A 71,379-nucleotide genomic window follows, 5' to 3' on the forward strand; every position below is an offset into this window, starting at 1 on the left:
GATGACTCAAAATGCACGTATCACTCACCTAAAAGTTGAGGGCTCTCTACCTTGAGGAGTTACCTCGGGCGGCGTCCCGACCCAAGGGGGAGTCCCTGACTGCAGATCCGCTGCTCTTGGGAGGACTGATTCCAAAATGTCCTCCGGCGGGACCCTCTTTACACCCTTGTTGAATCTGATCTGTGATCTCCGGTACTGAAAGCAGAGGTCAAAAGACTGGGAGATGCCTGGGAGTCACAGGTGGATCCCGGAGGGGAGAGCTTCCTCCAAAAAAGAAAAAATCCTCAAGGGTAGCTTACTTGGAGGATTCTGGGGCTGATACCTGAGATCTTAGGTAGGTAAAGCAGAGGACAAAAGCCTCTGGGAGATGACTGGGAGGAGGCTCAGGCAGCTGCCGGAGCTGAGCTGTATCTAAAGGAGAAAAAAAATACCTGGAGTAACGTACTTGGAGGAGTCTGGGGCTGCTACCTGGGATCTCTGGTCCTGAAAGCAGAGGTCAAAAGACTCTGGGAGATACCTGGGAGAAGTCTCAGGTGGCTGGCAGAGTTGAGAGATTTATCTAAAGGAGAAAAAAATATTTCGAGTAACTTACTTGGAGGAGTCTGAGGCAGGTAGCTGCAATCTCCGGTACTGAAAGCAGAGGTCGGAAGACTCTGAGAGAGAACTGGGAGGAGTCTTGGGTTGATCCCAGAGGAGACAGTTTCCTGCAAAAGAGAAAAATCATCTTGTGTACCTGCCTTGGAGAATCCAGGGCTGCTACCTGGGATCTGAGGTCCCTATAAGAAAAGGCCAAAAGACTCTGGGAGATGCCTCCGGGGAGCCTCAGGTGGACCCTGGAGGAAAGAGCTTCCTCCAAAGGAGAAAAATCATCTTGGGTGGGTGCCTTGGGGAAGTCTGGGGCTGCTACCCGGGATCTCAGGTGCCTAAAAGGGAGGTTAAAAGCCTCTCGTGGTTGCTGGGAGGAGTCACAGGTGGATCCTGGAGGGGAGAGCTTCCTCCGAAAAAGAAAAAAAAATCTCAAGGATATCTTCCTTGGAGGAGGCTGCGGCTGCTACCTAGGATCTGATGTCCCTGTAAGAAAAGGAGAAGGGTGAATGTTAAATTTCCCTGAGCAGAACTAGCACAACAGTTTAGGGGGAAAAAAAAAAAATCAAAACTGGGACTATAATGGTGTAGGAGACTGAGCTGTTTGTCAGACAGGGCTCTGAAATTTAATAGAAGCCATTAGGGCATGTGGAGAACTAGGGGTAAATTGGTAAACTGAACTAAAAGTACAAGAATGCAGGCAGAGACCTGATGAGTGTCCCAGTGATTTTGGGGGACTCAGACAAGCTCTGCTAACAAAATTTTAATGATGCACTTGCAATTAGTGTCCTTGTGGGTCAAATGGCCCCTGATAGCAGAAACAAAACAAACAAAAAAACAAAAAAAAAAAAACAAAAAAAAAAGAAAAAGAAAGAGAGAAAAAAGAAGAGGAGCAAAGCAACAAGAGGCTGATTTATTGGCAGTCGCTTTTGCAAAGAGTTTACAAGTGAGATAAGGATTAGGAAGAAAGATGATCAGGTGCAGGGTCTGAACTAAGACCTAGAAAAAGAGAAGGAGAATGTGAAGGAACACTAGAAGAAAATGTTACTCTTGTGGAAATCTGGGATATGTGCACCAATAAAAATATTTTTCTAAACATGTCCCTGAATGACCAGGGAAGTTAATGGATGAGGTAGTGTGTTTGGCTACAGTGGTCAAGAAGAGGAAAGGGTTAAGGAAGAGGGATGTTAAAGGAAAGAGGAATCAAGTGTATTTGTGGCTGTGCTGAGAGAAGCCTTTGGAGTAAGCAGGGGGAGAGGACTGATGGGGACCAGAGCAACCTCTCCCAGCAGAACCTCTGGTTAAAGCAAAGCTGGGAGATGAGGAAACACAATTTTTAGTCAACACTGGGGCTACGTATTCAGTCTTAAATACACTAGAAGGAAATTTAAGTAACAAAAGCATAAATGTCATTGGTGCGACAGGGACTCGTGAGACCTGGCCATTTTTCAAATCCCTGAAATTTAAACTTGGAAAACAATGGGTTACTCACCGGTTTTATATTTGCCAAATTCTCTGAAAACTTTACTGGGTAGAGATTTACTTGAAAAGGTAGAAGCTGAAATCAGATTCAAGGATGGGGAAGTTGAAATTTTAATCCCAGAATCTAAATATGTCGAAGCCATAGCCTTGTTGTTACAGGATACAAACCCCAAAAGGGACAAGATACCTTGAGAAATAGAAGATGCAGCGATCCCCATCGTTTGGGCAGGAGAAGTTCCAAGAAGGTCTAAGAGAGCGGAACCAGTAAGAATTGATCTAAATCTAGGATCGTCACCGGTAAGAATTAAACAATACCCTTTAAAATTAGAAGCGAGAACTGGCTTGGTACCAATAGTTCAAAAATTCTGAAAATATAAGTTGCTAACAGAATGTGAGTCAAAATATAATACACCTATCTCACCAGTAAAGAAAGCTAACGGAAAAGATTACCGTTTAGTCCAGGATCTTAGAGCAATAAATCAGAGAGTACAAGATATACATCCAGTTGTTGCAAACCTGTGTACGTTACTAACTACCCTCACCAGTGAACAAAACTTTTTGCTTTTGAGTGGGAAAATCCTGAACCAGGGCAAAAGACACAATATACTTGGACAGTTCTACCACAAGGCTTCAAGAATAGCCCAACTATTTTTGGAAATCAGCTGGTGAATGAATTAGAGATTTGGAGAAAAGAAAATGGACAGGGAACTGTATTACAATATGTAGATGACATCTTAATTGCAGCGGGATCTCGGGAAATTACTGTGTGTGTACCACATACGGTAGTCACAGTTTCGGAACAAAAAGGGGGGCATTGGTTGTCCCTCAGCCGTACACTGAAATACCAAGTAGTACTACTAGAACAAGATGACATCGATCTCAAGACCACTTCAGTTACAAATCCTGCAGTGTTCCTCTCCACTGATTGAGCGGAGAGTTCACCAGAACACAATTGCTTACAAACTGTAGAGGAAATATATGCTAGCCGTCCGGATCTTAAAGATGTTCTGTTAGAAAATCCAGACTGGGAGTTATATACTGACGGCGGTGGTTTTGTTCACGATGGGAAGAGACTGTCAGGATACGCTGTGATGACCTTAGATGGCATAGTAGAGGCACGAGCCTTACCTCCCAAAACATCAGCCCGAAAGGCAGAACTAATAGCCTTAACTCAAGCATTGAACTGAGTGAAGGGAGAAAGGTTAATATCTGGACAGAGTCTAAGTATGCTTTTGGAGTTGTACATGCCCATGGAGCCATCTGGAAAGAGAGAGGACTACTATCAGCACAAGGAACTGAAATCAAGCGTGCTGCACAAATTCAAGAACTATTACAGAGCATTCAAAAGCCGACGGCAGTAGCAATAATGCATTGCAAAGCCCACCAAACAGGAAAAAACCCACCAGAAATAGGTAACCAATTGGCACACGAAGCTGCCAAAGAGGCTGCAGAAACAGGCATCATGGCATTATTACCAGAAAAAGAAATAACTTTACCAGAAACACCACCTACATATGATAGTAAAGATGCTAGCTTAATAAAGGCCTTACAGGCACAAGAACAAACAGATGGGTGGGCTGTCACGCCCACAGGGCAAATAATAATCCCACCCTCATTAATGAGAGAAATTGCTAAACCAGAACATTGCTAAATAAAGAACATTGGGGAACTGAAAATTTAGTAAAACATCTTCAAAAGATAGTTATAAGCCGAGCGATGACAGAAATTATCCGATCTATCATGGAAAAATGTGAAATTTGTTGTAAAAATAACCCAAATACCAGTAATAAATTAATATTGGGGGTTACAAAAGGAGGAAATTCCCCAGGAGACTATTGGCAAATGGATTTTACAGAACTGCCTAGAAAAGGGGGATATGGATACATTCTTCTTCTAGTTGATACTTTTACTGGATGGCCAGAAGCTTTTCCCTGTCACACAAATTAAGCTAGAGAAGTAACTAAAATCTTGTTGAAAGAAATTATCCCAAGGTTCATGTGGTCCTCTGCCTGAGGACATTCCTAAAGGGATACATTTTGTTGCTGAAGTTATAAAACAGTTGAGTAAAAACTTAGCCATAACATGAGATCTCCATACCCCTTATAGGCCACAATGAAGTGGAAAAGTAGAAAGAATGAACCATACACTTACATTGCAGATCGGGAAAATATGTCAGGAAGCATCAATGACTTGGATACAAGCGCTACCTTGAGCGCTGTTAAGAATTGGAATATAACCTCGTGGTAAAACCAGCTTGAGCCCTTGCAACTTACTTTCTGGAAGGCCTTACCAGGCCCCACATATACCAGGAACAATTCACATTAAAGGGGAAATGGACTTTAATTACTTAATGTCCTTGGGAAAGACTGTACAGGAATTGCACAAGTACGTGACGACAAGCAGGCCCTTGGAACTGGATACACCAGCCCATCCATTTCAACCTGGAAACTTGGTCTACATCAAGTCGTGGAATTTGGAGCAGCTAACTGAGAAGTGGAAGGGGCCATTCCAGGTGTTCCTGACTACTCATACAGCTGTCAAGGTCCAAGGGAAAGGCCCGTGGATTCATTATTCCAAGATTAAAAGGGCTCCAACCTCATGGACAGTTGAACAAGAGTCTCCCCTTAAACTGAAATTGATAAAGTTACGACTGATTTTTATGATTTGTTTGTATCAATTACGGTAGCAATGAGTCAAGTGTGCCAGATACCATCTTGGGATCGGAACCTCCATTTAATCTTAACACAGAATATAGCTCGAATATTCCGCAAAAGTGATTGTTGGATTTCTACCCAAATGCCAGCCTCTGGACAAAGCTAAGTCCTACCCTTGATAGGGGTGCCACTGCCAATAAATGTATCATTATTTAACAATCCACAATATGGTAACGGACATCCAGACAATGCATGGTGGCCAGGTCTCTCTGGGAAAAGACAAGAAGGAAGGTTACAAGTTACCATCAAAAAAGATAACCTATAAAAGATAAGCCCTTCCCTGCAGCCCAGGCACCCCAGGCCCCACCAGCAGGTATGGCACCCCAGTCTGCTCTGGCACCTTCGCCATCCCCATCACACCCGTTCCCCCGGCACTTTTCGCATGGGGGTTCAGCAAGCCCGCGGGAGCATCCCCCCAGGGCCGAGTCACCACCAGCGGGGCAGGCAACGGTGGGGCGGGACGCGGACGACTCCCCTCTCCCCTTCCCCAGGGGGAGCAGCCCTTTGGTGGGGAAGCCAGGACAGACAGGTCCCTGCAGGACTCACGGACACGGCCCCACGCAGAAAGCAGCACAGAGCCCCTGCGACAACGACAGACCTTGGGGGCCGGGGGGGACGCGGGCACACACGACAGCAAGGGCTGCAAGGCCTTCGTCTTGAACACCACCAGCGTCCCCTCCAGCGGGGACGGGGCTCGGTGCAAAGCCCTTCAAAGCCTCAAGACCGTCACGGCCTTCCTCGGGTCCCACTGACCTCAGCCCCGGAGAGCCCAGCTTTGCCTCACTGACACAGCAAAATAACCCCAAATCACCCCAAGAATGGCGAGGGAGGGAGCTGCAGGCCAGGCAGGGACCCTCCTCCCCTTCTCTGGCTGCACCTTGGGCAGCCACAAGACCGGGAAGTGGCGGGGGGAGCGGAAATCAGAAGGAAAAAAACCCCAACCAACCCCCCAAAAAACCCCAAATCACTGCACCGGCCAGAAAGTGCCTGGAAACTTCATCCCTCTTTATTGCCCATTTCCCAAGCGAGCTCCACGACCTGGGAGCAACGCAGCCAACGGCATCTTTGAGAACCAGACTCACAACCTGCTGCAGCTGACCCTGCTTGAGCAGCCGAGGTGGGCTGGATGATCTCTAGAGGTCCCTTTCAGCATCCATTCTGTGCTGCTGTCACTCTGTCTCCGTCGTGGTTTAACCCCAGCCAGCAACTAAGCACCACGCAGCCGCTCACTCACTCCCCCCCCTCCAGTGGGATGGGGGAGAAAATCGGGAAAAAGAAGTAAAACTCCTGGGTTGAGATAAGAACGGTTTAATAGAACAGAAAAGGAGAAACTAATAATGATAATGATAACACTACTAAAATGACAACAGCAATAATAAAAGGATTGGAATGTACAAATGATGCGCAGTGCAATTGCTCACCACCCGCCCATCGACACCCAGCTAGTCCCCGAGCAGCGATTTCCCGCCCCCCACTCCCCAGTTCCTATAGTAGATGGGACGTCGCATGGTATGGAATACCCTGTTGGCCAGTTTGGGTCAGCTGCCCTGGCTGTGTCCTGTGCCTACTTCTTGTGCCCTGGCTGGGCAGGAGAAGCTGAAAAATCCTTGACTTTAGTCTAAACGCTACTTAGCAACAACTGCAAACATCAGTGTTATCAAGGTTCTTTGCAAACTGAACTCAAAACATAGCACTGTACCAGCTACTAGGAAGACAGTGAACTCTATCCCAGCTGAAACCAGGACACTTTTAACCACTTAACATTCCCTGAGAAATTCCCCAAGAGCTCAAGAAGAAAGAGCAGAAAGACAGGAGACAGGTGAAAGCCTAGAGCGCCAGCTAGACGGAATGAAAGACCCTCTTCCTTCTCTGAAGCTTCAGCAAGGCTTCCTTCACCTGCTTGTTCCTCCGACTGTAAATGACGGGCTTCAAACTGGGGCTGACGAGAGTGTAGAAAAGGGAAAGAACTGTCTCCCTCCCAGAGGACTTACCGCTCCCGGGCCCCGCGTACATGAAGATGGCGTTTCCATAAAAGACACCCACCACGGTCGGGTGAGAGCCACATGTGGACAAGGTTTCGTGCCATCCTGGCACAGAGCGGATGCGCAGATCGGTGGCTGGGATGTCCAGGGAGGAAATCAGGATTAAGGCTAAAGGGAAGAGGAAGAAGCACACACAAACAGCAAAGATCAGGACTTTATTGGCAGGAGCGGCAGTGCAGGCCAGCTTTAAGACAGCAAGAATTTCACAGGAGAAGTGGACAGCCTCGCAGGGGCCACAGAAAGGCAGGTGTAAAGCCAGAGAGGCTTGCAGTGTACCAAATACGAACGCCAAAGCCCACAAAACTGTGGCAAGGGTGAGGCGCAGCCTCCAGATCATGATGAGGGCACAGCAGAGGGGACAGCAGATTGCCACGTAGCGAACATGAGACATCACTGCCAGCAGCACGCACGCTGTAAGTGCAAAGATTAAATAAAGATGGATCTGTGCCCCACACCCAGCAACGGAGAGGGTTCTGCCTTGTCCAAGGAGGCTCCTTAGCATACGGGGACATTGCTGGAGGCGTAGCAGATGTCCGCGATGGAGAGGTGGCAGAGGAAGAAGTACCTGGGGCTGTGGAGGCAGTAGTCCAGGCAGATACGCAGAAAGACAAGTGTGTTTCCCATCCGAGTGGCAGAGCAGAGGGCAGAGAAAAGGCCAAAGAGGCAGCGCTGCAGGGCTGGGGTGCTGCAGAACCCCAGGAAGACGAATTCTGTGACAGTCTTTTCATTCTGCACGCTGTGCTGGAGGTGAGGCAGCACAAACTGCGACCACGGAGATCTGGAAGCGAAGGAGCAAGGAAAAGGAAAGAAAAAGGAGAGTTTTCCTAAGAATGTTGTGTCCTTTACTCTTTACGCTGCAGCTCCCTTCTCCCTGTTTTTCCCTCTGACTCCAGTGAAAGGTGCGTACTACCCTCCCCACGCTGAGCGACGTACATCTGAATTGCAAGCTCCAATCTCCCTGCAAACTTTGAGCAGTTTGACCAATCTCGCACAACTTTGCTGCCTAGCTTGCCCTTGAAGTCTTTCTTTTCCTGGGTTGGTTTTGGTTTTTTTTTGCAGGGGGTGGGGAGGGGCAGGGTGTGGTGTCGCTGTTGGAGAAGATAAGATGATGAAGATTGCAGGTGTCGATTAAGGTGAAGCCAGAACAACTTCAAAGCAGCCGTTTTAAATTAAGTCCATATTAAAAGGAATGCACAGTTCACAGAATAATTCCAGTTTTACCATTAAACCAACCAGCATTTCCAAGCCACTGCTGTGTCCTCTTTACCTTGGTGAAATGCATTCCTATTGAATCCTGCAGTTGCTTGAGCCAACTCCCCTATCCCAGCAGGGAGGCTACTGCAGGTCCAGGAAGGTCAGGCAGAACATCACCTTGGTTCCTGCTGTGCAGCTGCTCGCCGTTACCAGTTTCGCAGGGTGCTGGTCAAGGTCCCTGGGCATCCCCTGGCACTTGTCTCCACGCAGCTCTCTGGTCTCCAAGATCTTCCGCCACTTCCAGGATACTTCCTCCAGCCAGGATCTTCACCTTTTCCTTCCTGGGTCCCCTCCTTCTCTTCAAGATCCCTTCTTCTTTCTGGGAACCCTTCTTTTTGCCACCACCTCTTCTTTCTGGAACCCCACGCCCCCAGTGTTCCCAATCTAAGTTGTCTATGGGAGCAGTACAATGCCTGATCAGCCTCCGAATTAAGGCTTCTCTCTCCTAGCTCGTTATTAACTGTAGGATTCGGGACATGCCACTTTTGCTTATTCCAGGTGTTACCCAAATTTACAACCAGCCCACGCTGGCTGCGTGTAGCGAGAAGCAGGCTTCTGCTTGACAGCTCAGAATCCAGTTTCAGACATTCACATGCACAGACCTTGCCACACACGTGCACCCAGTCACGTCTTGCCTGGTAACCTTCACAGTTTGAGCCAGTTTTTTGTCTACGGCCGGGCTTCAGAGGCAGGGCATGGCCACAGAAGCGCATTCCCCCCGTCAGTCTGTGAGGTGAGCAAGGGAGAGTCAATACTTGTCTGGTGAGCCTCATACCCAGACAAGCTGGGCGATCCCTCTCCTGCGACAGCCCTGGGAAAAGCCACAGCAGGGTGCTCCCTTGCCTCTGCCTAGGTCCCTGGGGTTCCCCTGCCTGCCATTGCTCCTTTGTCCTCCTCTGTGTTTGTGGAGATGAACCTTTAACCACACAACCTAACACCTACAACATCGGGAAAAAGAGAGGCTGCAGAGGGTCCAGCGGGGAAGGTCGCCGATGTCAAATGCTCTTTGTGAGAGGCAGCACACCCAGCTCACCTCCTTGCTCCTGAGCTGCTCTATCGGAAGCACTGCGTGCAGGACGCTCTGTTCAACAGGCTGTGTCTGTATCTGACTGCCTTGTCCTCGCTACAGCACCGTGTGCTGGGGGAATGCCACGGAGAGCAAGGAGGACGCTCTTTCCCCAGGAGCAACGGAGGGTGCTCAGCTGAGTGCTGCTGCAGGGGCCACAGTGGGGCAGGCAGGCAGGGAGGGGAAGGCAGGAACGAGGGAGCTGGGAGTCACCGGCCAGTCTGGGAGATGCCCCCCGAGAGGCTCGAGAACCCTGGAAGCACAGGACGAGCTTAGAGGAGGTTCAACGTGAGGCCCTGTGGTTAACCATCCCCTCCAGATCTGGATCTTCTCTGGTTCCCAAGTTACCGTGCAGTTTAACAGCCTGCTGCAGAGATCCTGACTGGGAGATCACTGTACCTCCAGGAGTTGGGGATCCACCTAACAGTTCACCGGAGCGGGTGCAGGTCTGTGCTGCACCGTACGTACGGCGTGGCCTTCAGGCTGTGTCCCTACACATGGCCCTTGGCCGCAGGATAAACGGAGCTGGTTGACTGTGACAGAGGAGCCTCCAGGCAGCTCCTGCTTGGTACCAGCGATTACGCCACCTGCGCGGCCCTGCCGTTATCTAAAGTGCAGCAAGAAGTCCGCGCGTGAACATCCTTTACGCATAGAGTTGTTTTCTTCTAAGAAAAGTTGTATAACACCGTGAATGACCAAAAGGAGGAACTTCTCCACAGGCAGGATCTGTACAGTGTGCCAAGGGAAAATCCATCTGGGGTCTGCCCAATGCTGCATGAACGCAGGGTCCCCAGCATCTGAAGGGACCTAAGATTTACTTGCTACCGAGATGCCTCTTCTTGCTGCCTGTATGCCTTCTTCCTGGCTACGTTGCCTCCCAAGATCTTGCCCACCCCCAGCCTACTGGGGAGGGGGGGAATGTTAGAGAGACAGCCTTGATGCTGTGCCAGCACTGCTCAGCCATGGCCAAAACACTGCTGTGTTATCAACAGCTTTCTAGCTACCAGTACAGAGCACAGCACTACGAGGGCTGCTATGGGGTAAAAGAACTCCAACTCAGCCAGACCCAATACAGAAGGAAAGTGGAGGAACAACAGAGGGGGCAGCCCAGGGACACAGAGCCCCCCCCAGGTCTCATCTGGCCGCTCCTGTGACCATACGGTGTACTCAAAATCAAATACCTGAAGTGCTCCCTTAGATGCAGTGTACAGCCAGGGGACAAGAAGGTGGCAGTTCTGCATTTTGCAGCTCCCAGGCTGATGGCAGAGCCAAAGCAAAAAAACCAAAACCAAAACCAAACCAAGCAAGAGAGGTAAAACTGAAGCGCAGGGAGCAAATGCTTCTCTTTCACCTTAGGCCAACTGCTCGGACGCTCTCTATGCTGCCCTGCCACAGAGGGCATCCCTCTCGTACCAGTAAGAGACAGAAGAGTGAATTAAAGCCAGGACCCCAAACCAGACCAAAAACCCGGTCGTGATGAAGAAGAAAGTGGAGAATGCATCAAATATAACAGAAAATTATTTTGGACATTCCCAGTTTACATTTGGAAAAAAGAGGAAAAAAAAAAAAGCGGAGGAATTAGGTATTAAAAGAAGAGCACTGAATGATAAAGCAGTAGCAGTCCCTCTACCACTACAAACCCACACCCCCACACGCACACGTACGCACACAGACTTAACACCACCAAACTCCCATTGACTGTGACGTTCACCTCAGCTTGCTGGTCTAGAGATACTGAATGCCTGAAGCACACCAAGGATAACTGAAAACATCTGCATGGCTTTAATGGGAATCCTCCAACTGAAACAAAGCGCTTTCTCCCTCTGTCTGCGTTGGCACATCCCCGAGTCACGCTCTCGCTCCTCTCCTTCCAAGTCAAGATTCCTAAACGTGAAAAGCGGGAGTGGGGAAAGGCAAAGGGAAGAGAAAAAGAGGGAGAGCATCATCAGTGGAAGACCTGCCAGCTGCTGCTGATTCAGCCCTGTTTGGGGGACCACCCCAGCAGAGAGGAGCTGGTTTGCATGCCACGGTCCTCACTGCCTGTTCCCAGGGACAGGCTGTTTGCTCAGCCTTGCCGGCCAAAGCGTGGGAAAAGCGTAGGCGTGCACCGTCGCCTGCAGAGGAGCACGGACACGTTCGTGTGCAATCCTTTACCTTTTTCCTCCCTGGATTCAAAGGGTTTCTGTCTTCAAAGTGAGAGCCTTCCATACGGTCGTTTGTGACATTTCATCCAGGATAATAATCTCAGAAGGATCAGTCCTGCAATAAATATTTTACACAGCAATCCGTGATTATGGGAACTGATGCCACCAAGGGCATTAGCATCAGCAAGAGGAACAGCGGAGCCCCGAGAATCAAAGCTGCGCATAAGCATGGGAGGTTTTGCTGGATGAGGAGTTTTGGGAGGCAAGCTGGGGAGCTGCAGAGCAACAGCTCTGTGCAAAGGCTCTTGCTGGGGTTTAGCCCTGGTCCGGGTTCCTAAGCCACTGCTGGTACAGATCACGCCTGCAACTCCTCATGTGTAAGTATGAGGAACTCCAGCTACCGTAAAGGCGCTGATGATGCAAGGTTTGGGGGTCAAACGCGAGTGCTGCAGCCACTCTGCTTGGGGTCAGAGCCCTGCGATCACCTCCTGCAGCCCTGCCCCCGAATTTGATTTTCCCACCAAGCTGCCTGCTGGTTTCTGTGGGATGCCCCACAAAGAGGCAAGTGGAGAAAACTCTGCCAAACCCCTTCAAGCTAATCTTGCCAGGGGTCCTAGCGCTTGGTGGGGCTTTACCTGTCACTGCCTTGCTTTGGGATATCCATGTCACTGGTCTTCCCCACGTTCAGCTGAACTGAACTTGCAGCAGCAGCAGCTTCCATCGCCCTCCTGGACTCCTGAGGTAAAAAAGGGACAAATCACGTTCTCTGTCTTTGGTCAAAGTGGAGATAAGCTGAATGCCCAGCACAAACTTAGCAGTCTGCCCTCCCCTTCTGCCCCTTGGCAGCTATAGGTATTAGTGCAGCAGGGTAGAAACCGTTCACTCCAAAGGTTTTGGGGCAGGGGGATTGGGTGTTCAAAACACGATTATGAGCAAATCTTGCCAGCAGCAGCAGCAGCACCTTCTAATAATAATCATCGTAATGATAATGACCTTTGTGAAAAACGACTCGTTTTAAAAATTACACCTGTATTCAAGCGTTCAGCTCACTGCTACTTGAGGAAACAAAGGTTACAACGTGGGATCCAGGCTATTGGGATCTATTTCGATTGAGTGCTGATCTTCCCCCAACGTTTCCAGACAAGCTGTAAGAGAAACAGGCAACCTCACAGCCCGACGGAGGTGTCCAGCCCCGAGGACCCAGCAAGCCTTACCTCTTCTTCTTCTCTGGCTTCATTTCTGGCATTGTCCAACTTCTTCTTCCTTTCTGGCATAAGGTCATCCAGAAAGCTGAGCTCGCGCTTTGAGAAGCAGAAATCCATCGCTTTCCGGACAAAGACGAGAGCCAAAACCTTCACGAATAAGAGGGAAGATGCGGTGAGCTCAGAGACGATGCCACCTCTCACTCCAACGCTGCAAACACCCCGCTGCTGAGCGGCGGCAGCTCTTACCATCATGGGAAAGATGATGGCGGCACGGGACACCTTGATGGTCCAGAGCAGGACGAGGCAGGTCAGCTGGATCACCGTGAACAAATGCACCTTTTGCAAGGGCACGTGCCGCAGGTAGATGAAATCCGGCTGGTGTTTCGCTGGCATCCAAAACAGCTTCAAGCGATCAAAGAACTGCAAAATAAAAGGGAAAGGTTGCCGCCTTGGGACTGCGGCAAGTTTCTGGCCCTCTCGAGACGTGGAGGCGGTTTGCAGCATCTCGCTTGCCGTCAGAAATCCTGGATCCCACCGCGTTCCTCCTGGGAGCAGCACCCATTTTCCCTTCGCTCCATCTATCAACCGGCTTGCCCCTGAGAGCTGCCCACCAAACGGCAACTATTCCGTGCCATTCCATTATTAGCATTTCTCGGCCCACTGAATCCCCCAGCGAGGATTTCCACCAGTGGCAGAAACTGCCTTCCCTTTGCACTGAATTCCCCCGCTTTCACGTAACCAAACACTGACCTGCCCTAAACCCTGAAACAGAGAGCGCTGAACTTGCCTGGTCCTCCCAGCCCTATATACCTCCTGTGCCTCCACCAATCTTTTTCTTACACAAAAGAGTTTCATTGCTTGCTCTGCAAGAAGTTTTTCCCATGCCACTGCTTTTTTCCCTGCTGCTACGGAGACAAAATACCAGGGAAACGACATGCCGCACGCTGTAAAAGAGTCCGTACCTGAATTCCTCTGAGCGACGACACACCCATGTAGAGAAAGACGCCATAAAGCACAGGCATTGGTATAAACTGGGGGGGAAAAGAGAAAAAAAAAAAAGAATGCAATCGTTTCTTTCTCCATATTGCATTTTCAGTATTACCACCCTCTTCCACAGGCACTGCCTAAAATTGCTTGAAGCCTTCCAGCTTCCATTCAGGCTTACAGATGGGTCAGGTTTTAACCATTAAAGATTTTGTGCGCACGAGTGAGCTAAGGCTCTGCTTTAGGCTGAACTTTGGAGTTACCTCTCCTCAGAATACTCCTATTTTCCAGAAAGGTTGGAGGAAAATAGGCGATTTCACCCGTGCTACCCTATGCCGCATTCTGTGGCGGTAGAAAAACACTTCTGCCTAATCTTGGGGCAACAGGCAAAGGCCACAGGCCTCCTTTTAGCCTAGAGACGAGATTACTTTGTGGGAGGAACGTGCAAGGAAGCCCACGGGGATGACCTCAGTGTGTTTAGCTCCTGGGAACAGCTGCTCCGGGGCATTTGGGGAGCAAATTGCAGCCCGTAAAGGGCTGCCTGTTTGAAAGAGAGCAGACGTGCTGGTCTGAATATGCTCAGCTGTAACCCATAAACATGGGCGGGCCTGAAAGACACCCGAAAATTCAAGCAGTTGCGTTGCTCGCTTGCCTCGAGCACACCAAACGGGGGCCCGAAGGGCTGCAAAGCCTAACCGAGGCTGGTTCCCACCGTGGGTCAAGCCCCAAGGGTTGGGATCACCCCCTCCTCCTCCGCTCCACAACTAACTACTCAGGCCTGCAGAGAGGGGACTGTTTTTCTGTAACCTCCAACAAGCTCGCGGTTGTCGGGTGGTTTGCATTTTCCTCTCACCTTTAACACGGAAGTGAAGAAGACGGAGCAGCCCATGAGCCCAAAGATCAGCAAGCCAGTGACTCTCTGCTCTCGTATCCCCAGAAACTTGGGTTGTTCTCCTGGAGCTGAGCAGTCAGACTCTACTTTGAGGCTATTCACGTGGGTGATGGACAGGACGGTCGCAGCCACAAACCAGGGCAGCCCCATCACCGAGCACACCCCCAGCATCACGGCCACCACGAAAAGGTCCAGGTGGTACCCGCATCCTTTCTGCAGGCAGGAAAACAAGAAACAGAGCATCCCATAGCACAAGAGCAAGGATAACGTCGCAAGTCAGACTCAAACCCTGCTCGAGCACAGGTCAACTTCTTCAGAATTTAAAACAAGAAATGGAAGCAAGTAAGGGTGTACGCAGGCTTTGCACAAGCACCTGGCATGAAAATCTGGCAGGAGTTCAGACACAAGGGATATGGGGAGCTTGTGCGATACATACTTCTCCAAAAAAAACCCACCCACAACCCAAAACCACCAAACCGTTTTTTTCACTCACAAAGAAAATTCTACCACTTGCGAGGAATGTGTGACTCTGAGTTATCCCTGGCAGCGCATCAAAACAATGCATTCCCCGCACCTGCTGCCGCTGCCGTTTCAAAACAAAAACGCGCTTCCATATTGCTCCAAGATTAATTTGCTCCTCCAAAAGGTTGCTCATCTGAACTGCCCTGTCACTTGCTCCCTGCATCATCGTTAATCCAGGAGAGCATCCTGCCACGCAGCCTGACCTTGTCCCAAACCAATGCCTTCAGAAAGCATCGGCAATAAGAGCTTCTCCCCAGACCTGCAGCCCAGAAGGGGCTGGGGCCGGGGTCATCTCTCGCAGGCCCTTACCTTCAGCTTGTGCTCCTTCCTGTTCACAATAACGGCACTGATCTGCTGGTCCATGAATATCAAGATGGTGCAGAGCAGAGCTGGGACGAGCGCAGCCAACACCGTCCACCAAGGGTTGGGTCCTATGGGGTTGATGAACCACCCGCGGTCGTCTCTGGTAGGCTGCAACAAAGCCCACACATCAGCATCGTCTCCCAGCCCAGGCACTCCACTGGCTTTCCTTTTCCCCTCCCTCCCTGTGTCAGAGCACCTCCCAGCCCTGGCTTCATGTCCCCCTCTCCCGTGGGCTTCAGCAGTGCCAGTCTCCTCTTTGCAAGCACCTCTAGGTACTTCTCCTGTAGGTATCTAGTTTTGGGGCCATCTTCTCGTTGCCAGGAGGAAGCAAGGCACTTGGAGGTGGAAGAGGAGATGGTCACACCACCAGCATCTCCTCCAGACTCAGCCCTGCCCTGCCCCGGCATCACCTTGTGGCACCCCCACGTGCCAAAACACCCCATTACCTTGAACGTGTGGGGGACCTGGAGCTTTGGCGATGGGATCCCAACCACAAAGTCAAGGAGCACCATGATGGCGATGGTGAGGAAAACAGCAAAGTCGCTCACCGTGGACCGTACCTGGGGCGAGAAACCAGAGGTGAAAGGGGCATGGCAAACAGGGCCGTAACGTGAGATGCAAGAGTTGCGGACATCCACAACATTCAGGCTGGTTAACCAAATCCCACCACCCCTCTGAGCACATGCAGCCTGATCCCTTGCTTAGATACTGTTGCTGTGTTTGTCCCCGTGAGATCTGGTGTCAGATAATAAAAAAAGCTTAATTAGGCGGACAAGGGTTGGTTTAAGTCAAAACCTAAAAATAATAATAATAATATTAAAAATAAGAAAAGAGATGTCTGCCACTACAGCTACACTCACAGCTACAACGGCAACAAGGCACTGAGGCATCCTTTAGTCCTCAAAAGGAACCTCCTCATTCGAATCTACTTTCCGCTCGAGCACATAATGCGCAGAAGGTAGGGAAAAAAAACCACAACCCCAACCCCCAAAACTTTGGGAAACCTGACTTCCTACTACCTGAGGAGGGGGAAAAAAAAAAAAATTAAAAAAAATCAAACCCCAAAAATCTTCAATCTGGGGCAGATCGCGAGGCAGGTGGGAAATGCTACGATGATTTTGCACTCACGGAAATGAGTGCGGGACATCCAAGCTCTTGGAGAGCTTGGCCTGCAAGGCCAACGTTTCCCAGCTTGACCATGGCGGGGCTAATACTGCTTAGTGCTCCAGGAAAGCCATTTTGGGAAACGAGTGTGGAGATGGACGCTGGCCACCATCTTCTACTTACTCTGGTTGGAAAGTAGCGGCTGGTTTTAAACTTCTTCAAGAAGCTTGACAGGGCAAAGGTGGCGAAGAAGAGGATGCAGCACCAGAGGAACACATCAGGCGTGTAGGGGCCGTCGCGTCCACAGGCAGGTCCTTGAAACTCCCCACGCAAATGCCGACATTCCTGGAGAAACAGAGCGTCAGGACACAAAGGCAGTGCACGTGCGGCAGGGAAACCTCGCGTAGCTAGGGGGTTTTGAGGATCTTGGTCCAAGATCCACGACCCTCTAACTGCTCCTGCCAATGGAGATTTATATGTAATGAGCAGCAGCAGCTGAACAAGTGACACATCGAACTATAGAGCGGAGAAACGAGATGTGAGGGGACACCATACCACGCACCCTCGGCACATCCTCTGCCTGCCATTCGAGCAATCGTGGCTAAAGAAGACACCAGAGGGGAAGGAAACACTGGAAACTCTTGGGGAGAGAGAGAGAGGGAAGAGGGAAGGAGGGCTAAAGACAACCATGGTAGGAAAGGAGGAGAAGAGACAAATCGTCCCTTCCCAGGGGAGGGCTCGCAGAACCTGGCCAAGAGGGGATGAAGGCCACCATAAGAGCCTGCCGCCCTAGGCCCGGGCTCTGCTTCCAGCAACAACAGCCTGAGAGGCTGCTCAGACATGCAAATTTATGCATGTACCTACAGACAGCACTGAACGAGAAAGCAAGGCCCAGAGTTACTAGGAACCCATTAAGGAGGCCAATTACTACCTTTCAAGCATGAACTTAAGTCCTACCTACAACTTCTACAATAATCAAACCACCCACTACTTAACCTTCCTCCCAGTCAGAAATACTGTCCGGCAACAGGCTTGAGGGGGACACTTGCTACCTACCCACAACGTTGGGGACCAGGTAGACTGGGACAAGGTGGACTCTCCTCCCGAGGACCAAGCGGTTTTAACAAACCACACGCTAGATTTAAGCAAGGACTTTTCCGAGCAGCACTAGCACAGTTTGAAGCCCATCATTCCCTGAAGGGCTCTGACTTTTGCACCATGCAAATGCCCCTGGACCCCGTGGCCGCGGCGCGAGGAAGCAGTGGCTCGGGGCACTTACGGTCACCGTGAGGTTTTCCCAGGCGATGCCAGACACGTTGATCCCGTTGCTCGCCCAGAAACGCAGCGTTTCGTTGCTGGGATGGGTCGGTGCCTCACACTTACAGCTGGGAGGAGAGAAGCCAAGACAGGGGTAAGGGAAAGGCGATGGAGGTGCAGCCCGCAGCTCCTGCCAAGGGGCAGCAGCTTTCTCAGGGGGAAAAAAACCCACTAGTAGCTGGTGAGGAAGTCCAGCTTGCTGTGCATGTGCACAGGGTAGGTGTCTCGCAGGTGACTCAGCTTCTCCAGAGCCTCGTAGATGAAGATGATGCAGATGAGGGAGGCAAAGGCTTCTTCCGTGAAGCGGGTGACGTAGCACACCAAACAGCTGGCATCGGTGGCCACCAGCACTATGCACAAGAAGGCGGTCCACAGCCCAATGCACGCCCGCAGAGACAGATAGGAGAGCGTGTACTCCCTGGGAAAGCAAAATGAAACAAAGGCTGCAAAGGCCAGCAAGAGGCCCTGAGACATGCCTGCCTTCGGGGAAAACAGGGAGCAATTCTGGAGCGTGTCAAGGCTGCGGATGGGAAATGCAGTTTCCATGTACTACTACAGAGAGCCTCGGGGCTGTGGTGCAGGGTGTAGACCCACAGGAGGAGAGGCCAATTATTTAGTTACCACTGTTGAACAAGGATCTTGTGTTAACACCTTGGAGGCTGCTTGAGGTCAGGTCCCTCTTGGGCCAGGTGGTGTTCTCCCACATCACCCTGATGCCCTGACACTGAAACCAGCTGGGTTTGCACCCAGTCACCTGCTGCCAGCAAGCTGGGGCTTAATGATAAACCTTATGGCAATAAGGGTGGTTTATCTCCCATCAAAGCCATAGCAACAAAAGGACTGTCACTAAAATCTAGCAACTACCCCTAAGAAACAGAAAAGCAAAGCAAAGCATCTTTTCTCCATCACTGCCCCCTTCTGAAGGCTCTCGCAGCACCCAGCTGCGGCAGCCAGCCTTACTTGCAGAATTTGTAGAGGATCTTCTCAAACACGAGGACGGGTCCGGTGCTGCCGAGGATGGTGAGAGGTTGGCCGGCAAAGAGGCAATACACCACGCCGGCCATGGACGCGCCCAGCAGCGACTCCATGGCACTCTGTCCGGGGAAGAGAGGCAGCCGTGAGTAAATAAATCGTTAGGGAGAAACAAAAACCAAAGCCGATTCACTGCAGCGAGGACTTTGGCCTGACTTTTATCCTCCCCCATGCTCCCCAACAGAGAGACGTGCTCACTATCTGGCCATTGGTCGCCTCCCCCAGCAGTCCCCCAAAGGTGATGACAGGGGACATGCAGGCACAGTAGAGGAAGAGGAAGGACGCCAGGCACTGCAGGCTCAGACCATCCCGGAAGTCGCTCCAGAACCACGGGGCTTTCCGCTTCACGTCCAGGGTCAAACCTCCAAAGAGCCTGCAGGAAGGAAAAAGAAGAGAGTCTGTTCTCTTGGAGGAACACGGTGACTTTGCTTTGCTGCAGAAGGGCAATCAGAAGCACGGAGTCACTTTCGTGGCTAAAAAGAAGCACTCTCCTTCCTCCCAAATCAAGGAAACCTGCGTGCAATGGTGATGGCTGGGGCTGAGCCCAGCTGCCCAGATCTCCCCCCTGCCCAGCCCAGGGGACCAAGCTGGCAATGCGGAGCCCCTTCGTTGAACCAGCTAACCCCAAAGACCTGCTAGAAGGGAGGGTGCATGCTCAGATTTGAGAAGCAAACAGAAAAAAAACCCAAACTATTAAAGCTCCCACCTTCCCGTCCGCTGCAGTTCAGGGCCACTGTGTTTCTCCAGCGTGCTGTGAGAAGCACTGTCGTCAAGAGCTCCTGGCATCTTCCTTTTTTCCTGTTAAAATGGAAGTAAGATAAAGCTATGGACTTGTAACCGCTGGCTTGTTTTGCTTCTGGTCTGGCTCTGTGACTGTGTCAGAGTGGGACCTTGTGAATTTGGGCCCCTGAACAGCATCCCCAGCCGTCCTGCCCATCCCCCTCGCGCCTCCCACCTGCGAAGGGACGTTTTTCGGGGGCTCGATTCGGATCGATGGATCCCACTCTCCTGGCGGCAAGACCGTGACCTGATCCAGAAACTCGTCGATGCCAGCCACGAGGTCAGCCCCGTTCTTGGCTTTATAGGCAACGTCACGGAAAACCTGCCAAGAGAAGACAACCTGGTGAGAGGACAACCCAGCTCGGAGGTCCTAACCAGTGCAATAAGCTCTTGGCTAAACGCAAGGCTTTTTCCCCAAAATTTCCTGCTGGAAAGGGCAGGAAATACTCCCCCAAAAGGAAAAATCTGTGCGTCAGGGCATTTGTAATCATCTCCCCCACGAGGCCCCCGTCCCCCATGGCACACCATACCCTTCTGCTTAAAGAGCAAGAGAAGTTTGACTGGCCCTGGCAATGCCACCACTGGGGACAGCGTGCTGGGGACCCCGGCAAGAAGGATGAGATGCAGGATGCACCCCGGGTGGGATTTCAGCCTCCAGGATGTGGGGTGATGCAAATCTGCGTGTTCGCTTCGGGGTGAGAAAGAGGGCTGGGCTATTTGGAGAGCTGCGGGCAGCTGGGACAGCAAATCCTCTTCCTCACTACTTCAGAGACAGGGAGAGCTGAAGAAAGGCAAAAATGACCCGGAGCTATCTCATCTTGTCGCACCTCATCTGTCATGATAGTGGCCATGGACCTGCCGATCTCATGGTACTGATGGGCTTTTCCTTCTGGTCCAAGCAAAACAAACAGGAACCTGGGCAAGAAAAACAAAATGAGAGAGAGAAGAAGGTGTCCTTGCTCCAAGAGCACCCAAGGAAAGCCCTGGCAGCTCCCAGCCCGGAGCGTGGCTCAAGACGGGACACGTAGGCTCAGCGACGCCACGATGAATTTGAAATTCTTCAAAACCGACGGCAAATTTCATTTGGGGGCCAACTTTCATTACAATTGGCCGATGGGTTTAAAAGCTACAGCAGGGAATGGAGAAACGAAGGCGAGGAGATGTGGGTGGGGGAAACGTGCTTGCTCCCCCTCCCACTCGCCTTGTTCCCTTGGGACACCAAACTGATGCCTGCAACTCGATCTTTGGTTGGGTGTCTTTTTTACGGAAAAAATTTGCGCTTCTCATTCGCACCTTGTTGGGATGGGAACTTCCGTCATGCCCGAGAGGCGGACAGCCGGGCTCAGGCGGACAAATGCCACGATGGGCTGGTGAAGGAAATCCAGCTCTCCTACGAGCACGTTGGATGCTTCAGCCCCGGTGGGAATTTTCTTCATGAAGTGCAGCTCCGCCTGGGCACGACAAGCGATTTTCAGGCAATTACCCCAAAAGCAAAGCCCACAGCGCTCTGCAGCACACTCTCCAGCCAAGTTTGCAAGAGCAAATCTGGCCCTAAAGGCGTGAGAAAGCTACGAGTGTCTCACCTTGCTTAAATCCGTTGCTCTGCTCTCAGGGTTCACCCCATCTTTAGCTTCTGCAGCGGTGGGAGAAGGACAAGAGGTGATTGTTTGGGCTGGTAGGAAAAAGAAAGACACTCAGAAAGATGGACGAGGAGCAACTGGGACGCTTCTCCTTTGCCCGGACAAGTCTAATGGGGCCACAGCCCTGCAGAAAGCCTCACCTGGCTTGTAGAGGAGGTGCAGGTCTGACTGCCTCTTGCTCACATCAGCAAACGAGCAGACAGCGGGCAGAAGGTTGGTTGTCTTCTCGTTCTGATGGTGGTGCTTCCTCAAAAGGACTTCTCGAACTTGCGCCCGCACGTGCTCGTCAAACTCCGTGGACTGTTCTTGCTGGGCCAGGATCGTATCTGAGGATGGCAAAGGGAAACAAAGCCATCAGAGCAGAAACCCCAACAAGTCCCGACCCCCAAAGCCCCCAGGGAAGGCTGTGCCACACAGGCTGCACCCTAATGCCGGCTCAGCCTTGCATAGCAAGGCCTTTTAATAATGTTCAGCCTTTGCAGCCAAAACGAGAATTTTCTTCTGCTAAGAAACATGGCATCCAAGTGCTTATTCATCATTCCGCTAAGATAAATATTTCCCATTCTAAATGACACAATTTTCTTGCCCGACCTGGCCTTTCTGACTCTACACGTTCACCCAAATTATAAGCGATCTATAGCACAGATGTTCCCAGAGCTTCCCGTGCTGATCGAGTGCAATTTGCCGAGCCCAGGGAGAAACGTGCTAAGAACGGCTCCGACTTCTCCAGCCCTTGAAAGGGCTGAATGGAGACCTGCCGCCAGTCAAAGATAACTTCTCCAAAGCGGCTTTTGCAATTAACTTCAAGTATCTTCCCCACAGAAATACACTGCTTGGTCATCGCCAGATAAACTCTGCCTTAAAACTCTTACATGCTGGATCTTAAGGCAAAAGCAAAAAAAAGAATGCGAGGAAACAGCTTGTAAGAAATAGTTCCTTTAAGGAGGTTCAGCTCTTACGCAGACTCTGTATTTCTAAGAGCAGCCTGCTAAGCCCTGACACACGCTCCTTTTTGGCTGCAGAATATTCTCTAGTGGCTTCTCCAACCCCACAAACTGCTTTCAAAAGGACCCCGCATTGGAATAAAAAAACGGTGCGACTGTTGCATGCCCAGTCTACATCCAAAAACAGCTCATGAGAAAAACACAGTGGCACTTCTGGAAAAGGACGTGCCATTGGGGCAGGGTTTGATTTGGGAGTGAAGAGCACCGTGGCGAGCTGAGCTCGGCCGTTCCCGGAGGGATGCAGCGCCCATGGTACCTGCAATCTCTTCGATGCTGTTGGCACAAATGTCCAGCAGCACCGACCCGTTGCTGATGCAGCTCCTCAGCTCGGAGAGGCTGTGCAAGGACAGCGTGCCAACGTAGGGCTTGCTCCAGCGCTCGCCACCATCTTCCACGTCCTCCTCAAACTTCAGCCACCTGCGGACATCGGGTGCGATCAGCCCCATTGCAAGAAAACAGCCCCAGCTCTGCAACCCCTTTGACAGAGCCACGGGGTGGCAAGAGGAGAAGGCTCCTCGTGCCGCCACCTGCAGCTGCAAAAGCTTCGCATCCTGGAGAGGAGAAAGCAGAGCCCACGGGCGCTGCCGGTGCAGGGACTCCTCTCCCACCGCAGCCAAGCAGCAGGGATTTACCTTGCCGTTTCCTTCCACTCGCCATCTCGGCCCTCTTTTACACAGATCTCATCCAGCTCGGAGAACAAGTGGTGAGAGAGGTGCTGCTCGTCCTCCTTGCTCCTGAGAATGAACTGCACCCGCTGGGACGGGGAGCCTGGGGGCAGAAGGCAAAGACCCATCCCGTTACTGCGCCTGAACACAGCTCGTCACGCTCACGTGCAAAGTGGCCATCAGCACCAGTGCAGCCATAAACACTGGGCTGGCCCCTCTCCTCTGCATCTGTCTGGGCTTGCACAGAGCCGTGGAGAAGGAGAAGCATCTAGTCCACCTCTGCATGATGATGGGCTGCTTTCCTTCCCCACATTGCCATTTTTAAAGCCAGGATCCCTCTAAGGAAGACGAGCCTAAACCCATTATGCATTTAACTGCATTAAAAAAAACACAAACAAAAAAAAACAACAAAAAAAAAGAAAACTTGGGAAAAAGAGGGTGTTGCTCAATACGGCCACTTTCCCTCGGAAGAACAGCAACTCACTCAAACTAGCCACGGGGACCTGCTTGCAGAAGGCCCCAGCGCCCACGTTGCCCCCAGGAGTTTAGCAAATGCCGCGGTGGGACTTACAGTGGTAGCCCTGCTCCATCGGGGCAGAGTCCTTCTCCCGTTCCCCTTCCCGATGCTTCTGGCTGTGGCGTCGGTGATGCCGGTGGCTCTGCCTAACCAGTGGCATCCGCGCGCCCACGTACAGGGTCCGGTGGCCTGCGAAAAAGCAGCGGTTTTTGCAGCACTCTCGGCATTGCGGCAATGGTTGAGGTGGCCGGTGCCTTGCTAAGCCACGGTTATATATCCCAGGAGCAACGCCAGCTTCCCTGAATGTTATTTTCACTGGACCTCCTTTTTTCCAAGCCTATTTTACTCGAGCTTTGCAACAACACAGCAACAACAAGTGTTGGCTCTGGGTCATCTAAAAGTGCCCCCAAAGTATTGGACCTCTTCTCAAATTCCAGCTTCGGCTGGACAACACTCAGACTTGCTCATTAAGCAGCAACACAAGCTAATTATTTTCAAAATCTCTGTATGGCACGAGGCGACAAGAGACGATCAAATCAGTCCCATCGTAATGAACTCCAGAACAAAAAAAGAAAATCACAGCCCCGCGTCTGCAGCCCTGAAATGATTCTCCTGACCTCTCCAAGCCAGGAGCAGCCTCTGCGAGAAAAAAAGCCGTGAATTATCGAGCCCTGTGGCTACAACTCACACCGTGGCCTCCCGGGGGGCTTTTTCCCTCCGTTTAAAAAGCCGTAATAGTAAAAAACGTGACAATAACTGTGCTGCTTCATTGAGAAGCGCGGCACGTTTTGCTGCACATGATGTGACACCCGACAAGGCACACAGGAGAGACTTTGTGCAATGGGAAAACGCGCTGGGCTGGTGGCTCCTCTACCAGGATCTCAGCAGAGACTCACCTTCCAACTCCTCCTCCTCATAGCGAACACTGACAGTGTTGCTCCTTCTTCCCCGGTCAATCACTGCCTCCTCGTCATGTCTCTGTTTAGCAACGACAAGAAGGGAAAAGTTGGGGCTGGGGGTGGAGAGCTCCCTTACGTCCTCCCAGCCATCACCCACCCCTGCGTCCACGCGAGTCCACGAGCCATCACGCCTCTACGTGCCGCCTCCTCCTCCTTCAGGCACAGCCCTAAAACCACGGACTTGTAGGAGGTTTTCCTTCCCATACGCAAATAAAACAGCCCATAACATCACCTCTACTGTATACCACGAGAGTCTGGACGTCTTTAATACAGCAGGAGAGGGATGAGTGTTTCAGACCAAAAAAACCCACCTCCTGCTTTGTTCTTGAGGTTCCTGTCTAAAAAAGTGATTTCCAAACTGGAAAAAAACCAACCCCAACCCACAAAACTGCACTTTTGAGCCCCGGCCGTGCTACCTGTAACTCTTCCAGAAGTGTCATTTTGTAACCCCCGTTTGGGTTCATCCTCACGTCAGTCACTGGGTTTCGGGGACAACTGAACCTCCAGGTCAGTCAGGGGGCCCGATTCCCCAGGGACTGATGGAGTAGCCCTCACGGGAGGAGCTAAGTGGCACCCAGTGTGCACCAACTCCAGAGACACAATAGGGACCATTGTGAAATCACAAGCCATGATGCGGATCCAGGCAGCTACTTAAAGCCATGCACCCCTAGAGCCTTCCCGCTTGGAAAACTTAGTGCCTGGGGAGAAGCCAGCTCTGCTTTGAGCAAAAACTCTCCAGAACAGAGAAACTTCCTGCATGAGAGGTGTCAGGCTCAAAAGTGTGCAGAAGGAAAACCCTTCACAGGCTCGTTCACCCTCCTGAGAAGCAAAGCCCACTAGCAGCATCATGTTTTCTCTCTTTTTCTTTCTAACAGTAGAGCTGAAGCTCTAGCATCCTGAGGATAACAGGAGGCACAAATACGGTAGGGAAAAAGAATATCTTATTGGATCAATGGGTAGATTCAGAAAAAAACCCTGCTACACAGTAGTTTATCCTGGCTGCTAGCTAGAACCGAGAAGACTGTTTTTTCCACCTGGGTCAACAGTTCCGGTGAAACATACTACCCGCCTAGGACAGCTGCATCTGAGGAACAAGAATTAGTTATCTGCAATACAAGGAATAACAATGAGTCATTTAGTGCCATGATATTCATCAGGCTGCACAGAGAAACAAGAGACAAATGCATTTGAATAACCATGTCTTGTGTTACGTTTTAACCACTTAACATTCCGTGAGAAATACCCCAAGAGCTCAAGAAGAAAGAGCAGCAAGGCAGGAGACAGGTGAAAGCCTAGAGCGCCAGCTAGACGGAATGAAAGACCCTTCCAGCAACAACAGCCTGAGAGGCTGCTCAGACATGCAAATTTATGCATGTACCTACAGACAGCACTGAATGAGAAAGCAAGGCCTGGGGGGATCATTTCCCCTCTGCTCAGGGCTGCTGGGGCCAGTCTGTGTGCTCTGTCCAGACTGGGCTCCCCAGGACAAGACTGGGACTCACTGGGGCGAGCCCAGCAAAGGGCCACAAAGGTGACGAAGGGACTGGAGCACTTTTCATATGCGGAGAGGCTGGGAGAGCTGGGACCCTTCAGCCTGGAGAAGGCTCAGGGAGCTCTTATCCATGTACATCTGATGGGAGGGAATGAAGAAGAGGGAACCGGGCTCTTCTCAGCAGCGCCTTCTGGCAGGACAAGAGGCAAAGGGCACAAACTGCAAAACATGAAATTAAAGCTGAACACAAGAAAAACTTTCTGACTGCAACTGTGGTCGAGCACTGCAACCGGTTGCCCACAGAAGTTGTGGTGTCTCCACCCTTGGAGTCCACTCAAAACCTGAGGGGACACGTCCTGGGCAACCTGCTCTGGGTGACCCTGCTTGAGCAGGAGGGCTTGGACTCAATGATATCAAAGGTCCCGAAAACCTCAACGGTTCTGTGAAAGCCACAGACAGAGATCTCTGCCTCAAGCCGAGAGGCAGCAGTCATCAGCCGACTCAGAGGAGCAGGCTGGGAGGCAGCTAGGAAACTCTTCCCAGTTCCTCCCTTGTCATCCCTGCCTCAGGTGTGCAAGCCAGTGCACCGCTTTGTTGAGCCGCCCAGTTCTCATCCCGCTGTGATTCTGCAGGTAACGTTAACACAAAGGAGTGAGAGGGGAAGAGCTTTAGTTAACGGCATGGGAACCTGAAAGCACAGGACAACTTTTCCCCAAACGTGGGCAATGCTGCTTAGATTCTGTCACCTAGGGAAGAGAAGGAAGACGACAAATGGGCCAAAGGGTTACACAGGAATGAAATACAAGGAAGGTGCAAGAGACATCAAAAACATCGATATGTGCCCCAGAAGACTATTTTGTAGTCAACTGACCTGCCCACACCCGACTGTGGGCATGAGGCCTCCGCTCCGACTTCCACTCTTCTCCTCTTCACCATTTCTTCCACTGCAGCACTATCTGACACTTCTTTTCTTCTCTTGACCTTCAAAACATTGCAAACTTGGTATTGATAAAATTTGATTTTGACTTTTCTATTTTAGAACAAAAGTCAGACTTAATATACATCTGTGTTTCGCAACATTGTCCAGGCTTATACAACCAAAACCAAAAAATGACTCAGGAATAAAAGATTAGCTGCCTTATTCAAACAGAAGGTAAGCACTGAGAGGCCATCCAGAGAATTATGCTCAACAGTTTTAAAGAAGAACTACTGCTTCCCAGGACATCCTATTGGCTCCATTTTTAGAGGAGGGCCTAGGAACATCATTAGCAGGAACGTAATGCTAGCAGAGAGAGCGGGATTTCCTCGGGGGGAATTTGGACAGGACACCTTCACTAATTCACTCCATCTTCAGACACTTACCTGTATTGAAAACAAACCCACCCTGAGATCTCACTAAACAATTACTTTCCAAAGAAGCTTAACTTGGTTGTTTTCGACACATGCAGCACTTAGGAAACTACTTCATTATTCAGCACTATTGACCTCATACAGACTCTCACAGCGAAGAAACCATTTGACAGCTCAGCTCAGACTTGGCGAAAACACATTTAACTGAAGCCAGCACGGCTCTCACGTCCTCAGGCAGGACTTCATTCAAAGTCCGCTGGAATTGACAGGAAGGTTTCCCTCAACTTGGATGGTTCTAGGTGAGAATTCACTCCCACCTTACACTGCCTGACTGACACCCAGAAACAGGACAACTACAGCATTGCCTAGATATATCTTCTGCTTCTCCAGACTACTTGGAATATCACTTTTTTTTAAAAAAAAAAACAACACACAAAAGAGAACCACACACGCAACTTAAAAGCTCATCACTGCCCTTGTTTACTTCTTTACCTGTAACAGAGGTATTGTAAAATCTGGTGAATATTTGGTGACTGGACTTTCTTTAACCAACTTTATAGTACATTTTTGCATTGCACCACACGTCCTGAGAACAAGATAAATGACTTAGAAACAATGCTGGACTTGCATATGATATCTTGAAACCGAAGAACTGCAAATACAGCTCTTTCAGAATTCCTGGCTGTGAATAACACAAGCCAGTGGGATGGGGACAATTGCTTTGGACTACTTGTCCATTTGATAAGGGAGACCAGAATATCTACTAAGTGCTCACAAGACAGACCAGCAGCAGCCTTTCCCAGGGACCAATCATCAGAACAGGAAACAGTAAGAAAAAAACCTCAGTTTTCACAACAGAGGAGGTTCAATGCAGAGTCCCACAGAGGTCTCAGCTGGGGCCTGAGGCTCTTCAGGGAATTCATAGAAAACCTGGAAAATGAGACACTAGGGAGGTGACAACATTTGCTAATTATACAAAAGACATTATTACCATTATTACTATCATTATTTAGAAAAACAAATGCATTCTTTCTTTAGGAAAACAGAAACAAAGAGCGTGAAATTCAACGTCAACAAATGTAGTCAAGCATAAGGAAGAAAAACACATGTTCCATATATATATGTGCTGGCTCCAGCCTAGTTACCGACATTCAAGAATGAAGGCTGGGAGCCACTGGGCATTGCTTCATAAAAATACTAGCTGAAGAGTCAGCAGTGGGTGAAAAGGCAAAGAGAAATTCCAGACATTTTCAAAAAAAGCAATACAGGACAAAAGAGAACACATTGCTATGCTCTATTTCAAATCCATGGTACAGCCATACCGCACGCAGTTTTGCTCCCTCTCATTCAAAGACACAGTGGAGGAAGGGAAAGGGAAAAGCAAGACATAGATCATAGATGTTTCCAGACATTATCCAAACATAACCATAGTGAATTACCACAAGATACGCCGTGCTGAAATAGAGCCGAGTTCTAGATACATCGTGCAAATGTAGGGATAAGGCACGAGGTGGACATTCTCATGTTTGAATCTCATCTTCGATACTCTCTCCCATTTACTGACATCTGAGAACAACAATAAGACTTAAGAACATAGCACTAACATTTCAAAGGAGCAGGAGTCCTCTTGTAAAGCTTCAAAAGTCATACCACACTGAACGTATATGCAGAAGGGAGCACCTACAATCTGTCCGTATGAACTTGGTGAAAAAGCGCTAGTAACACATTACAAGAAACACACCCAGGTGACACTCTCCCATCAGTTGCTTGCATTAATAGCATTGTCTTTCCTTAACTGTATCTGGCTTCAGTCCTGACATCTTCCCGCAAGAAACAACATGCCAGGCGCTCCCAACCCTGTGAATAAAACCTCATCAGCTTTCCTAACTAAAAAGTAATTTTTTTAAAAACTGAAAAGGACTAGGATTCACAGGAGTAGCGTCATTACATTCACTTCACAGTTCAAAATGGGAGGACAAAAGATAATTGACATGACAAACGCCACAGTTACAGACGTTCCTTCCTGGGGGTGCAGTTCGCACACCTAGGAGCTCATGCGTGCAAGAATGGGTGACGCCAGGCAGCAGTCTCCTTACGTGCCTCTGATCTCAGGAAGAAACAGGTAACATGAATACTTTTACTCCATTTGCTAGCAGAAACTAACATCCTGAGGACCAGAGATGGAGCCCAAGATTTGCCTAGATGAAACGCTGACGCAATCAGTTCCTTTAAGGGATGAAATTGTTCGTTTGAGTTTGGCTTCAAGGACTCCCACAGCTGGTGATTAACTAAGAGGTATGCTACAGCGAGGAGCCCGACACACAGATTGCAGGACAACTCATCACGTCAGGCCTCTGAGCTTGCAGTTCTCCGCAGGGCCCGGTGCTGGCTGAGCAGGTGGATGGACTTCCCAGTTCTAGAAATACAAGCTCGGGAATCAAACCCTCCTCAAGCACGCAGGCAAAACTGGCTGCGCTTTAGCGAAGCAAACCAACAACGAGGCTTCGTTTGTTTGGGTGCCTCCTCTCTGACAATGCTCTGGGCTACTTTCTCTTCCTGGCAGTAAGAGGAATAAGTTGCTCTCATACATACCAGCTTCTGACAGGGAAAGAGGATGATCTCGTTCTTGCCTGCTAGGACCAGGGGTGGCAATAACGCAGTCTGCCGAGACTGGAAGGGAATGCCTTGGAGGCGGAAACACGTGGGTGTTCATTACTCCTGGGCACTCGGAATCACGGGAGGTGATGATGCCAAAGGGCCTGATCCGATTCACAAACTGACACACCTTAGGACTGAAAAGGCTTCTCCTTCAACTAACTTACTTTTCTCTGCAACAACAGCCTCAGGAGAGTAACTTCTTCTTAACCCTTTACACTACAGCAACTACAATGTTTAATCCTAATGTACCTTACAAGAAAACTACTGCGGTCTTCTCTACTAGTGGGCCAACACTGCTGCGCCTGTAAGGAGCGCTTTACGTTTTATTAACCTTTTGAAACAACGCACTAGCTTTCCTTGCAATCGCATTACGTGGGCTTCCTGGGACTTTACATATACACGTTTGTTTTCTCTGGCTAAATCAGATTTGGAACGCAGGGGTGGCCATCTGAAAACACTGCAAAACATTCTTTTTACGTACATCAGTTCTCTGGTGAAGGCAACAACTGAGGAGGATCTTCAGCTAGTGTAAAACTGCAAAGCTCAAAGGACTCGTACTCCAGCTAAAGATCTGCGCACTACTAGGCAGGAATGTCAAATTAAGCAATGCCCAACAGATACAAGTCATTGGATCTTTTCTTTTACAAGTAGGAAAGAAAGGGTACACAGAAAGATAGTGAAGTGGTCTGTAGAAAATGGATGTAAATCATCAAGATTTCCGAGGATTACTCGAATTGCTTCCTGGAGAGGCCAAAATAAGAAAGGAAGGAAGAATATTAACAAGATAGCCACAATTCCACTGTCAAGTACAGTTTTCAGGCTTGGGAAAAAAATAACATTGCAGTTTGCAGGAGTCATGGAAGAGCAGGTTCCAGATATTTTGCTTTTCCTCTTCCCCTTCTTCCCCCTGCTCCCTCCCATCACCTCAGAGCATGCTGCCCTAACAGATTCACAGAAACTGAAGTGAATGAATATCTTAACCCTGAATTAACATGGAAGCATTACTATGGAGAGTGGAGGTGTGCTTTTAAATTTAAGAAGTTCTACATTTAAGAAGCCTCCTCCTTGCCAGCACAACACATGCACTATTGACCTGTTTCAAAAATAAACATATTCCCCTTTTTCAGAATATTGACCCAATTCAGTTACAAAGGAACTGTAATTCAGCTCCAACAAACTCCTGCTTTATAAAGGGGAAACTTTTTCTAGGAATACCTTTCAGTATTTTCAAAAGTGAAAAAGAAAAAAAAAAAAGAACCAATAATTTTCTGTATCAGTTAAGATCAGCACACTTTCTTCAATACTATTTACAATGCTACTACTGTACTCTGAAGATTTGTTTAAACTTAACTAACAGGAGCATTTTTAAGCAGGCAGTATATTGGTCTCATTTCCTCGGGAATGGCAGGGGCTTTCTTCTGTCTCAGGAAGAAGATGACAACAACAGAACTCATCAGCTGTCACCGAGCTTGGCCACAAAGTAATGGCGTCATTAAAAGAACGTCCCCTGGCTCCCACAGCTATGAGGAAAGCACATGCAATTGAGCATTAGATTAGCTGCTATCAAGCTAGCTCACCAGTACTGCCACAGCTCCTGAAAAACTAGGAGGGTCTGACAGCTAGTCAAGCCTGAGAAGTTCAAAGCAGTGGTCAGGTCTGGGGCTGAGAGCGAAACCACGGGAAAGTGCTACTGCAGAACGAATCTGAACAGGAACCAGCAAGGCACGGAGTGCAACGAGCTCCACAAATAGGAGTTTTCATTTGTCCAATTTCAACAGGCAGTAGCTTCTTTGAAGTATTTCTGATAAAAGCATTACTCGCGCTAATGCTGCCTGTTGATGACACTTTTCATTTACGTCATTTTTTTCACCCTCGTACTCTCTAGAGAAGTTCCCCATTACTCGCACTTGAAATGCTGCATTTGACAAAACGTCCTCCGTCCCATAACAAACAAAAGATTTGCTCAGCCTAACATTCAGCTAAGCTCCCGTGGACCTGCTTCATCTCCTACCTCTAACTCCTTGACAGCACTTTCAGTGGTGTCGAGATCCAGACCGCTGTGAAACAAACAGAGAGTTAGTCCCACCCCAGCCAAAAAGCAACAGAGCTACGTTCCTTGTAAGAGTTTAAACAACAACAAAACATCATTCCCATTGCACAGAGAAAATACTTAGCAGGCAGATGAATTCCCAGTTTATTGTTCTTAAAAAACATCCAGTCTTCCACAAGGACTGTTCCTTTTCAATTTTCTGCCCATTTGTATTTTGTGCATCTGAGGATACAAAGGATGAGAGATCAGATCTTTTCAGTCAGTCCTCACTAACCTTTAGGACTGGGGTTTTTGACAAGGTGCCCTCAAACCAGCACCTCTCTCTTCCAGCCTATCGCAATGCCATTCTGCTCAAGGGACTAAAAGAAGGAACCGGCAGGACGTGTCTCTCAATCCCCTCCACAGTGCAAACCTGCAGAGGAACGGGCCTTCACAGCATTGGAGCTAGGCCCTGTGATGCTGGGAGTTGGGTACTGCCTGCATCAAACTGTGTTCGCACCTATTAACGACATCTTTTGTAAGCCAGCTTCTCAAAAGTTGTTCATTGCCAGGTATCGGCCCACAATACAATGCACAGGGAGAGAGAAGGTCTCAAAGAAAAGCTGAACCCATTAAGAAGTAAACAAATGTCGCACAAGTGTCACTTGGAAATAAGGAAATAGGGTGGAGTGTAAGGAATTACGGCATGCAAGTATTCGCTGGTATATGGTCTGGCAGGCAGCCACTCTCATATCCTCCACATTCAGGGGCCCCAGCCAGAACTCGGTCAGAGATGAGAACTTTCCTTCCTCTTCAGAAAGGCCCTCTCCTTGCTTAATATGGAAGAAGTTAATGAAAGGAGTTACACAGCGCGCCACAGCAGAAGGACAGATATCACCCACCCAAGACTTACGCTGTGGTCATGAAGTCTTCAGGAATCAGCAGGGACACAAAAGTACGATTCAGGAAGGGACGCTGAAGCGGCGATGAGGGGAAGAGGGTGGAAAGAATGGAAGAAAGCAAGGCGCGATGACAGGCTGCCAAACTCAAACAAATGCAGTGCTCTCTCTACCATCGGGAGATCAAACACCTGCAGGCTGCTCAGAAACGTACGCACACTACTGGCAGTGCTGTCCAAAGGGATTACGCTGAGGGAAAGAGCTCGGTCACAGACAAGAGCAACGTTTCAAGCATCTTCTGAACACCACACGACACCACAAGACAGACAACACGCCTTCCTCTCCAAAATCAACTCAGAGAACAAAACAAGGAGGAAGGTTAATCCTCCTGGATCTGACACTATTCCAGCAGAATGCTAATAAGCAAAGCTAAAGAAACAACTGCATTTCAATTCATCCCAAAATAAAGTCATGTGGCAGAATTTCAAAGACTCGGCCTACTTCTCCAAAGGAAAAAGGAGACTAGTGTGGCACGAGATTTAATGCAGCTTCAGGTCTGGAGACAGCCTAATTGGCGTGGTGTTCATAGCACAGTCTCTTCAATTCTGCAGCAGCTAACAACAGTCACTTCCAGAGTAAAGCCAGGCCCTGGCAATGCCTGTACACATCTCATTGCAAAAGCAAATTCACTCACACTCATAAAACCACTCTCTAGGTCCCTGGCTGCCGACCCCAAACGCGCTCCCCCGCAGGAGCTCCCCGGACCCTGCTCGGGGCACCAGGGCTGGGCTCAGGAAGGAGTTTTTCCCCCGGGCAGATTGGCACAGGTCCCGGGGGGGTTCGCCTTCCTCTGCAGCACTGAGCACAGCCCCTTGCCGGGGTCCTCGGGGCCATTTCTGGCCAGCGAGTCCCTGCTGTTGCAGGAGCAGGAGTCCAGCTGTGCCCTCCAGCCCTCCGCCTCTCTTCCCTGGGCCAGCTTGGCAGGGGAACCTCACGTCTCCAGGTCACCTGCAAAACAAGGAGCCTCAAGGAAGCCGACTTTTCCCTGCTGCTTTTAAGCTGGCACACTTCCGTGGGGAGAAGAGAAAGCCTGGGGGTGTGTGGGGGGGTGTCTTAGCTATCTATCTATCTCTCTAAATCTGCTGGGAGGGAATGAAGACGAGGGAGCCAGGCTCTTCTCAAGAGTGCCCACTGAGAGCACCAGAGGCAACAGGCACAAATGAAAACACATGATATGCTCCAGCTGCACATGAGAAAACAACTTTTTCCTGTCTGGGTGGTCAAACACTGGCACAGGTTGCCCAGGGAGTTTGCGGAGTCTCCGTCCTTGGCGATGTTCAAAACCCAAGGGCACGTTGTCCAGGGCAAGCTGCTCTAGGTGAGCCTGCTTGAGCAGGCGGGTTGGACCAGAGGAACTCTACAGGTCCCTTCCAACCTCCACCCTCCTGTGTGAGTCTGTGCTTTGGTTTCACTCCTAAAGCACCTGAACTCAACCCTGATGCCTGCGGGAAAGGATGCTGGGACAAGGCAAGATCCCAGACTCCTCCCCGAGGACTCACCACAAAACCCCATCTACCTAGTCCAGAATATCGTATGGCAGACACACTCAGAAGAGAGAAAAGATCCTTTTATTGCAAACATCAACTGCGGCGGGGGGCGGGCCCGGGAGTCACAGGGCTTCAGCCCGTAACAGGGAAACGGCACCTACAACGACAGAGTCAGAGAGCACTGATAAACCCATGAAGGCAGGAATAGGCATGACTTGGTTCCCCTTTCTTTGGGGAACACCGTTGACGAGGAATTGTTCATAGCCCAGAAGAGAGAGCTATGGCTGGCATCAACCAGGGGATGGCTCTGGCACCTTATCCCCACGGGTAATGCACTTGGAGACCTGCATGCGTGCACAGATGCACAGGGCCCCTGTGCCACGCAGCAGGGCTCGATGGGGAGCCCCTGGGGAGCGGCCATGGAGTTATTTCCAAGCCCCGCGCAGCACCGTCCCTTGCCAGCGGGTCGGACTGACTTGGAGCAGCGCTGAGAGTTGGGAAAGATGGGCAGCAGAGCCTGGTACACACCTGGGCTTCCTGACCTGCTGGACCTTCCTGCTTCTTTTAAGTCCCCATCTCCTTCTCTCTTCCTTCTTTTCTTTTCTCGTTGGCATTCCTTCTCCTCTGCCCAGGCCTGTTTTCTCTTTCTTTTCTTTCCGTTTTCCTTCTCCTGGGGGGAGCCTGCAAACCTTTCCATCCCACAGTATGATTAGGTAGGTAAAGCCAGGATCAACTAGAATCAGTTCTTGATTTACCCAAAGCTGACTCATTTCACCTTCTTTCCTCTGAAACGCTCTTTAGTCCTTCTGTGCATCCCAGGGAGTCTACTGTGCTCCCTGGGGTGGCTGGAGCCAAAGCAACGGGTGCCTACAACAGAAATGTCAGAGTCAGCAGGTGGCAAGGGACACCCTGGAGTAGCAGGCGACTGTTTGGCAAAATGCTGCCTTAGCCCTACAGAGAAGATCCTCTGGCTGGTTTGCATTAGCCCGTTCTTCCAAGGGCCTCACTTTGGAACACAGGGTTCACACGGGTGTGTGACACTCAGTTCGTTTCTGGCAGCTCAGCAAACACGGGGATACCGTGTCTCGGGTAGGAGGGTAGCCCCTGATGGAGCTGCCATACCTCTGACATTTCGGACTCCACCACCGCGTCTCCCCCAGCTTCTTTGAGGACATCCAGCAGAGAAGCGGGTGGTGTGTGCAGCAAGGCTTCTGCCTGGTGGTCCTTGTCTGCTCTGCCTGCAGGGCCACTTTGCTCTTCCAAATGCAGGTCTAGAAAGGAAAAGCACGTGCAGCAAAGTGACTCCTTGGAAGTAAAGCACACCTAAAGCAAAACCCACCCAAAGCCCTACACCAGCTGTCTTCTCGACATTGAGGTTTCTGGTAGCCCAAGCCCCAGCCTGGGACAGCCCTCAGTTCCTCCTCATACCTGTGGCTCTGTCCATGGGGGCTGCCGACTCCCCGGCTGATGGACAGGAGCGGCCAGCCATCTCCTCCACAAAGATGTCACCGCAGTTTTCAATGAGAAACGCCACCAGCACGTTCACCTGCACACATCAAACCCTCAGTCTCAACCCAGGTGCCTGAAAATGTATCACACAGCCCTTCCCACTCCCGACCCTTGCCTCTGCGCAGGAGGCTGTGGTTGTGGGGCTGCTCTTGCAGGCAGCCACCCCACCAGCATTCGCTCAAGAGAGGAGGCAGCCAGGGACCTCTGAGCAGCCAAGCTCGGATGGGCCGGCAAGGCTGCAGCCGGCTGCTCAGTACAGCGCACCTTCTCAGTCACCGCCAGCATGGCCTCAAGGGGGAGCACGTCCTCGTTAGGTGGGCTCAGCAGATTTGGCCCAAGGCAGATGGCCAGGTTGCTGGCGGTCATTCTGCTGCTGGAGGCGTTGTGGCCGATGTGCTGGAGGAGGGCCAGCAGCCGCTTGAGGAGGACGAGATTGGCTCCAGGCAACTTCTCGGCCACCCTGAGGGAACAGGAACTCAACGTTAATAGAGCAGATGTTGCCCACAGCTGTCCCCAAAGCTTGCCCAACACAGGTGGGTTGCGCAGCTTTCCGGGTGCTCTCAGCCAGCGGCCAGTGCTCCTGCGCTTCAGGAAGGAAGCACGGCGTTGCTTCCCAGCTCCTCATTTCACCCAAGCCCAGGCAAGGGAAGGCTCCCTCTCCGTGCCCTTTCCCCCGAAATCTAAGCCCACCGCAGCAAAAGCAAGCTGTCAGAAGACACAGCTTTTTAAGGAGACCGTCCCTTTTCAGGCAAGTCCCAGGCCTCTACCAGTCCCTCCTCAACAGGCAGGCTGCTGCCCACACTTACGCTTTCAGCTCTTCAACCTTCTCCTCCTTGCCGCTCTTCTGCATCGCTGCCATCCAGTCCTCGTAGAGGTCTGTCACGAGGAGCTTGGCGGGGATGCTTCGGAGGAAGTCCTGCAATGCCAGGGGCTCCAGGTGAGCCTCTAAACACTCCAGGCCAGCCAGGAGCTCTTCCAGCTGCAGGTCAGAAGCGCTCACCTTCAAGATGACGGCCAGCAGCAGCGCAGGCTGGCTGCCCAGGTCGACATCCGCACCGTGGTCCAGGGCCTCCCGCAGCTCACGAAACTCTGTCCTGCCGGCAGCTCTTCGGAATATCCCTTCTGTCGACGGTCCTTCCTTGTGCAGGACAGCCAGCATCTCCTGCAGGAGGGGCAGGAGGACAGTTGCTTGGCTGAGAAGCTGCCTTCCAACAGCAGTGACCAAAGCACTGCCCCAGATCCTGCTCCTTGCCCCCCGCAAAGGGGGCTGGCACCAGAAGCGTCTTCTGGGGGTGAAGGGCCCAATCCCCCATCCCCGGAGCTCCTGGGGACACCCACCTCCCCTCTGGAGCAGCGGGAGGGAGGGCTGGGGACCCCCTGCCCAGGCTGGCTTACCTGGATGGGCCGGGGCAGGGAGCCGTCCTCCCCGCAGAGGGCTGCCAGGGGCTGGCCAAAGAGCGCCCTGCTGCAGCCGGAGCCCACCTGCCCTGGCGCCTGGGCAGCGGCCAGGGTCCTCCGATGAGCAAAGGGCCAGGGCAGCCCCATCCTCTTCCTCCTCCTGATGGTGTTCCCTCCTTCCGAAAAGGAAAATGGAGCAAGAGCGTGTCAATGGAGACAGCTGGGCCAGCACTCCCGGAGCCTGCCCTGCCTGCAGCACGGTGCTGAGGGCTGAGGCAGGATGGGCAGGGAGCCAGCAGCTGGAACCACAGCTCCAGCTCAGCGGCTCCAGCTCGGAAGCTCTTGAGAGCCGGCATGCCACCGGGACAACCTGTCCCAGCCCTCGCCCTGCCCTCCTCCAAACTGTGGGCAGCAGGAGAGGCTCTGGGTCCCCGCAGAACCACATCCAGCGGCTGCTGCCCAGCAGGTGTCCTTGCTCGTCCAGGTGACGTCCTCCCTTGGGGTGCCGCACCTGCATGGAGACACTCAAAGGACAAGTGAGCACAGCTCAACCATTTGCAGGACAATGTGCTTCTTTCCAGAACTCACCTGGTGAGCCGCAAAGTCCCCCAGCTTTGATAGATGGGGCTGTCGGTGGCCTTTGCCCTTGCTTGGGACGATCCTGCAAGAAGCAGGCTGCGCTTAGAGAGCAGCCCCGCAGCAGAAAGGGCCACCGGCGAGCTGCCACCCGGCACCAGCAGCCTGAGCGCGGCAGAGCTGGGACCCTCTGCCCTCCTGGGCTCTCTGCCCCACACGGCAGGCTTCCCCCCAGCGCCGCCAGCGAGGATGTGCTGGCATGCCTGGTGGCTCCCCAACCCTCTACGCTCCCCGAGTGGCACCGTGGGACGCTCCCTCCCTCCATCTCTGCCTTACAAGCTCACCCCGCTGGCCGCAGACGCCGGCACAGCCAGAGACGGGTGAAAGGCAGCCATTCTCACCTCTGCCTGGCCCTCCATCAGCCTCTCCAGGCTCCTGGTGCTGAATGTCCTCCACTGGGCAAGAGAGAAGGAGCGGAGGAAGGTGAGCAGCAATGCCTCAGGACCAGGGCTCGGGGACAGAGCCCAGACCGGGGAGACACTCACGGTGTGGCGGCAGCTCAGCTCCTTCTCCAGGGGTCTGAGGGAGGGGAGACGGGTCACGCGGGCTCTCTTGGCTCCTCCTGGTGTCCTGTGCACCGGCAAGGGACAGGGAGAGAGCAGGCTGAGCCCCAAGCTGCCCCTTCTCTCCTGTGAGGCAGCTCTGCCCGAGAGCTGCCCGCAGCCGCGAGGGCACCTCTCCCCAGCTGGGGAGCTGTGTTCCCCCGTCCGGCTGTGCCTGCAGCATCCCCGCGGCTTACCCCAGCAGCGTGCCCACCCACAGCTCCTTCAGCGCCCAGGAGCTGCAGAAAGAGAGGAGAACCAGCGTCAGGACCCGCTGCCCCCCAGCCCGTGGGCAGAGGCGGGCGCCTGTGCAGCCCTGCCCCGTGGGGAAGGACGCCGGAGTGGGACAAAGCCCCGTGGGGCAGGACAGAGACGCTGCCCAAGCCCTGGCTCCCCGTGTCCTGCCAGAGCAGCTGCTTTTGCCCTTCTCTTCTGGGGACCCAAAGGGCACCAAGGGATGCAGGACCTGGCAATGCCCCCATCCCTCCCTGCCAGCGTGCTTCCCGCTCCCTGCCCAGGCTCTGCACGCAGGGCAGAGGCCATTCACAGGATGGCGTGGGCACGGTTGTGAACCTCTCCTGCCCGACCATGGGACGTGGCACCACGACTCACCCAAAAGCGGCAACACAGGAGCCGGTGGACCAGACGAGGATGACGGAGGTCCTGTCCTCATCGCCGCCTTCCTCCTCTTCCTCGTCCCCCGCTGCCTCCTTTCCGCCGCTCAGCACCCACAGCTGGTCCAGGGCCAGGCGGAGCTGTGGGCGCACGCTGGTGCCGCGTCTGCAGAGAGCAGACAGGAGAGGCAGGCGGTGAGCTGGAGGTGACCTCCTGGGGATCCCCCCGGGCAGAGCCCCGTCCCCCACTTGCCCTTGGGACAGACGGACGGACAGCGATGGGCGCCTCCAGCACCCACCAAGGTGCCGGGGCCTGGGGCTGGTGCCGGGGTGTCCCTGCCCCGGGGCCAGGGCCAGGGCTGGGGGAAAGGCGGCTGGGGGAAAGGCAGCTGGGCTCTGAGGGTCTTACTGCAACTTGGCGATCACCAGTTCCTCCTGGAGGAGGAGAAGGCGTCTCTCGCTCCTCTTGCGGCCCCGGGTCAGCCGCACGTCCGCGCTCAGCACCAGCTCGGCGTCGGCGAGAGCCTCCCTGCAGAGCAGAGAGCGGCGGGCATGAGAAAGGCCGCTGCCACCGCGGGTCCCGGCCGTGCCCCCGAGGCACAGGGAGAGCCCACCTGGAGCCGCAGCAGCAGTTGGCCTGGCCCATCCTGCCCGGGAGAGGAGGACCCTCGCCGTGGACCAAGGACGCGGGCCACTCGGCGACAGCGGGGATGGGAGGCGAGGTGCCGGTGCCGGCGAGGTGCTGCTCGGCCGGATCCTGCCTCCTCCCAGCGCTCCTGTGTGCCAGCACAGCTCCGTGCTGCTGTCTCTGGTGGCTGTGGGCTCCAACTGACCAACATTCTGAGCCCAACGACCAACATTCTAAGCCCAACGACCAACATTCTGAGCCCAACGGAAAGTGGGAGGGGCACCCACCCAGTGGGTGAGAGTTCTCTCCAGTATGGCCGTCTCTGCCTGGCACTGGGGAGCCCCGGGCGGGCTGGACGGACCCAGCAGAGGGGAAGGACCGTCTCCCTCCACCTCTTGCCAACGCTTTGCCTCCTGCAGCCCAGGAGGCAGGGAGCCGCCTTTGCCCCAGGGGCACTTTTCTGGCTCGAAATCGCTCCACTTGGCGTCCACCATCACCCCAGGTGTCTGCACAGCTGCTTTCCAGCTGGGTGTCCCCCAGCATTTACTGGCGCAAGGGCTTCTTCGTCCCCAGGTCTCCAGGACTTTGCTCTTCCCCTTGGGGAACTACAGGAGGTTCCTGTCAGCCCCTTTCTCCAGCCTGTCAAGATCCTCCAGGTTGACAGCAGGACCCTCCGGCGCATGAGCCTCTCCTCCCGCTTCTGTGCCACAAGCTGCAAGCTGCCGGAGGGTCCGCTCTGCCCCATCTCCCAGACCAGGGAATGTGAACAGATCCCACGTGGTGCAGCGCAGGGGGGGGCAGACATGCACTTTGATAGGCCATCACTTGTCACAGGAGGTTCAGAAATTTAGGGGAAAAATCCATATTGGTTTGGGTATTATTTACACAGTGCTTCCCCTTTGTATTCCTGCAAGCTATTACAAGGTGTTCAAAATGTCTCCTTTTTCATTTGAATGTCACAGCTCTTCACAGTGCTGATGTTGCGTGTAACACTGGATCAGGTTGTACTCTCGCATAGATTGTTAGGTAGTATGTAGCCTAGATTATTAGGGAGAAGATAGCAGATTATCTGCATTAATTGTGCTAACACCAACGACAGAAGGTTGTGTCTAGCTCTTGAGCCGAAGGATAGAAATCCAAGGCGTCTATTGAACGCAGTGGGCTATTGATCAGCAGATTGAACTCACCGTGTTCAAAAAAGAAAAGGTACGTGAGAAAGGCGTATTCCATCTTGACTGCTACAATGCGTGGTTTTGTAGGTATGAAGATAAATTATCCATGCCCCTCCCGCCACCCCCTTCCAAAAAAAAAAAGGACTAGAGAAAAAAGATTCAACTTCTGGAGCAATGGGGCTTTTAATAGCCAAGTAAATTTCCCTAGATCATTCCCATTCGATGAGCCACTTTGCCTTACATTCTGCCTCTACTTGGTACCAACAGAAGACTCGGTACCTGTGCCATGCTACAGGAGACGTAGAATTTCGTGCTGATCCAGAGCTTTCCACCTACAGCCAAAACCGGGGCGAAGCTTTCCTCCACCTCAGCCACTCCCTGGTGCCTCTTCCCCAGGGAAAGTCTTTCCTCTGTCACTCTGTGCTCATAGCTGGTCACAGGCAATGCAAGCCCCAAGCCTCAGCCACCGTCCCAGGTCACCAACCCCCTTTAGCCATAAGCAAGCTCTCAAACTCCTTTGCGGCTGCAGGAGAAGGGTTGTTAATAGAAATGGATGCACACGGCACAGTCTATTCCAGAATAGCCACAGCGGTTAAAAGCTTTCCGTGTCCTGGATTGGTGGTTTTCAGGACCAGCTCCTGGGTGCCGTTGCACGAGGCTAGCGATAGCTCTATTTCATGCAGGTAATTCAGGCTTAATCCTTTGTCCCCACAGGCCCAGCGGCACAGAAAGTCACCGTGGGCTGTGTTTGAGCAGCCTGCTCCACTGGACTTGTGGCAAACGGCCGCATCCTTGCTCTTCTGTTGTCCGCGTAGGGTCCTGGTCAATACCACAAGCTGTTTTCCCTGGAAATGACCATCGTGGCTAAAGACAGACTCCTCCTTGTGGACGCCAGCCAAGCTGTGGGAACGTCTCTGGCACCCATGCTGTGCCAGCTTTCAACCCCCAAGAGACTGGAACTGAGGCGGGTCCAACAGGAAGAAAATCTGCAATTTTCACTGAAAGAGGGGAGCGACCACCGGCACTGAAGAGCCATTCATATCCTGCCGAAAGCCACAGGGAAATGCAATGTGTGGTGAGCTTAGGCAGGAATACTCCTGTCCGAGGAGCAGCACGCTTGGTTATTAAGGCTTTATCACACTTGGGTGATAAGGCTTTATCCTTGGCTTTCCCGCCGTGCTGACCGCTGTGGCTGCTGCCTGTTCTTTCCTGCCATGCTGGCTGCACCCACCTGTGGGGCTGTCCTTGGGAAGGGCACCAGAACCAAGAAAGCCCCTGGGAGAGGGGCGGGAAGAAGCTTTTCTCCAGAGATTTGCCAGAAACTCTCCAGAGCATCCCTTTTCCAGCCCATGAGATGCTCTGTGTGACAAGGGAAGGTGCCCGTCGGTCCAATGGATGAGGCCCTGCAGGGCTCCCATCAGGGTCCTTTGACCTACCCATCTTCCAGCCACCACTCCAGGGGCTGGGGGTCTCACGAAGGGCAGAGCCCTGTCCCCCACCTGCCGTTGGGACAGACATTGGTGCATCCAGCCATTAAAACCTGCCGAGGTCAGCTAACTAGGAAAAAGAGATGAGCCACACTGCGCATGCCCAAAGGGCGGACACTATGTCAAGGATAACATAAATAAGTATACGATTAGAACAATATAAGCTTGCCTTGCTGTAGGTAACGATATGCACGATAGGCAGAACGATCTCCCATGCATCCAGCGCTGCAATAAAGAATGCCTGCTTTCTAAAACTCCAAAATTGAGCCTCAGAGAGTTTCTTCGACTGGCTTTTTCGGTTACACACCCCTACCTCTGACTGGCAGGACAGAAGAGAAGATCACTCGGGCACCTGTCCCTTTCACTCGTGCCACTCGAGTCCTGCTTGACCTTGCCCGGGTTTTGCTTTACCGTGTCCTGGTGCCCGCGTGGAAAAGGAGCAGGGGAAAGCGGTCTGTGCTTCGAACCAGCGTGCCAGCCTCCCCGTGACATCCCGGAGCACTCCTGGGCGGTCAGCACCACAGGGGCCTCCTATTTCTTCTGGCAAAGTCTCAGCTCCTCCTCTCTTGCTTGCTCCTCCTCCCCCATCCAGATGCTCCTTCTCTAGGTGGTGGAAAGCATATTCTGCTTTCCTTGACTTCCACATGGCCCCTCAGTTTCCAGCAGGCTTCCCACCAGTGCCTCTGCAAGCCTGTTCTTAAGTGCAACCGAAAGGAGAATTTTCTCTTTATTATTCCCACACCTCAGAGGCAATTCTGCTTTCACTGATCTGAATGGAAATTTGTGAGTAAAGATGATGTTTAGATTTGTCTGCAGTGCCACAGTAGACTTCACAGGGCCCTGCCCACCTTCAATAAATGTCAGCTTTGCGTTGCGGTTTTCACTGGAGTGACAGCTACTGAATTGGAGAAGACCCATGGGAGAAAATAAACTGATGACAGAAGTTTTGAACGATGGGCTTGGGAACCACAGATGCGCGTGTTTATGGAGTACCTCTCTTTCAATCTCCTGAGAGGATTTTTTCCTCTCATCACCTGAGTAGGATGGAAATCTTTTCGGTCTGGTGGATTTGGTATTTTTAACTTCACTTTTTACTGTGTTGCGAAAAAAATGCACGCAGCCTTACCGTTTACATCCCACAGTGTTACCCGCTGGGCAGAAACGTCTGAGGCTTTCACATCTGTTCCATACCTCTGCTAACACTCTGCCAGTCTTGATCCGGTCAAATGAGAGCAGCTACTGCGAATAACGTTCTCGACTTCCCCATCTCCTCACTCTGGTTTTCCTCTGTTTCTCAGGCATATGCTTTCTCGAGACTGCATATGAGGGTGAGAGATTACTAAAGTCCTTCCTTATTCCTAAAGGCATCTGAAAACTCTGTTAGGAGTCACTTGCTGTAAGATTATCTCCTGAAGTCATCGCAGAAATATCTAAGATTTCGCAGAAATTCTTTTGAGGCTCAGGAAGGTATGATTCTTTTCTTATGCTCAGTTTCACAAAAGTCTCTGTAGCCTTGGTCTCATCTTCTTTAATGCTACGTTTGAGGATTAGTGGTTCTCCCAAACAGGGTGCCCTGCTGTTGAATTAGCCAGGCACAGCACAGAACCCTTGGTCTGGCCACGGTGAATACTTTTTTGGATAGGCTCAGATGAGCACAGTGAGTTTATGTTGTTTCAAGGATTTGCTGCAACATCTGTGCCTTTTTTGACCCAATACTGCAAGCTGTTTAAAGCCATACACTTCCCCCCCGCCCCGCTCCAATGAACCAGTCTGAGACTCTGTAGAGCACAGGATTATTGCACTATAATATAAGGTATTAATATAGCAGCAAAGCAGTCTTCCTTGCTGGAATACCTACCTAGCCTTCCTACCACGATAATATTGTTTCATAATGGGTGTACTGGAATGAAGATGCTCATAAATGCAACGTGAATATTTGCTGACTGCAGGTATTTTTACAGTGCTGATCCCTCTAATATGGAGGCAGATGTAACAATAGTCACCCGTGTACTTCTACGAGCCTGTGCAATGTTTAGTTTGTTAATGGGCTGGAGAGTGATTTCTGATGATGATTCATGCCTTATCAGAAAGGGAAGAAGTGGATGTGGAAAGGGCAGGAGAGACTGGGAGCTTAAGCTTATAAATCTTGGTAGCATCTGACAGTTCATCCAGTCTCAGTGGAAACTGTTTGGGAACAGCGCTAAGCACTGGATCTCGGTGAATGGTCAGAGTCGGGTGGGAGAAGGCACCGTGGCTTTATTCAGATCTTCCCTTCAGTTGACTTCAGGAAGAGTGGACGAAAACCCTCTTGCAAAGAAGCACTTTTGCATCTTCCTCCAGACTTTGAGGGGTTTTGCCTTTTGATTTCTACTAATGGACAGTCTTTAAAATATTTTCCCCTGGAAAAGTATATTGATCTATGTGTTCCTTACTTATCGATGGGTGTTGCCATTAACTGTTTAGATAAAGAAGCTCTGTTGTATCAGAACCACTAGAGGAATATTGTTACAGAACTGTATGGAAGTGGTGGTATAATTTAACTATGATTGCTCAGACAATCGTAGCAGGTTATTTTTATCAAAAGAATTGGTGCTGACTTGGAGTTGCTAACACTTATGGAAGGTCATTTTATGAAGCATAAATCATGGGTAAAACAAGTGTGTTAAAGGTGATGGTAGGATGGGATTCAATGTGAGCCTTACAGGCCAGGGGAGATTTCATAAAGCAGACAACCAAGTAGATGGCTTCCTTGTGAACTGGTATGCATCTGGGATTAATTTAGGGACTAATGCCATTGCACAGTTGTGGCCTGATAGTACATTTCCCTTAAAGACATTTTTAAATAGGAAGCTGAGGATTCGACTCAATTTGTACAAGTTCCTGTTTCCTCTGAGAAATACTAAGGTTTTGCTCTAAAACTAAAAGATGCCCAAGCTGAAAGAGCCTTAGCTTTCAAACAAAATCAGTGCTTTCCATGGGAAACACCCACAGACTCTTTAAAGATATTTTTCTAGAGCCCTTCACACATCCTCCGCAAAACTACTCCTTTTTCTTCCTAAACAGCTCTATTGGCAGTGTAATTTCTTCAACTACCAAAACACGGGTTTGAAATGCAATTGCTAAACTGCTGTGCAACTTTGGACAAGGCATCTTTAATTTACTTTCTGTCAAATTCCAACAAAGTGGGAAAAACCTGTTTCTTTTTCTCTTTTCACGTTCTGAATGAGAGTAACATAGTTCAGCTGGAAGGGACCTACAAGTCCCTACTAGTCCTCCTGCCTGACCGCTTCATGGCTGACCAAAAGTTCAAGCATGGTATTAAGGGCATTGTCCAAAAGCCTCTTCAACACTGACAGGCATGGGGCACCCACCACCTCTCCAGGAAGCCTGTTTCAGGGTGTGACCACCCTCTTGGGAAAGAAATGTCTCCTCACGTCAAGTCCAAACCTCCCCTGACAGTGTGGTAGCAAATGTCCCTTGGTGCCTTGGTAAGGAACGGTGAGGAAACCGTGCATGCTCTCTACATCTCTGCAGAGTTCCTGCAGAGGGAACCAAACCCCTGTCTTTCACCTCTGGCAGCACCACAACCAAAGGAACGTCTGTGGCCTAGATGCCCTCATTTACAGAGTCTGAAGGTACAGATCCATTTTGGCACCAACGCACAAAATGGCAAGGAGAGTACCTCTCTTAATCTCTCAGTACTCAAAATACTAAATCCTAAAGGAAAAGGAGACTTGCCAGGGTTTCAGATAAGATCTGAACATCTTCCCACAAACCGAGGTAGGCAAAGAACTCTCGGAAAGGTTCAAGTCACAGGTGAGCTGTGGAAGTTTCACCCATGGCTGAAGCGCCTTTGGTATCCCCTATAAACACGGCCAACGGGTGTGTTTAATAGAAAGGCTGCACAGCTGGGTTTCAGTGGGACAAGGGGTTGTGATGGCAATAGCAGCAATGGGCTATTTTGACAGTTTGGAAGAGCTGTCTGTCCTTTGCCTGGCTGGCCTTTGGTCACGGATCCAAATGGTCCACGTCTGAATACCACCAACCTTTCCTTCCACCACACCGGGGTCACCTCCGCGCACTTGTTTCTCAAAGCCTGACTTACTTCCGTGGCGGGCTGTTGGCACCCACCATCCCAACCTATGGCTCTGGTTACGCTTTGGCTTGCCACCAGGCTGCGGCTGCCGAAATCACCCCCCTTACGCCCCACGAAAAGGGGTTGTGTCCAGCCACATCAAGTCCCTGCTCCTCCTGGCTGCGGGGCCACATAGGCTGTAGCTCTGGCGCAGAGAGGGGACAGCGAATAAGGGCGGTCTCTGCGCTGCACGCTTGGTTCCTGCCATGACCCGACAGAAGAGGAACAGCACCAGGCGTCTCCTTGCGAGCCGAGTGGCAGAGGAGGCGCCAGGGACACCCAGCAGCTGGGCCCAGGGCATGGCCGCCAAGGGCAGGGAGAGACCCCCGGGCCTCCTGGGCACAGCGACAGCCCGTGCAATGATTGCTGGAGGTGACTTGTCGGTACGACGCACGCCCCCCGCCGCCCCTCAAGGGAAGGTGAACCTCCGGGGAGGAACGCAGTGCACACGTAAAGGATCGGTTCCATGGTGGCTCCCTAAGCAACGTGACCTGCAACTTTGGACGTCAGCAACACCGGGGAAGCTTGGTACGCTGACTCTGAAAAGTAACACGGAGGGTGGAGCGGAGCCGAGACCCCGCGGCCAGGCTCTGTGATCGCAGGGGTAGGCAACCGGAACGATCGGAATGAGAGCGCTTGGTCCCTGCATTGAATCCACTGAAGCAAGGAGGTAAAATAACGGCGGTTCTGTCGAGCTAACGCCCTACACTTCTGGTTTCTATCACACGTGCCCACTTCTGGGGTACTCACACACAACAGCAGGTCTTTTGGGTGAACTCTGCTCATTATAATACCAAAACACACCTCCACCCCCAAAGGTACCCACCTCCAAGGTGCGACCACCCCCCCACTGAGCACATGCTCTGAATTTTCTCCAGCGTATACCTTTAAAAGCAAACCGAGAGAACTTTATACCAATCAAAGGAAAGGTATGTATGACTAGAGTCACTCAAGCTCCACCGAAAAACTCAGAAAACATAAAAGGGCTTAAGAGAGGAGAAATGTCAGGGAAGACACCATCACAGACAAGTCGGGAGGACATCGCTGACTTCTGGGATCAGTCGATGAGCTGAGCCTCTCTCCCCCCCCGCCACACGGATGCCTATTGCATGAGATTCAAACACTCGGCTGTACCGAGTGCTTCCCCGGGAAACTTAGAATTCTTTAGAGCTCTTTTCTTTCATCATTTCATGCGCTTGTAGGCAACTGTATTGCCACCTGCACGTGCTTTGCAGACAGTCTATTTATCACGGGCAATCCAAAAGCACCTGTACCGTTGCTTTAATAAACTGCGCTGCTCATTCATCTAGTCGTGATGAAAAACAAAAGAAAAGAGAAAGCCCCAAACCCAAACGTAAAGGAGCCTCACCGCCGGAGGACGAGCTCTCCTCTCTCACAGCAGCCTGGGGGAACCACGGGCAGAAGAGGTGAAGCCAGCCCTGGGCTTGGGGTTTGAGGACTGCTCACCGCTTCCCCAGCCACCCTCCCTGGGTGGCAAACTGCTGCAGCACGTTGAAGGCAGAGAGCAGGGCCCAGCTCTGCACCACCAGCGCTTTGCCGGGACACAGGCAGCCTGAGCAGAGCCTGGACCTCCCCGTCCACCTCACCGCAGACAGCCAGAGCACACCCAGACACCCAGGCATCCTCCACGTGGAGGCCACTTCCCACCCCGGCTGGCCAACGCGACGGGCTGCCTACCTTCTTCAAGGACGTCAGCAGTTTGATGCTGACGAAGCCCATCTTGTTCTTCTGGACATGTTTCAGGAGGAAAGCATCCTTGGCCAGGTTCTCGTCAGAGAGCTGGAATTCCACCTGGGACACAACCCTCCTGACCAGCTGCCCGTCAGGGATGGCGTAGCTGCAGTCCAAGAGATCAGCCCCCAGAACATCGCTCGCATCGCAGAAGCTCCCGGCAAAGCAGCAGGGACGCGGGTGTGACTTGGTGGCCTTTGGGATGTGCAGCACCGCCCGGTCCCAGCCACAGCGGTGCAGATGGCAGAGTGTTGAGGAGCGGGGCGGCTCAGCTGCGCTCTGAAATGAAACGGAGTTTTATGGTTTTAGAAGCGCGCTTGCCTTCACACCCCCAGCATCGGTCCCTGCCACAAGTTATGCAGCAGATGGCCTTGCACAATCTTGCAGCCAGAGGTGCCTCACAAACAGAGTGCAATCTCTTTGATTAACAGGATACAGGCCAGGAGAGATCTTTGGCCTCCGGTTCACGGCAGTTGTCCCGACTCCCCAGGCCACACACTGTTCGCACAGCGGGAGCGAGAGGCCTGTGTCCTTGGTACCAGGGTGTCCTTGCTAGTGCCGAATCCTCCAAGCACGAGGAGGGGATGTACTAGCCCCATCCCTGGGGTCCCGTAGAGCGCAAACAGCCCCAGCACCCCGACACCGGACGTTGGGCAGAATCCAGTGCTTTTCTGGGAGCACGCGGCGGTGGGTACCGTCTCCTCCTGGGTGTCACGCACCCAGGGAAAGCGCCGCCCCCTCCGAGGGGGATCCAGAGCTGCTGCTTTTCCCATCAGGAGACTAAAAGACCTGACAGCACTACTGGAGCAAGGGCTGGGGGAAAGCGTGCCACCGAGCGACACCGCGTGACCTTCCTTTGCGCCCTCGAGGTCCTTTTTCCTATTTCTGCCTCGCTCCGGTCAACGCAGCGAACAGAAGCACGGGCAACAGTCACAAATGCATTTGCCATCTGGCGCAAGGAGGCTGCGGCTGCAGCTTGGTCCCCGCTCGGCTCGGCTGCATCAACTTGTTCTTCTTCCCCCACCGGAAAAATACTGTTGAAAGCAAAGAGGATTTGCACCCGCAGACCCCGGGAGCCGCCTGTAGGCCCCAGGGGCACCCCAGCCTCCCTTAACCCTTTCCCTCCCCAGGACGAGCTGGGGAGGCTCTTGGGGGTGGGGCTGAACACAGGGAGCCCCCGCATTCCTTCCGGGGAGACGCCAAAGAGTCCTTGGCAGCCAACGGCCAGAAGGGACCATGGCGCGGCCACCAGTGCAGCTCCCACCGCGTGGGCCCTGGGGCCCCCCGGCGCCCCAGCTTTTCCAGCCCTTCGTGCTCCCCAAAACCTTCTACCCTCAAGGTAGGGACCGACCACAACCCCTGCAGGCCAGGGATGCTTTTGGGGACCAAGAGCGGAGGTGACCGCCGGCCATCGCTCCTGTCTCTCTCTTTTAGGCTCAGCCAACCTGTGCCGCCTGCCCGCGTGGGAGCAGCCCTTCCCTGCAGCCCAGGCACCCCAGGCCCCCCAGGCACCACCAGCAGGTATGGCACCCCAGTCTGTTCTGGCACCTTCGCCATCCCCATCACACCCGTTCCCCCGGCACTTTTCGCATGGGGGTTCAGCAAGCCCCGGTGAGCATCCTTGCCCTCGCCTGGGCGGTGCGTGCCCAGGAAAGCTCATCTGCAGAGAATTCCCCAAATATTTGGGGCCACCTCTCCCATTTCACCTCCTAGACGCGAGCCTCCTCCCTGATTTGCAACCCCGTCCCACCGGCACAGCAGCTCACCCCATGGGGATCGCCCCAGCCACAAGCTCCCCACGCCCCTGGCCCAGAGCTGGGGGATGTCGGCCATCGGGGGCCGGCTCGGCGGGTGCCCCTGGAGAGTCCCCCCGGCCCAGCACGGCTCCCCCTCACCCACACAGGTCTGCAGAGGGCTCCATGTGGCTGCCTCTTCGATCCCCGGGTCTTTGGCATCCAGTGGACAACCACCCACCTGCCTCCACCGGCCACCGCCACGCTCGGCCAAGGCGCCGCTTCTCTGCTGGGTGCTGCCCTGTGGGGTCCCGGGGGCTGCGGGGCCCCCCTGGCCTGGACAGCCCCAGGGACCCCCCAGGGCCAACCACAATACCTCGCACCCTACAAAAATCAGAGGAGTGGGGTGGCCCCAGCCCCTCTGGAGCTGCCAGTGTCCATCCCCGGCTACCAGCACATCGAGGGGCAGTTGGCACAGATCAACATCCCCAGCACGGCCACCCCTGTGGGGGCACCCCTGGGCAGCGATGTCTCCCCCAGCCCCTGCGCTGCCACCCACAATCAAGCCACTGGGGACACCGCAGGCGACCTTGCAGTGTCCGAGGAGATGCTCCTGGAAGAGGCCCTAAGGCTCTTCGATTGCTCCCTGGATGGAGTGGGGGTCAGCCAGGATGGTCCCAGCAGCGGCCCCATGCCTGGGGACCCTGCTGGCACCAGCGGAGAGGGGAGAGGGATGGCCCCAGCCCCCCCAGCGATGCCAACACCCATCCCCGGCCACAAGGACATCGAGGGGCCGTTGGCCAAGATCAACACCTGTGGCATGGCCACCCATGTGGGGGCACCCCCAGGCAGTGACGTCCCCCCCAGCCCCTGCGCTGACCCCCACAATCAAGCCCTTGGGGAGCCTGTAGGTGAACTTGCAGCGTCTGAGAAAGTGCCTCTCCAAGAGGCCCTAGTGCTCTTTGGTTGCTCCCCGGATGGAGTGGGGGTCAACCAGGATGCTCCCAGCAGGAGCTCTATGCCCGGGGACACTGGTGGCACCGGAGCAGCCACCCCCAACCGCGACTTCAGCTCGCTCTCGCTGCCTGAGGAGCTGCTCACCCCTGACTACTGCATCCCCGAGCTCAGCAACATCATGCTGAGCCTAGAAATATTCAACATCATCAGGATGGAGCCCCAGGAGCTGTGAGAGGATGCCGGGATGGACCTGCCACCATCCCCACCTGCCACGGCAGGCAAGCGGAGGAAGAGGCAGGCGCAGAGCTCCTTGCCAACGCCACCCAGCAAGCGCAGGGCTCTTGCAGCCAACGTGGGGGTGTGTGTGGGGGGTGGGGATTAGACAGGGGTGAGAGGGATGGAGATGGGGGGAGTGGGGGGTGGGAGAGGAGGCGTGGGTATTTGTTGAAGGGGAGGTCGGGGAGGGGGGTAGGGAGGGGTTAGACCAGCTTGGATGGGACCTTTTCTCTTGTCTTTTCAACTAAAAGCTCATTCTCCAGAACCGCTCCCTGCCTGTGTGGGAGGGGGAGGGAGAGCAGGGGGCACCAAAAAACAGCACCCGAGAGGTGCAAAAGCCCTGCTGAGCCCCAGATCCGAGCCGGGGAAAGCCCCGAGGGGAACCGAGCCACCCCCAGGGCCGAGTCACCACCAGCGGGGCAGGCAATGGTGGGGCGGCACACGGACGACTCCCCTCTCCCCTTCCCCAGGGGGAGCAGCCCTTTGGTGGGGAAGCCAGGACAGACAGGTCCCTGCAGGACTCACGGGCACGGCCCCACACAGAAAGCAGCACGCAGCCCCTGCGACAACGACAGACCTTGGGGGCCGGGGGGGACACAGGCACACACGACAGCAAGGGCTCCAACGCCTTCATCTTGAACCCCACCAGCGTCCCCTCCAGTGGGGACGGGGCTCGCTGCAGAGCCCTTCAAAGCCTCAAGACCATCACAGCCTTCCTCAGGTCCCACTGACCTCAGCCCCGGAGAGCCCAGCTTTGCCTCACTGACACAGCAAAATAACCCCAAATCACCCCAAGAATGGCGAGGGAGGGAGCTGGGGGCCAGGCAGGGACCCTCCTCCCCTTGTCTGCCTGCACCCATTTACACCCATTTACCAGCAAAACTCTCCCTGCAGGATGCAATTTGGTGGGAGCAAGATTTGTGGGTATGTCTGCACCCAAAACGCAGCAGTACGTGGCACCCTTTAACTGGTGTTCTTCCCAAGCCCATTCACCTTTGCAGAAAAAGGGATTGTCATCCTGCACATGGCACAAAGCAGGACACACACAGCCCATGGTGGCTGAGAGGGTTATAAGGGAATAAAGGCACTGAGCTGGTAAATTCAGCCACCAGCACTTGAAATCAGACAGTGAGTCCCAACTCAAGAAGCGCTCGCTCTCCTCCCTGCCATCACGCCTCACCATCGAGCTATTCAAGCCGTGCCATTGTACCAGCTGTCCCAAGGGTGGCCCACAGCATCTGCCCAGCTTCAGCAGGCACCAAGGCCAACCCTTACGCTTCCCCTGCCTGACCCTCCGACTCAGCTCCAGCCCTTCTGGGGCAGCCCGTGCAATTTGCCATGAGCTGCTGTTAACACTCACGGGCCCACTGACAGTACTGGATTTACTCCAGTTTATGTCAGGAACAGTGAGCTCACCCAGGACATTCGGATTCTTCCCATCCTCCCACCAACCTTATTCATAAACAGCGGTTGGTTTGGTTTTTTTTAAACAGAGTATTTTAGGTAGATGTAATTACCGTGAAATGCAGCAAGAGGTCAGCAGACTGCATCATCACACAGACGGTCCAGGAGATGAGACGCGGTGAGCCGGGAGGACAGAGTCAGCCCCTTCCACCGTTCAGCCCCTGGAAACACTTTGAGACAACCAGAGGGTCGGGCTGCTCCAATACAGCTCTCTCACTCCTGGCTCTGGAGCCTTCTTCTCACATTCCCCACATCCCTTCGGCCTTTCTAATCACAGGCTTTAGGGTCCCTACATACGTCCGTGAGCAAATATGGATTTGCCTGCACTGCCTACAGATCATAATCTAACTCCACACACCTTAAAGAAGCTCAGCGCACACTCCACGTTCTTACAGCTGCTTTGATTGCAATTCAGTCTCTAGTACATTACCCTTATTTATAATGCCAGGGCTTCAGCATGGTGCCTCAGGCACTCTAAAATTATTACAGGGCCCTTTTGACTTGCAATTCCCTTCCATTCAATTCCATTTTTAGTTGTCAGCAGAGACTCCCATTGACCAGCGGTGGAAGACAACCGTGCGCAGGCAGACAGCACTACTGCATGTTAAGCCAATCCTATAGAAATTACTTGCACGCGGCTCAACGCGACGGGTCATCTCAGTTTGAATGAGAAACACCGGGTCTGGAAGAGCAGGTGGCAGAGTGCTCCTGGGTGCAGCTTCCTTGGAGAGGTGAGACATCCAGGCTTGGAGCAGCACCAGGGGTGCTCAGCTGCAGCCCCTCGACAGTGCCATCCGTCCGGCTGATGCAGCCATCATTTAAAAAAACGGCGAAGGAAAGCGACTTTAACAATCAGAGCTCCGGTGAAATCAAACTTCAATTATTTACCAAATCTCACTTTTACAGTCACCTAGCAGCAAACCAGTTTCCACGGCTGGTACAAAATATTCAAACCATCAAAATATTTAGACATACCATACAGAATGTATGGAAATATGCTATCAGTTCCCCCCTTTCTGTTTGAGGCTACTAATTCTTTTAGTAGTCTCACTTGAACATAGCTTGTGTCACAGTTGCGCACAGCGTTCTTTATCTCCTTCCTTCCGTTCATTTATGCTAACATTAACAGGCTGTATTTAAGAGAAATGCTACTAACTTAGACAAATCTTTAAGTTGACAGCTTACTTAGCTGTATTTAGGAATACATGAACTAATCTACAACCATGCTGTTTTAGAAGAAGGTACCTTTCATATTCCTGGGTAAAAAAAACATTATATACAAAGACATTCTATGTAAATTTTATTTAATGGATATATCCTTTCAGCATTTTTTTTTTCAATATAATGACACCATTTCTTCAGCTAGAGAAAACAGTGAATTGCAGAACTACAAGAAATGGATTCCTGAGGATGACAGGGAGGTAAGTATTTTGTTGGCGAGTTATCGATGGGTTTATTTGCTTTTTTCTTATTTAATCTAGTGATGACTTTCCCCTTTGCCTGTTCTCAGCCAGGATTCACTCTAACAGCTGGTGACCAGGCAATCACACTCACTCAGTAAGTTATCAAACACCAGAGGCCTTCATTTGCATAGCCATGTTAATCTGCTGTTCACAGCACATCCTTCGGTTCACTTTTAATAAATAAATCCCACAAAGAAAATAGCAGAGGGGAAGGAAGGTTGCTGTGCTGCTTTCCAAAGCAAGCAGTAGCTCAGGCAGCCTCAGAAGGGATGGTTCTGCCCACTCTACTGAACAGAACAGCATCCTCCTCTGTGAGTACTACTGCTGCTTTCACGAATAGGCCCTCTGAAATAAGGTGCTCAGCATAAGGGTGAAGAATCAAGCCCCAAATCAGTTAACTGCTGGGCCAGTTCCTGGCTTTGCATTTCCCATGACAGTCAAAAGGAAAACGCATTCCTGCACTCTAGAGACAACATTTTTGATTTTCAGGCAAACTTTTTTCTCCTGTACCACCAGACCCTGGAGCCTGATGCATAGTTAGATGTTGAGGATTTCTTGGCTGGGCAAAGGCATGTGAGCAATCCAGCCGCTATGTGGGAACGAAGCATAAGTTTACAAAATACTGTGTCCTTGTGCGCTGGGAAAAAAGAAGATAAGAAGAGCCTGTCCTGACAAGCAACACCTGGATGCTGAAGAATGAGATAAGTAACTGCATCCACTGTGACCTTGGCAAGGTTTCATAGACAACTTTGAGAAAGTTCCCATGAGAAAATTGCGGAACCTACATAGCTGCAAACCACAAGTAGGTGTGTTTTAGTAACGAATAAACATTAGCAATGTACCAATCATATTAGGACTAGTAGGCATAATTATCGTAAGCTGTATAAATATGACCTATCTGTGCAAATAAAGTGAATCACTTCTATCACTCATATTGAGTCGTCTTCAGTGCATTCCTCTGCCGCTCGCAGTTAGACTTTTTCTAACCTTGACACATCACTGCTATTGCAAAAGCTCCAACAAATTCCTTTTGCTTTCTGTTCAAGGAAAGTTTCACCAATCTCCAGGAGAAAACAGCAGCCCCAGTTTAAATCCAGCCTGTGCCTTCTCTGCGCAGATAGTATGAAAGAAAAAACAAGAGGTGAAGTGTAAGCCAAAGTACCGCTGCTTTCCTAACCGACTAAAAGCACGAAGACCTCATCCTTGAAACAACACAGTAAATGACCCTGTGACAACAAGCACAATCCCACAGAGGTCACCAGATGCAGAAACACATCCTTCTTTCTCCAACACCTTTTCCCTTGGCCCCCCCTCCAAACAGCGCTCGTGCGGGCTCCAGATGTCTCCTACCTCGGAAGCACCTTCTGCCACAGCAGCAATGTTCTTCTGCAGAGTTCGACACCTCTGTCACCCCAACCTTAATCACAGGATGAATAAAGGGCCTGACAAAGTCTACAAGGGGTCCATCTTTCTCAGCCTTGTCCTCTTTTTTTAAGCTGCGGGGCTCTTGTCTGAATGACATTTTTCTAAGTACAGCTGGTAGATGAGTGTTGGAAATCGGTGCCAGGAGCTGAGGCTGGAAGAGAAGACAGGATTTTTGAGCTGGAAGGCGCGGGAGCCTGGGAGGGGGCAGAAGAGGGGCTCTGCAGCAGAGCGAGGGGCTCTGCAGTGAGGGGCTGCCAAACAGGGCGAGGCGCAAAGACGCCTGCGATGACGACTCGCTGGGCAAGTCTGTATTAGCGACTATAGTCTCCGAAATCACTCCCCTTCCACCTTCTGGAAGGAGCGGGGCGGGAAGATTCTCCCTGTGGGAAGCAGTCTGGGACAGGACGTGGGGGACACGTGGGGTTTGCGGAAGGGCTCTGAGCGAGCAGCAGAGGCTGCCGAGGCAGTGGTGCATCAGGAGCTCGGGGCAACAGGGGCAAGGCCTTTCCCTCCGTGCTGTGCCCCCACACTTACATCTGGACACCTGTGGCCAGGGCTACACTTGGGGCTGGAGTACGCAGGCAGGAGCCCTGCTGCCAGCTCACCCCCTGCTTACACACCTACCCCACGCACAGCACTGCTGCCTCCTTCTCCTGACCAAGGAAGCAACAGCCATAAGCTACCTCTCCAGCACGTGCAAGCAGGCCAGTACACTTTCAAACGCGTTTCCTCTAAAAACATCCCAGACAAAACAGATGCCAAGAGCGACAGTGTCATTCTCTGCCTCCAAAGAAGCGGGGTACTGCTGAGACTGTCCACTGCACACAGAGAGAGCGCTTTCCACCAGCCGTACCAACACACCCTCACCAGGTATTGCCTGTTGATTAATTACTTGCACTAGCTGATCTTCCCCACGTCGACTTTCGGAATGTTGGGCCATTATGGGACTTGGATTCCTCCCAGTACGAGGCAACAGCATCTTTTTAAAGAAATAAAAATAGCACTGCTAAATGGGTACAACTACCTCTCATATTACTAGAGTTACCACAGAACGCATCGTTGGTAGAATTCCACTCCGTCTGGGTGACTCACTCTCTCGATGATTTTTTGAGCCCTTACATCTTAGCAGTTTACTGAAAAGGCAGGGGTTTTTTGGACAAAAGCCCAAATAAAATACTTCGCAGTCCATGTAATTCTCGGCCTTCCTATGTTCCTATAGGTCTGCTTCTCTAAAGCGGATAAATAAATCATGCATTTGGTTTTCAAGTAATGCTATCAAATGCCAGACAGACATCATCTAACCCAAGAACCCATTAACTGACCCAAGCTTTGCTCCCCACGAGACCAAAGTTTTAACACACTCAAGATTTAAATGCATTTTATCAAAACTGGAACATACATACCTATGTATATATCTCATCCCTTCTGCTCTGAACAGCACCAGGGAAAAACTGAAAAAAATTAATTCCAATAATTTACTCCAGAGCTGTCTTGTGGCTCAACAGGCTGATTCACAGGTCAAAGAAACTCGCAACGAAATAGCAGCAGAGCTACTTTCATTCTCCGTTTCCCAAGAAAGAGTATTGCAGTTATGTTTGCCAATATTCACCGTTTACACCCATTAACCAAACTTCCCTATTATTTATAACTTCTTGGGGTATGATTTCATCGCTTTTACACATATGCCCCTCTGCCTCGCACTACAACCATGGATCCTACTTGAGGTTGCTCACCGAGTACAGTACGATTTCACCTTAGTACACTTAGAAATATCTTTGTGAATGATATTTCACAGCATGCTCTTGCATGTCCCCTTCAGTTAGTAAACCATCATTGATACGCTCTACGTATCTGTATTCCTAAAGTTGTCCTGTTTCTGTAAAACTGATCTTAAGTCAAGCTGTTATGCAGCTGTTCCATAATTAAATTGCATACCATAAAAGCTGACGTAGAAAGCATTACCACGTTGCAGAAGGTAAATATTCATAGATTAAGCTTGTTCTCTTTAGCTTGAAGAACTAGGCAAATTAGAGATCAGAACTTCTAAAATTAATCAAAACCTTGGCAGATGTATTAACAAAAATAAAGCTCAGTGTTTTAAAGAAAATAAAAAGAGTCTGCTTTAGTTCAAGCTCTGCTAAAATTACCTGATGGATAGGTGCCTAACGTGCATCCTGTGCCAGACACTCTGTAGGCACAGAGACCTTTCTTATACACTTTCTTAATTACCTGCATTGCTTATCAATACTCACTCATTCATATAGGCATAGTCATTTAAAGCAACTTATCTTAGTAGGGCTATTTTCATCACAGCTCGCTTTGAATACTGTCTCATTTTGGCAACATCAACTGGTCAATCCTTAGGTATACATCGGATTCCCACAGGTACCCACACATACAGAATCTGGCACTTGTGAGACAATGCCTGTGCAAAGGCTAACGAGGTGGGTAAAACAGTCTCATTTGGTGCATCCAGGATGGGTGCTGCATCCTCTGTCCACAGCGTGGACAAACACAGGACTAAGATGCACGCGATACAGTGAATTTACTGGGTGAGAAGGGAGAAAGCGGAAGAGGATTTGCCTTCTGAAACTGGACAGTACTCTTCTCAAGAGCAAGAGCTGCCGCTTTTATTAACTGTTTTCAAAAATCTGCAGCTAAGAGGACTCCTTTGAGCTGAGTACTTAACAGTCCTTCTCCACTTGTACATACTTGACAAATACAAGTGTATTGCCCCTTAGGGTGTGTTTTGGCTTGATGGGGGTTTTGTTTGTTTCTCCAGAAGAAATTACTAGGAAGTAGTAAATGTCAGCAGCTCTTCAAGTATGCTTGTGTGTTTCTGCATGGTTTGTAGCCCTGCCTCCAAAGGAAAAACACAGGCACACAGTTTAGCATTGAAAATACTTCACACTGTACTGATGGCTTCTTTTCTTCTGAATCTCAGTTTGTAATTGTTGGAAGCCAGTTTTCTAGTCATAAACTTAGGTGAGCTATTGGAAAAACCTGCTGTATATTATCTTTATACTGCTATCCACCAGCATGGAACTTACTGTCCTGTAACTACACACCTCAGATTATAAAATACATATGCACGTGTTCATTTCAAATGATCAGTTATTTACGTCATAGCTGAAGAAACATACCTCAACGTGAGAAAACAAGTATACACCTACTCACTCAACTGCAAGTTGTAAGCTTCACTGCAACACACCTTAGACTTTTAGTTTCTTTCCAGAGGTGAAGATGACAACAGAAAGGCTAGACTCCAATGCTGTTTTCACCTACCCTGAATGTTATTTCAAGTTATTGTTCTGTGATTAATACAAAGATTACACAGTGATATGGCTTGAAAGGCTGACCATCTTTCACGCACTCTGCAGAGTGGGAGGTTTTGCACATGAATCATAGAGAAATGGGAATCAGCACAGGTAGATCAGTGATTTGTCTGTCACACGTATAACAAAGTGTTAAGAGGTTAACTTGCAATTTGTTTCATTTTTATCCTTACATCTCCACCACTGGTAAGCCAGTTGGGTGAGATCCTTCATTTCTGTAATTCCAACTGGTTTACACTGTACTCAAAATTTCCACCTCTAAACATGGGCCCACTCAAAACAAACAACAGATTTCAGGTTTTAAAAACACTTTTTTAGTTTTAAAACATCTCTAAGTTTTACAGCAGTCCAGTTGTATGTGCAACTCCTTGCCCGTAAATCCACCAGTCTGATGCTCATTTACATCATAGGTCTTTCACCGAGCGCAATGTTCCTGAGGTGGGTACAATGCGATATGTGCCAGTGTAGACTCTTTTCCATTACCAGGGAAGGTAAAAAGATGCTTTAATATCACTGAAAATTCAGGCTGGATGGAAAAACACACAAGTAGAAAATGCTGATTTCAAAAATGCCAAGGCACATCCTTTCATTGCCCACATGGAAAAAACCCATAGACCAGGTATGGCTATGGAGATCTCTTCCTCCACCCCACTACTGCCTAAAAGGACAACGGGCAGATTTTTCACGCTGCTTGGGACCCACAAAGATCTATAATTTGCTATTATATTTCTGCATGCAGCCTCTGCATCATGTGGGAGCAAAGAAATGCTCCTGCTGCCTTGCAGCCCTGCCACCCCACAACTCTCAGGACACCTCAGAGCTCTGCACATCCACATCGGTTCTCCTTGGGTGGACATTCCCAGAGGAATTATGCTGCTGTGAGCATGCAAAACTGCGTAATCCAAGCCACTTGAAGGAGATACAAAACAATTGTACATTTTCTCCTTAATAAACAGTCGCTCTGGACACAGAAGTCACAGACTGTCTCTGTTCGGCAGCACGTGGGATAGCGGCGCATCAGTCACATCCTACATTTTCTCTGTGTTGTTTCTTTCTTGTGCAACACTTGCAGATATCCACTGGGGAATATGGTAATCCCAAAACACTGCTGCCTCCATGCCTCCACAGTCCATGTGAATTTCTCAACTTGGGTCTTTTCATGTGTCTGATATTTACAGGGACAGAATCTCCGGCTTTGCTTGTCATCAATAATACATCTATCCTATGAAGAACAAGAAGACTGGGACACCAAAAAAACCCCCAAACCCAAATGACAGAGAAGTCCATTTCTCTTTCAACTGCCTGAAAAAACACTTTCCTCCTGGACCCCTGTGGATATACGCAAAGAGAGAGAGAATGCAGCCTTTGAACAGTAACTGGCATAAATCTTTCTCCTCTGATCATTCTCCCTCTGACTCATAAATCTCAATCCACCAAGAAAATAGTGCACAGCTCTCACAAAGCATGACATGCACCTAGAAGGGAGCCACAATTAAAAGAAGAGACAAGAGAGACAAATGATATGGGAGCCATTTCCTTAAGGAACAGAACATTTTTCCCTTCTTATTCGTCATAATGACTACCAGTAAATAACAGGAACAAGCAACAGGTTTGAATACAACACCGATGAATTTAACTTTAATGCAAGTAAAGTGCCTTATTACAAGTCTGGATTGAAAAAGATGTTGAGAAGGGTGGTTTTCAGAGAGACTGCTTACATTTTAGTGTTTAGCGAGACCTGAATCTGCAGTAGATGGGTACAAAAAACAATGAGAAAATGTCTTCTTTTTTTTTTTTTTTAACAAGTTAGGGCAAGTGAGAGTCATCTCTCATTTTTGTGTGTTCTTTAAAAAAAGAAGAAGAAAATCCAAATGAAAAAGGCAATAAACAAATACTGAGACCTGGGAGGGAAGGCGGGCTTTATTCTACCCCACGACTAGCCCTCGACTCCTGTTCTTCTGCGGTCATGGTCACAGCTCTCCCGCATAGCATCACCTCCCTCTCTGATTTTCAGACCTCACATACTAGCTTAGGGAGCTACAGCCAAGCTTCGGTGCTGCCCAGAGAGTGTCAAAACGTGAGAGGTGCTAAAGGAGTCCTGTAGGTCCCTCTCCACCAGCTCACTAGAGATGGGCTCTTGCTAGGACTCAGGCAAGGTAGGGGGAAGGCTGGCTCGTACCCCTTATTCCCACTGATGCCACCTTGACCCACATGATTGAGCCTCGTGGGCTGACTCCCAGCACGCGGTGCTGTGACTGAAGTTTTCGCATTTGGAGCGCTGCAGCATCCTCTCTATCCTGTCGATCAAATGGCCAGTCGCTGGCACGAGCAACAGTTTACATCACTCACAACCGAACCCGAAATACAGGAAGATTAGCTGCCAGGCCCATTTAAGACTCCCAAAGCAGAACAGAAGCAGATAAGGGAAGCAAAGCAAACCCTCCTTGGAAAGATAAAGAAACTTTGCAGCTGACACAGGAAAAGCAGCTATTAAGGTAAGCAGGGGTGTTACCAGTCTCAAGCTAGAAGTATTTTGAAAGGTGACAGCAATTAAGAACCCATGCAAGCCTTGAGCTTAAAAACACTCTGGCCTTGAAGGAACTCAATCTGCCTTTCTGGTTCCCAGGACATATGGCCTCAGTAACAGATGATATATATCACTTCCTAGTTCAGTATAGCTACATAGGTATCCCGTAAGGCTTGTCTGCTACAGGACAGAGGGTCTTTGCCTCACCTGCTGACTCTTCAGCTGCCTGCTACCCTGGCTGATCACTTTGGAATCACTGCTGCCCCAAGCCCCCATGTGCTAGATGGAGCCAGCCGGACTACTCCATGATTCCAGACCAACTTCAGCTGTCACACAGGCCCTGGACCAGGATGGCAGGTTGCACTGAACATTTTGTCTCAGGCGAGCATCTCCACTCCTCCCTGGATGTCACCGTCACCTTGTACCATGGGATCTCTCCTGCCACAAGATCCAGCACAGCCATTACAACCCATAAGCACCACCGCAGTCATATACCCCAATCCAGTGTCCTGGGTCTTCGGACTCAAAAGAACAGCCCGTCTCTCCCGTACATCAAAACCAATCAAGTCTAGCAGAAATGATGACATCTTGGACACATCGAGTTTTCCGCTGGAACAGTGCCACCCTGGTGACTTGGTTCACTCCAGGCAGCAGTCTGGGGACAAACGCAGCAGTTTCTCTCTTACCCTCCAATATAAAGCACTTCCACAAACTTCTAGGTGGTATTGGGAGAACAGCACCCAAACTGTCTCTCGTTTCTCTGCTCCCTCTGCTGGGTGCCAGCCCAGCATTATCAAAATGCCTGCTTGGGTAGCGCTGCCAGGCAGCGGCACACAGAAGCTAAAGCAGGCTGTAAAGTTACTACACAGTCTCCCAAAGAGCTCAGTAATTACCACTGTTAATTCTTACCAAGAACAATACCACCACTACTCTTTACAGGGACCAAGCAGATCAAAAAGCAGATCCGGGAAGAGAGTTTCCGAGTTACAGGCTTCAGTGTCGGCAACCGCTGACATCTCCAGCCAACAACCAGATCACGCAGCCCGGACAAGGCCGTACGCCCACCACCTAATATTCCACACTGGCATCAGTCCACAGCCACTGCCAACCATTGTACGTACATGGATGCTGATCCACGCACAGCTATTCAAAAAGAAAGGCATCACAGCCCCTGTAATTGTGAACTTGCATCTTGGTGCAAAGAAAGACAGTGGATATATCGGGTTTGTTGCATAAAGTGTGGGCCAAGAAGCTAATCACTTCTATGTGTCTCATGATACTTTTTTCCCTTGTCAAAAGGGGATAATCCACCATTCTCCATAGTCCACTGTATTTTCAAACGTAATTCCAGTTGGGGCCTCCCCTGCCTTTACTAGGCAAACAGACTAAATGCCAGTGAGAATGGATTTTAAATCTACATTTTAAGCACTGGAGAAGTAGAACTAGTCAAGACACAAAATTACTTACAACTGCTCCCTCACTGCAATATTCCAAACAAGATGATACTACAAACTCTTTCAATTCTCTCTTTAGAAAGGTAATCAGCCTTGCATAGACCAATCTGGGGCTGGTTCTTGGTATCTTCAGAAAAGAGATAGTAAAATAATTGTATAAGACAATCAAGACCCTTCGGAACACTTCTTCATTAGGGAGGGATCGTGCACTAGACTTATGCCGGGTATAGAGAGGGGGTCGGTTTCATTTGGGTTTTGCTTTACATCTTAAAGATGGATTATTACCGCAGGAAAAGTACAACCAAAATGATTGAAATAGTCACATTCCTCCTTCCATAAGGTTTAAATGCATTTCAAGCTCATATCTGGAAGCGGAACAAAATCAAACATAGATCTCCTCCTAATTTTCCAAGCTACAGAACAATAAGTACCGCACAGTAGAAAACAAGATCTAATACAAGAGGTGGCAGCTGGGATTTCATGCTGCTTGTATGTATTCACGTAAACAGATATGCAATCACAAGCAAGCATCACTCCTTTGACACTGGAGAGGCATTCTCTTTCTAGCTGCGCATGGAAGGGATAGTTTCGCCATACACTGCTCCAACAGCAGTGAATCAGAACTAGCAAGGGAGTCGCTGCATTTTACAGTTCGTAGCAGTCACGTTCGAAAGCAAGGCCTGGTGTTTCTCTCTGTAAAACCAGTTCATGCAAGCCCAACGTGGCCCCACGCACCCCCTGAGATTCAGCCACCAGATTCCCAATTAAGACATGCTGAACCGGACAACTTGGAAAGTACAGTTCAGTCCCCAAAAGGCAACAGGGTAGCAAGATCTTCCACTAGCCTCTAGTAAACAAGAAACAAGGAAAGCCCATGCTTGCCAGGCAATCACTTACCCTCAGACACACCAGGCAAACTCTGTCTCGGAAGCACTTGAAGATCACCACCCACAGACGACCTTGATGAATCAAACATGCAGCCCATCATACAAAAGATGCTACTGCCTCCTAAGCCCCAGTTTGCACCATAATATCAACAAGATCCCAAACTCAGTCAAAACACCACAGTGTTCTTATTTTCTCGTGTCTTTAGACAGTAATTGCAACGTACCCTCTTCTCTTCCACTCCCCTGCACAGCTCAAGCGCACACAGGGCTTCCTTTCTTTATGAAACTAGACAATTAAAATTTACTTTGTAACAACAATTTGTTTGGATTCCCATCTATAAAAGCCTCCAAAAATGCCACACTGTACAGTAATTGCTCTACTGGTGAAATACAAAGGTTCGGTAATGTTTATAAAGCCATTTAAACTGCATGAGCAAAACTATTTTGCTTAATGACATTTTCCAACCCTTCATGCTATGTACAAGCTCACTTCTTCCAAGAGTCACCCCTACTCACATGATCAAATCATGCCACTTGAAACGCTCTGACATTATTTGGGCATATAAAAAGGTTGAAATTATCGTGACGACGGCAACCTAAGGACTGCAGATACCCAGAATCTGGTATCAGAAGTGAAAGCTGAAAAAGAGTTAGATCTCTTGAAATTACACATTTTAAATACCAGAGACACAAAGTGTTTAAAAGCCATTCAATACCAGGGCTCACCATAAAACCATAAAACCATAGAAGGTTCTGAAACACTTGTCCTGAATCATTTCAATGGAAATATTAAAGGATGAAAACGCTCCATGGAATTACAGGATTCATTTATATAGACTGACAAACTCACTTTGTGGTAACATGTTTTTAAATGTCAAGCAGCATAAACAAGGTATCTGAAATTACCACCTAATACAATGACTTGAACTTCAGCGCCTTCAAAATCACAATTCTACGAAGACTGAAATAAGTTTGACAGACTGAGGTATAATCAAAATCACTGGAGTCAAGAGAAATTTATCCAAAGCAAAAACCATTTCATGCTTGCACACATGTATGTGTACTAGAAACGAAAAGTAGAGCGTAGGTTTTCAACAACGACCAAAAAAAGGCTCGAAAAACACTTGGAAAAAATAAATTCTGCCACTCACTCCGCTTTTGCTGGGCACGCCAATTTTCACATTTTGGTCAAAGATCACTCGGCTTCTCCAGTTTACCTCACTTTGAGAAAATCGTTTTCAGAAAACATGCCTCCAAGAAACATCGGACAACGGTACGTCCACACGATTAAATAAGAGGTAGGAAAACCCAGCAATAGATCTATCACACACTTTACAACAGCAGCGATCGCTTGCTTGCAAGCCCCTGGCCAGAATCCTTCTCCTTGGCAAAATAAATTAATGCTAGACAGTTCTCAAGACATCACATCAACAGGAAAAGGGTTAGCTCTCCCTCGCATCAATAAAGCACATCATCTGACCTAAAGCGCAAGTCTTCACCACTAAACCACTTTCAGAAGAAACAGTGCCAACCTTCAAAGACATCTTCCTAGAGTGAGCTGTCTCTCCTGACCATTTTGACTAGTTACAGACTTTATATCTGTCTAGTTCTTCATCTTTTAGGAAGGCTAACGAGGTCAGAGAAGTAAAGGACAAGTCCAGCCAGTATTACTTATGGACCTCTTTTTTCACTGTTGTTCAGTACAGATACGCAGCATTGCGGAATCCTTTGGGACCGATTTCTCCCACCAAACCCACACTGCAGACTTCATCTTAAAAACATATCCTCTCAAGGATAAACAAAAGTAAGCTCATATCCGCCAGACCTGAAAGATGTTTTCACCAATGCCTCAGGACTGTCCACTGCTGCTAGTTCATCTGCTAAGCTTTCTTCAGGAGGTCTCGGGCCACTGATGATGGTCGGCTTTGGCCTTGCCTTGAGGTTGCCGGTCAGCCCACCGATAATGGGGTTCCACAAGCAGTTCTGTCATTTAAACCCTGCAAAACCAGACAGTCAGCAAAATACATTCATAGGCCTACTGCCCAGCCTCTCAGCAGTCTGCAAAACAAAGACGCTCTCTCATCTTTTTACCTTTGCATCATCACCAGTTTGGGATTAAGCCTGAAAACCCAAAATAAAGCTCCAAGTGGAAATAAGCACTAACTTTCAGCTCATTCCAAGTCCAAGACCACAATGCTTCCCATAAAAAGATTTGGTTACAGAACAGGGAGTTTTCACATCTCAGTAAAAACCACCCTCTCCACATTAACTTCCAGCTTAGCATGTATTGGCGTGCCTGTATTTGAAGCCAAAGAACTAACCAGAAAACAAAGTATCAAATCAATACAATAGTAATCGTTGCGTTTCTTAGTGCTTAAATTACAGATTTGAGATATCACTGAAGGGCGCCTATCAAAAAAACATACTTCTTTTCTGCTGAAATTGCAACTTTTCCCAGCAGACATTCAAATGCCAAAATATTTCTATGGATGGCCTTTTTACACTTACTTCCAAGAGTCACCAGGCGCCTCTTGCATGTCATTCAGAGAACCCATCCTCATCTGTAAGCCTAGCTCCACTGACAAAGTACAATTAGCACCCTTCAGTCAGATCTCCTCCCCACCCCTGAAGAACAGAAGACCTGACTTACAGCTCCTCAAATTCAAGGACAGGGAGGGATCACTCCCCGCTTGCGGTCACGGTCACAAGACAGGCTCAACCTGAGGAAGAAACCAAATCAACGTAACCTGCTACCCATCAAATCACAACAAGGCTACGAGGAAGCAAAACCCAGCCTGAGAACAGCTTCCCCCCGGGGAGCCCTCCCGCCTTCCCGCCTCAACTCCACTCACTCCCCGCTCTCTCCACCTCCTCCCCCCGGCGGCGCAGGGGAACAGGGGACGGGGACGGGGGCTGGGGTCGGTTCCTCACCCCTTGTCTCTGCCGCTCCTTCCTCCTCAGGGGGAGGAGGACTCCGCGCTCGGCCCCTGCTCCGCCGGGGGGTCCGTCCCTCCCGCGGGAGACAGCCCTTCACCAACTTCTCCAGCGTGGGTCCTTCCCGCGGGCTGCAGTTCCTCACAGACTCCTCCAGCGCGGGTCCCTTCCACAGGCAGGGTGCAGTCCTTCCGTCACAGACTGCTCCAGCGCGGGAGTCGCGGCCATTTTGGGGGACATCCGCTCCCCCGCTCCCCTCCACGGGCTGGGGGGGACAGCCTGCCGCCTCCCCGCGGGCTGCGGGGGCATCCCCTCCTCCTTCCCTGACCTCGGCATCCGCAGAGGGGTTCCTCTCACGTCCCACTCCCCCGACTCCCTCACGGGGCCTTCCCCTTCTGAAATCTCTTCTCCCCGAGGCGCTACCGCCGTCGCTGAGGGGCTCGGCCTGGGCCAGAGGCGGGTCCGGCTCCGAGCCGGGGGAGCTTCGAGCAGCTTCTCCCAGGAGACGGCCCTGCGGACCCTCCCCCGCCACACAAAGGAAAAAAAAAAAAAAAAAACCCGGCACACACACAAACAACCCCGAAACAGGGAGGGAGCAGATCCCGAGAAGAGCAGCCAAGGGCTGCAGCGGTGCTTACCTCAGTCAAGAGGCTTCTCTCAGCAGAGGGGCAGCAGGCCTCCATCTTACTGGATTCCAAAGGAGTAACTGTTATAAATGAATTTAGTCCCAAACAGGATTCCAATCAAAGTTAACAATTTATTCAATGAATAAAGGCAAGCAAACAGCGCTGGGCGCGCCGGGACCTTCTGCTCTACCACAACGCGCGCCGCGAAAAACAAGACAGCTTCTTTTGTAGTCCAACGCTCGTTACATATTCATACTAGGAGTGTTCTTCTCCACCTCCTGGTTGTGGGGGTGCAGTAGTTCTCCCAGAAACTGGTCTCACCTTGCACAGCACCGGCTGCGGTCACCAGGACCCAAACAAGTTCACAACAGACACCTCCCCCTCAACAAATGCACACCACAAATGGCCCATCGAGATCCCAAGCACTGCAATCCCTGAGGCCAAACACACATCCAAATGCCTCAGTTCTCCTCCAGGATAGTTAACAACAAAACCGGCTCTGGGCTGGCAAAAAGAGAACGAACTATGCACATATCATCTGTCTCCTCCCGGCCTGCGGTTAGACAAGGATCCACAAAATGGTTAAAGGTTACATAGACAGTGAGGGTCACATTTTATTATGCGGCCCTAGCATTGTTTATAGTGACACGAATCAGATGAACATATTTCACAGTAACAAAAGAGGATGGACTGGAGAGAGAAGCCATGGACTGAAGGAGGGATTTACTTAAGAAGAGGTCTTGTGAAATAAGAGATCCTTTGTCTGTACAAGGCATGCCTTGCTAACGACTGGGCCCCTGAAGGAGAACGAAAAGGCTGAGAAGAAGGGACCATCCTACCCCAGGAGGCGCCGAGAAGCTGAAAAGCTGCTAATAGGCACAAAGTCAGCAAAAATCTTGGATAACCGGAGGAAAGGTAAAGGCAGCAGGGGCAGATCAGACCACTGACTCAATTCACGACCAAAACACTTACACACACACACCCCCCTTGGGCATGTGCTGTAGAAGAAAAGAACACTGGACCTTTAATTCGAAGTGGGGGAACTTCAACCCGATAGAAACTGTGCGAGATAAGCGACTCCCGGTAATAGTTTTGGGGAAGAACTTTGGAAATCGAATGTGTATAACTGAACTTGATAGCATATGTCCATACATTTCATGTGGTTCGTTCAAACTTTTATGTTTTTAATATTTTGTACCTTCTATGAAAACTGGTTTGCTGCTAGATGACTAAGTGAGATTTGATAAATGATCATGCATTAAAATTATGGCTGAAACAAGAGACAAAGGGTAACTGGGGAGATAATTACAAGAGTGTAGTCAAGGGACTAACTAGTAAATCTTCATAAGTTTTGCAGTCCTTTGCTCTTATGACGAGATGTTCCTGTACACTAGATGAGAACAATGCTGAAACTGACCACATGTGATTGAAGCTGCGTTAAGCTTCAAGATCAAAGAACAAGGACAAGAATAAAGACTTCAAGGACAGCCAGCAAGAACTTCAATGGGTCGGTGGTCGCAAAAGCAGCCCTTCGACTCAAAGGGATCCTTCATTGCGCATGATCGGATGTAGGCAGTACTAAGATAATCAGTTGGGATCGTTTTTATGTATATGTACACTAATTCGATTAATATGCAATTACTTATTCTGTATAACCTGTTTGTGCTAAAGCTGTGGTATGGACACTATGTGGAACTATCCCCCGTGCATCCAGCACTGCAATAAAGAATGCCTGCTTTCTAAAATGCCAAAACGAGTCTTTGAGAGTTTCTTCGACCAGCTTTTCGGTGTCATTTTGGTGACCCAGATGGGACGAGGCTTCTGAGACTCGATGGACTTGGGATCGCAGGACCTCCAGCTGGCACTGAGATTTCTTGGGGAGACCCTTGATCCCCGTTCCCTGGGCTCACAAGCCAAGGCCACTGGTAAGATTTTATTTAAAGGCATTCTTTTGATTAACTTGGTTCTGGTATTCTGGTCTGGTACTCTTACCTGTAAGCCCGACTAAGAGAAGTCAGCAAGGAAGAAATATAAAAGGATCCTTAAAAATCTGGTATTCTGGTAGAAGTACTCCTCTGGTAAAGGGTATTCGTCTCGCTGGTTGAAGGCAAAGATACTCATTTGGTTTGGTCTCGGTAATTTGATTAAGGCTTTGGTATTTGACTATTGATTCTGGATATGACATTAGATCTCTGATTGATTCTGTTTGGTATTTTGACTTAGGCTCTGATATTTGACTTTCTGATTTTTGTATACTGAAGGTATTGATAATGGGAACAGGACAGTCAAGTGAACTCCATAAAAAATCACCTCTGCGGTGTGTTTTAAAACACTGGAAACAGCTGGGGGGCGTCCCGGGTGGTAACGTCGCCGAAAACCGGAATAAAACTCCTTAACGGCAATGAGAAGTTAAGAAGCAGGCACTCCTTTATTGCAGCGCTGGGCACACAGGGGATCCCTCCACCTAGTGTGTGCACCTGTCTGGTTTGATCATGCAGGTTAAATACACACCTGTTATAGATATTCACTAGATGCCTGGGAAATGTCATACATAATCATCAACTGTCCGATAAATCATTAGCATATGTAAATGTCCTTTTATGCAGGCGTGGTGAAGTCTCTGGTGGTCTTCAGAAGCCCTCTGGTGGTCTTTCATAGTCTTCCTCACCTTGTCCGATAGTTGACCTCTCTTATGTGATTCTGCGCAGTACGATTTTGCCATCATGTATTAGATTTACATGAAAGTACATTCAATGTTAATTCTTGAATTTAACGTTTCTAGTGATTGGCCCTCAGTCACACCACCTTATCAATATTCTTATACTAAAACATTCATTGGTTAATCTTACTTAATGCCACTAACTGGAATCTTGATCAAAGTGGGGTTTCTAAGCAACGGAACTAAGGTCCATAACAATCTCTCTTAGTTTCTTAAAACAAAACACTACAACCTAACAAATCTGTCAAAATTTCTATGGTTAACCGATCTTAGACAAGACTTATTCTTTTATGATTGCATACTGCACATTTTGTATGTTCCTTAGTTTCTATAGCTATTGTGAGCTTCAAACCCCTATTTTCTACAATTTTTACCTTTTAACCAAACCTGACTTAAGTAAAATTTCAACTTTTATCAAGTATTGGTAACATTTCCCCCCTTTGAAAGTTTTGAAAATCACTTCAGTACTTTCACTGTAATTTATCAATTATTCACTATAAGCTAAAAGAAGCTCTGGGATTGTTTGTCCATTTTGATGTCAATAACTTGGATAATCATAGCTTTATGATTGATTTTCTTCTTCAAAACCCTGAATCAATTGTAAAACTAGATTATCCTGAATCAACATCCCAGGAGCGACTGATATCAAGATTAATAATTTAAGCAATAATCGCCTCATTTTGTTTACCTCACACTACTTATTCCTTTACCATGTCAATTCATGATTCTACTTTTATAATCTTACATCTGCTTTGTATCTTACGCTTACAGCAACTTATGAGGAAATATTCACAGCCTATACCACACAAGAGGATCAATGCCCCTGACAGTATCCCTAATAGTAACCCTAATATTATAAGCTTTACACAATTATTTTCCCAAGTACATAGCAACTTATCTATAAAGTTTCAGTTTTAAAGGACCAACTTCCTTAGACCTCCAATTCCCTGTTGGTGCTTTCTTTATTCTTGAATAATGAATCCATGCATCTGATTCAGCAATCTTGACAGCAGTGAAAGTAGTCAACAATATTTGAAAGGGTCCTTTCCAGCGTTCTTGTAGAGGTTCAGAAGCTCATGTCTTCACATAGACATAATCACCTGGTTGGAAGTCATGTACCGGATTTTCCAAAGACAGAGGTCTGCTCTAAACAACCGCACTCCGCAGCGCAGTTAAAGTTTTTCCTAAAGAAAGTAAATAGTCACACACATCTTGTTTTCCTTTTAAATGTATGCTCAAATTTGGTTCAGGAGATTCATAAGGTTTTCCATACAATAACTCATAAGGACTAATCAGTGTCCCACTCTTTGGTTGGACCCGAACTCGTAAAAGGGCTAATGGGAGTGCCTGAGGCCATTTCAAATTGGTTTCTTGACATATTTTACTAATTTGTCTTTTCAATGTTTGATTCATTCTTTCCACCTTTCCACTAGATTGTGGTCTCCAAGGTGTATGTAGAT

At 50.3% G+C, this 71,379-nt stretch overlaps 1 protein-coding gene across 1 annotated transcript; it reads right to left on the reverse strand.

Moving 5' to 3' along the window:
* Positions 1 to 12,040: 12,040 nt before the first annotated feature.
* Positions 12,041 to 32,724, reverse strand: LOC142027993 (electroneutral sodium bicarbonate exchanger 1-like). Its single transcript, XM_075022140.1, has 22 exons — positions 32,714 to 32,724; positions 31,783 to 31,828; positions 24,209 to 24,404; positions 23,355 to 23,501; positions 22,763 to 22,898; positions 22,387 to 22,547; positions 21,267 to 21,452; positions 21,070 to 21,158; positions 20,780 to 20,937; positions 20,314 to 20,401; positions 19,662 to 19,808; positions 19,413 to 19,504; positions 18,905 to 19,079; positions 18,635 to 18,768; positions 17,847 to 18,092; positions 17,526 to 17,742; positions 15,700 to 15,813; positions 15,200 to 15,544; positions 14,330 to 14,581; positions 13,455 to 13,523; positions 12,739 to 12,912; positions 12,041 to 12,639 (listed from the first exon to the last, which is right to left on the reverse strand). Exons 1-22 carry the CDS (start codon positions 32,722 to 32,724, stop codon positions 12,454 to 12,456), a joined length of 3,369 nt encoding a protein of 1,122 aa, XP_074878241.1. The 3' UTR covers positions 12,041 to 12,453.
* Positions 32,725 to 71,379: the final 38,655 nt, after the last annotated feature.

The sequence above is a fragment of the Buteo buteo genome, unplaced genomic scaffold (assembly GCF_964188355.1).
Source record: "Buteo buteo unplaced genomic scaffold, bButBut1.hap1.1 HAP1_SCAFFOLD_103, whole genome shotgun sequence".
In the NCBI taxonomy this organism is placed as follows: domain Eukaryota; kingdom Metazoa; phylum Chordata; class Aves; order Accipitriformes; family Accipitridae; genus Buteo; species Buteo buteo.

Coding starts and splice junctions, on each gene's coding strand:
- LOC142027993 (XM_075022140.1), bottom strand. Junction 20,402..20,779: donor GAAGTTCCCATCCCAACAAG/GTGCGAATGAGA, acceptor TTTCTTGCCCAG/GTTCCTGTTTGTTTTGCTTG. Junction 18,093..18,634: donor ATCCTCTACAAATTCTGCAA/GTAAGGCTGGCT, acceptor TTGCTTTCCCAG/GGAGTACACGCTCTCCTATC.